Below are 52,037 nucleotides of genomic sequence, written 5' to 3'. Positions count from 1 at the left end.
GGAGAGAAAGAATCTCAAGCAGACTTCCCACCCAATGCAGATCCCGATTGCAGGGCTTGATCCCACGACCCTGACATCACGACCCGAGACAAATCAAGAGTCGGATACTCAACCGACTAAGCCATCCAGGGGCCCCCAGCCTAGCAGTTTTAAATGCATAATGTAAAATGCGTAGAATCACAGAAGAAACCTAAAGTATTGAAATAACAGTTACTGAAATTTAAAAATTGTGCCATGGCCACAGTGTGCTTCTGTATTCAGGCCTTGCATAGGAAGGTCTGGTACCATGCTTAATAGCTATCAGAATTTTGAATCCGTGGTGGGCTGAGCTAACATTTTGAGATTTCTGCAGCAACTGTGTGATGTGTGTGTGGTGTGAAACTGGTTGTGACTTCTGTTGGCAGCAAAGTCCCGGGGACGGTCGACACGACTGTGGTGTGATGCCTGCTCGCACGCTGGAAGGAAATGCTAGTTTCAATTAGCGATTAGTGAAAATAAATGTGTAATGGTTTTCCCCAGCCAGTTCATGACTCCTCTGAGTTTGATGCCTGACCTTCATGTTAAGAACTCCTGGTTTAGGCAGAATACCTGGAAACAGACCTCGCTCTGCAGAAGGATCATTTGTGTGCCCTCTTGGTTATGCAAATGTGGGCCATCGGAGTGCCATCCTTTTCCTCTTGGGGTTGTGGGCAGTGGGGCTTAGCAGACGCTGGAATGCCCTGGCTGGTGTGCAGCAATGTAGGGTGGGCTCTCTGGGGGCGTTCTGATAGCAAGGACACCCCCATATCTGCACCCCTGATCTCTGAGAGGCAGAGTCGGACATACCTGTTCAGGTGTGCTGGGGTGACCCAAGGAGCCGTGGCTGGGAAGAACAGTGAGGCCCTCAAAGTAAATCACATCGAGTAAAGGGGGAAGGCTGGCATGCTGTTCTCATTTCAAAGGGGGAGGTCTGAGGCCTGCGTGGCATGTGGCTGATGCGTGAGGGGTCCCTTTCCACCCAACCACCCGCCCCCAGGGTGGTGATTTAGGAAATGACGGCTGGGGGTGGGGAACCGGCCTATAAAGAGCCATAAACAAACCTGAACCCAGATCACCAAGGGCATCCCAGGCTTGGGGCAGCACATCCTCTGTGCGAGCGAGCTTCAACAGTGACACCTAGTGACAGCAGGGGGCAACAGTAGCCGTGGGCTCTTGGGACCCTGCTTCTTTGGGCTAAGGAGGTCCCTTGGGTTTGGGGACATTGGGGTCATCCCCCTGCCCAGTGAATTTGGACAAGAAAAAAAAGGTAAACCTATTTGTAATCTAAGTCGGTGAAGTGAGTCATACCAGTTACATCACTATCATGTTGTATATGATATTTTATTTTTATTACTGTTCCTCCAATGTGTTGATGTAATGAGTTCCACTCTCAGGGGATGACCTCGCCTAAACGTATGTAAAAGTTTAGGGGCACATTATTGTCACGCCGTAAAGCATGCCAGCAGATCCAGTCTTTGGCAGGATGGTGAATTGTTTCCCTACTCCTCACTCCCTCCTCCAGTGCCCCCTTCCCCTGCTCACTGCTCCCCACTCAGCCCAGGCCATCTGTCCTCTTTCATCGTCTGCTCCTAGGAGTCATTGCTCCTCATATAAGTGCTTGGCCATGTGGTTTTTCTGTCTTGGGATATTTACGATGAAACTGGGAGAAAGCTGTAATTTCAACAAGAGAGCAAAGGGAGACGCTTTTAGAGATATCCGCCCACGTCCCCCAGCATTTAGCATTTAAAGTTGTGACAAAAAGCCTGCACAAGTGAGGTGCTGTGATGATTCCCAAGGCTGTGGGGCATCTGGAATCAGCAAACCTGGAGGGGGGGCTGCACGGGGCAAGTGAGAGTTCCCTTGTCAGAGGATGGGGTGCATTTTAAATTTCTGTGCATTATAATCTGTCTCCATTATGCTTGGCTTTCCATAAAGTCCCCCACACTCAGCAGCCTTGTGACAGTTGTCCTTTATGGGACAAAGGAAGCAGGGAGATTTCTTGTGTGGGGTCAGACCCACAGACTTGTAGGACCAGGGCTATGATGGAGAATCATACAGTTTCCCCTGAGACTTCTAGAACTGTGGTGGGGAGTGCCAGGGTCCCAATGACGTGGGATGAAATCACAAACCCTTCTGTTTGGAGAGTAAAGGGAGGACGACCCCATAAAGCTGAGAACTTGGGGCCAGCGATAGGTGTGTCCAGGACTTGCCTTCAAAGGGAACTGCTTCACAGGTGTGGAAACATAAAACGGACGCACGAGTGGCCCCCGCTTTCTGATTCCCAGGCAAATACTCTTTCCCGGGCAGCACTCGGGGTCTCTGTGCCCTGGCCCGTCCTCCCCAAATCCCCTCGGGCTCCTCACAGATCCTGTGCCATCCCAGGGTGACCCCTCTGCTCCCCAGCAGAGGTTAGCTCAAGCCCACCTGCTAGCCTCCGCCCGATCGGCCCTGGCGGGGAACAGACTTACTCTCTCCCTGTCTGTTCCGCCCTGTTTGGCCCTTCATGGCACTCTGCACCAGGCGAGGAGTTCTAAATAGAGATGGTCCTTCCTACTTGTCACTCACAGCGAGGGCTCACATCTTCTTACCATTCCCGTGTGCCTGGTACAGGCTGGGCACGCAGCAGAGCCCTCAAATACCTGGGGATTGACAGCTGCAGACGCCACCATGACCCCAGCCCGTCCTGCAAACTAGGGGCGATTGGAGACTTGGCTCCCCCTGGATCTGGGGTGCCTATAGCACCTGCTGAAGATAACAGAAAGCCAGGGTCCTGGCCCAAGCCCTTCATCCCAGCTGGGTGAAGGAGCCTCGGCCGCCCGTGGTAGAGGTGATGTAATGCTGGGGTGACTGGTAAGTCACATATCACCACTTACAAATAAAGTCCCACTTCTCTTGAAGTTCAAAGAACAACTCTAAGCCCCCAGCGTGGGAAAGGGCACCTGTGGCTTGGGATAAAATTTCCAGTGATAGCGTCACACAGGGATTCAAAAAGTGCTGAATTTGAGTAACTGAGACTTGAGGGGAGGTCGTGGGCCCTGGAAGTCCTTGGTGACTTAAACCGTGGTCCGAGGGATGACGAAGACATAGACCCCGGAGACCCTGGTGAAAAGTTGAGATAGAAATGTCCCATAAAACGTGAAAGTAGAAACAAGCAACATTTCCAAATTAATGTATTTATTATTTACCTCCTATGGAATTCAAATAGACATTTAAAAACAAACACACATGAACTACTACAAGAGACATTTAAGCAGTTGCGTGCATAGCCTCATAGTATATTCAAGTTGCATCTTCTCATTTGGAAAAATAATTTCTTTTGTGTGTGCATCTTTTTTTTTTTTAAAGAAAAAGATTTTATTTATTTATTTGAGAGTGAGAGAGCATGAGCAGAGGGAGATGCAGGGAGAGGGGGACAAGCAGACTTCCTGCTGGGCGTGGAGCCCCCCACGGGGCTTGATCCCAGGACCCTGAGATCATGACCTGAGCCGAAGGCAGACGCTTCACCGACTGAGCCCCCCAGGCAAACTGTGTGCACATCTTCTTAATGGGCAAGTGGGAGATGCCTCATATTCAGGGTTGCCTTAGTTTTGGGCCCGGATGGCATGTGCCCACGGTTCCTGGAGAAACCCAGGTCTGGGTGGGTGAAGCAAATCCAGACTCTTCTGATGGGCTATGGAAGCAGATGGGGGTGGCATTCCCCTAGGAACAGTGTCTGGGCTAATGCCTGCTTCCCCACCACGGCTGAGTGACCCAAGGGCCCAGGGCCGGGGATCACCCCCAACATCACACTGCCATCGGTTCTCTCTCCTGGAGGGAAGTCGAGGGAGGCCCCAGGTGGCTGCAGCTTGGAGCTCCTCCTATTTTCTTGGGTTAGTTCACGCTGGTTTCTCTTGCAGGCAACAAAGAGCCCTCCTGTTGGGGAATGGGGTTTCCTGCTCCAGAGGGACAAAGGCTGGTTGTGGGGAGAGGGGATGGGGGGGCCCCCCGGGGTGCAAGTGAGACTAGGAGATTCCCTCTCTGATGGAGGATGGGAACGGGGTGTCGTATGGACAGACCCTTCCCACAAGCCTCAGAGCTACAAGGGTAAGCCCTTTTTGATAATCCTTGGGAAACACTGATTAGGGTCTTTTCTTGGATGGAAACCCTCTGCCATAGATTACCCCCAGGGGGAGGCACAGATTCCTCCCTTTCCTGGGGTCCAGAGGCAGAAGCCTGACATGGGGGCTGGGGACACCTCCAAGGGCCCTGTCCACAGACCCCAGGGTGGTCTCCCCAGGGGGATGTGTAGGAACAGGGAGCCTGCTCCGAGTTCACTGGGTGCTTGTGAGCGGCATCTGGTGGAGTGTTCTGTCTCCACTATGACCAGCGTAGGGGGTGCCTGGTCCAGGTGTGGCACCTGGCGGCCGCCACCTGAGGGTAAAGGAGGTGACGGGAATTTCCCCCTTCCCCACATCTCCAGGCCATTCTCACTGTCCTCAGGCCTTGGCTTCGACACACTTCTCTCTGGAAAGCCTTCCCTGACCCCTAAGCCCCAGTGAGGCCCTTCCTCTGTGTCCCCGTGGTATTCTGGCTTCTCACATGGAATCGGGGTGTGTGAGGGTCTTTGGTTTGCAGGGAACTCACTCAGATTCCTTCAAGAAAAATAGATGATGATGGTAACTACACAATTTTATAAATTGACTAAAAATTATTGTGTTGTTGAATAAGGAAGCCGGGAAGACAGGAAAGCAAGCTGCTTCATTGTAAAGATGTATGTGGAAATAAAGACAACAGGACTCTCAGCTCCATTGCAAGGCCCGGACAGACCCACAGCAAGACCTCCCTGGGCGGGCCTCATGGGCCTGGAACAGGGCTCAGTTCTTGGGAGTGCTGGAAGTTTCCAGAACGTTTACTGACTCTGCTCTCCCCTTCCAGCCTTTCAGCCCTGTCTCCTGCCAGCACCACCCCTCCTAGCAGCCCCTCTCTCTGCTGGCCCATCCACCTGTGTTGATCGCTGGCTTTCTGAGGCCCGGGCGCCTGTGGGTCAGGCGCTCACTGCCGATCCAGTCAACTACGGCAGGGGCGCCACGGGGCCACGGGTGCGTGACACAGTCACCTACGGAGCTGCTGCCTTCAGCAGGGGCCTGATTCCGAGGCTCGGTGCATCTGTCCCTGCCCCTAAGCCTGGGGCCGCTACCTGCAGTCTTGCTGGAAGTCACTCCCATTTGTAGTCTCTGTGGCCGCTTACGAGCTACAACCACAGAGCCGAGTAGTTACGACAGACTGTAGGGCCTGCAGAGCCACAAATATTTCCAGTGGGGCTCTTTGCAGAAGACATTTCCTGACCTCGACACAGAACCGTGAGCTCGTGAGAGCAGAAACCTGGTCTCATTCATACCTGGATTCCCAAGACTGAGCCGAGTGCAGACCGAGAGTAGGAGCTCAATAAATTGTGTCAGGTGAACAACTGAATGGCATCGGGCTGCCCTCGCTTTAGAATGAGCACCCTTCTCTCGCTCCCGCCCGTCGGGCAGGGTGACCAGCTGTGCCCGTCTGCCCCTGACGGGGTTTCCCGGGACGCGGGACGCTCAGTGCAGAAGCTGGGCGAGTCTTGGGCAAACCTGGGCAGTGTGTTCACCTCGTGTCGAACGGCCTGGACTTTTTCTAAGTAGAAGCACTGCCCTCTGCGTCTTGGCCCATTCATCCTCTCTGGGTGAGAGAAGCGCCCGCCCCCCCGGGAACGGTCCCATGCGCGCCTGCGGGACAGCGGCGGATTCCAACAACCAGGTGAGAGGGCAAGGCGGCACCTGCTGACCGCGGCCAGGGGGCTGGAGAGCCCGGGCGGTGGCGATTCTGGATGTCCCTGAATGAAGCAGCATTGAGGAAGAAGGGCTTCCTGGGAGCCGGAGTCGAGCTGGTCGGGGCTGAAAGACAATGAACCCATCACAGGCAGAGGAGGGAGGCAATGACTTCATCAGTGCACGAGGCTGCTGGTGTCCAGCTGTCGATACCCTGGAAAACGTGGAGGGGCTCACATGGCTATTCTTGAGCCAATTTCTGTGGCCAGGGGGGTGAGGGGTGATCAGCCAGCCTAGGTCATGTGCCCATCTCTGCGGGGGCAAGTGGGAAACCCCCTGTGGCACCAAGAGCATCCAGGGGAATAGAAGAGGAATTCTGGAAGGGAAATCAAGAGGACTTGGTTTGGGTTCCTTGGACAGCAAAGCAGGAAGTAAAGGCTCAAGTGACACTCCTGTGTTAGGGAGGGTGACCCCAGGGAGCAGGAGAGAGGGAAATGGGAGTGCTTAAGGACAAGCCAGGTCCACGGAGCTGGCCGTAGCTTGGGAACAAACCCAGCTGGGGGCTCAGTCTTGTGGGGCCCTCCTCTGAGAAGCTGTATTAATCACTGGTCCTCAGCACAGTCCTTCAGAGGAGAAAACGAGAGGAATTTGTCCACGGGCTCCCTCCCATGTTGGCCCCCTTGCAGTTGCTCATTGCTCGGACTTCCCGCTGAGCTAGTGTGGATGCGGCGTCTCATGCCCTAACGTCCAGGGAAACCCCAGAGGCGAGAAGTGCACAGCCTGGGCCAGAGGGCCTGGGTTGTGCGTGGGTGAAGCCGGTCTGCGTGCGCACACAGGCGGTGGTCTCCGTGGTGGCTGGGGCTGGTGGCCAATGGCCCAAAGATAAGTGAGAGGGGTCCAAAGTAGCACTGGGAGTGTCTGATGCAGAGGGGACTCGAGAGTGCAGGGTGGGATAAAGCTAGAGCGACCACCATCCTTCTCCAGACCAGCGAGGCACCAGCCTCCAACTGAAGCGGAGACCAGGCTTGACCGCCGTTTGCACAAAGAGATAACCGGGGCGGGGGCAGTCACCGGGCTGAGGGAAGGCCCGCTGTCTCTAGTGAGAACCAAGTCCTTGGCTCCCACAACAAGAAAAGGCAGAATGAGCTCCTCTCTGTGGGATCCAGAGTGGTCTTAAAAAGGTTGCTCAGCAAACATTGCATTAAGCTGAAAGAAGGCGTGAACTCTTCTGACGCTTGTTTTCTTGACCGTAGTAGAGAAATTCGAAAACAGAGCACTTGGGCGTGGTGGTGGAGATCCAAAGATAAACAGCTAGGTTTGAAATTTTGCCAAAGGATTTGGAGGGTTGGGAAGCAGATGGATGGCAGAACATCTGGAAAGAACCAGGATCTGCTCGGCCCCGGCCCACAGCTGAAGGAAGGAGGGAGGATTGTTCTCACCATGTGCTCTGCTCAGGTCACCATATCCTGCTCAAACCCCAGCCTCCTCTCTGTGCCGGAGCCAGAAGTCACGAAACCCAAGGAGCTGGGTTCCATCCGTTGGCCTCAAAGCCGGGTGAGGAGAGGGTGGCCCTTGGTGGCTGTGTGTGGGGCTCGGTCACCATCTCCCTGTGCAGGATGATCAAGGCTTCTGTAGTCTGATGGGAGTTGGCCAAGGTCAAAAAGCGGTGAAAAGAGTGATACGGGGGAGTCACAACACAATGAGACATTGAGCCTCGATGGCACTGGATGACATTTAATATGAACCCAACACATAGCCCCCTCCCCCCGCAACATCCCAGGCTCCCCCTCACAACACGGCACACTGTCCCATCACTTCCTGTTTGTTCTGTCCCACTAGACACGCACTCTGGAAGGACAAGCCCTGTTCTTGTTCACCCACGACCCCCACACCTGTGCCTAGGGCCGCCACACTGCTGGCTCTCCGCTGTCCCCTGAAGCTTGTGTTTGTGTCTCGGGCTAAGTGCCGGTGTGCCCGGGCCAGGAGGCTGGCCGGCAGATCTGTGTGCTCCCAGAGGGCACGGCCAGTGTCCTGCTCGTCTGTCCCCACTCCCCGGACAGCACCCAGCACACAGTAGGGCTCCAAAGCATTTGTTGAATGAACGACTGATATCACCTCCTCACATTTCCTTTTTGCTTCCACCCCAGACTGTAGCCAGGGTAAGCTGAATGGTGTGCCAAGAAACTTCTCTTAACAGCTAGGAAAACGGACGACTCTCTCTGTGAGGAGACAGGAGTGGAGGTAGCGGTGGGGTTTCCTCACGGCTCCAACCTCCCGAGGACAAGCAGTGCGGAGTGTTTTCACCTGGTTCCCTTGCTCCCCCCACAACCCCGGCACATGGCCACCCTACGAAACTGGTGGAAGACAGCTCTCCTAATCCAGGGCATTGAATTCCCTGGGCTCCAAGCCACCCGAGGAGGGCCACCCAAGCCCTGGGACTCGGTACAAGTCACCAAAATACTGTTCTTTCCACCTAGGGTTTGCCCCAGTTCTGGTAAATGCAAGTTTTATTACCGACGACAACAGGCAACAACACAGAGTCGGAGAAGCTCCAGCTGGAAACTTTCCTGGTCTCAGAGGCACAATCTCTGCTCAGCAAAGCCTGGCCCGGGGATCCTCGGCGACAGCAGTCTCCTGGGTAACCATGGACTAGAATGGGGAGCTCAGGCCTGCTGGGGGTCTCTGGAGCCAGCTGGGCAGGCTGTGTGGGGCAGCTCTGTCGTGAGGGGTTCTCGTGAGGGGTTCTCGTGGGGCAGGAATGACCCGGGTGGGCACGGGGGTTCCATCCACACAGTGGGCCTGGAGGGTGGGCACACCTGGGTTGTCAGGGGCTAGGACGTCCCGTGACACCTGGGAGAAGGGGGCACTGCTGAAACAGGATGCATCTCTCCCCCTCTACCCCCAGACAACAAGTCCCCCAGTCTCCACAGTCCCCGCCTGCCCTGCCCCCCTCAGCTGGACAGTCCTGAACACCCAGAGAATCAGGTTTTTCAGTCTCTTGTGAAATGGGAAGAAAGGACTTTTGCTCCCCGGACTGGTTAGGGCTGCCCCATTTCCAAATTACAATTCCCTAACTTCCATCACATTGCTGCCCCCTGCTTCCAACGCCCTCAGTCCAGAGAGGCCTGAGGGTCCCCCGGGATGGGTCCCTGCGCCCCCTGCTTCCCACAGAAAGTCCGTAGCCAGGGCTCCTGCACACTAGAACCTGGGGCCTGCGGCGGCCTGGAGACGCAGATGAACTGTGAACTTTCGCCTTTGTGCAGCTGCCCTGGCAGAGGGTGAGGTCAGGGCTGGTCCTCTTCAAAGCCGGGTGTCCCCACTTCTTTCTCTTCTCCCACCTCACCCTTTCCCTACAAAGCTATTTTACCGCAGAGGGAAGATTGGAGGCCCCCAGGAGGTCAGCTCTAGTTTATAAGTGTAAATCACTCCCAGGTAGTGGGAGCCGGTGGGAAGGGCTTCATGTCCGTGGGCGGAGGCAACGTTAGCAGCATCGACCCGCAGGATGGGGGGCCTGTGTCCCAGACCGTGGAAATGGATGCCCTCAACGCCCCATCTGGTGGGGCCTAAGACACTCCAGGAGCAAAGCCCAGACCTGCGGGCACTTTGCTGGCACGTCTCCTGGGAGAAGGGAATGAAGGGGTTGGGGGGGGGGCGGGGAATCTCGGGTGAGGACACGAGAGGCAGGAGGGAGACAGGGAGAGATTTCAGAGGCAGATGCCCAAAGGACTATGGGAACCTTTGCCACCCTCCCCCGGACGTTGTGTGTGTGCAGGATTGCCTCATACTCCTGTAGCTCTTTGGAGCTCCCAGCTGTTCTTAGACATTCTTCCAACTGTTATGAGCTCAACTGCGAGCTTCTTTAATCCCATCGACAGCCAAGAGGGGATATTGTTATCCCCAGTTTACAGAAGGGGAAACTGAGACGAGGAGAGCTTAAGTAGCTTGCTCAGGTTCACTGTTACCACGGTGGCCGTCACCTGAAGACTCCCCGTCCCTGTCCGTGCACACCTCCCCTCCCCTCAGGAGGCGGAGCTCATGTTCCCTCTTTCTGCATCTGGGTTAGGCCCAGAACTGCTGTGACCAACAGAATGAAAAAATGGCGTGCCGGGGGCCTCAAGCCCAGGCATTAAGAAGGCCTGGCAGCTTCCGCTTCCTGCTGGTTGGAACCCAGCCCCTGAGATGTGGGGAAGCCCAAGCGGTCAAGTGCAGAGGCCCGTTTGGAGGAAATCGACTGGCCCAGCCATGCTCTAAACTGCTGTGAAGCTCTCTTAGCAGATCTTCTTGCCGCCATAAAGCCCGCTCAGCTGACGACAATAAGGCGAGACAAGCTGTCCCCACGGAGCCCTGCCCAAACTGTAAAACCTTGAACAAATGCTTGCTAATTGCAGCCACAGGTTTTGCAGTGTTTATTTATGCGGCAACAGAGAACCAAAGCCATCACACAGCCAGTAAGTGGCGGCAGTGGGTTCAAACCCAGTTCTGGGGGCGCAGGGTCCGCTCTCTTACAGCCGTGGCCCAGGGCTGTATGGCCAGTGTTGACATGTAGGGCGTCATCCGGAGCTCTGAGCGTCCTCCCGGAGATGAGACTGCGCAGACTTCCTTTCATGTCTGGGATGCAGTTTGGTTCTCAGTTTCCAGGAGCCTGGAGCATCAGAACATTCCTCCTCATGTGCTCCCTGAATTCCCAGCCCAGCCCGGTGGGGGGTGCAAAGAGCTGGCGTCAGGTCAGATCCACAGCTCCAGCCCTCCTCAGCTAGAGACCGCTGCCTGGGATGCCCCCAGGGGAGCCTGCAAGGCCTGAGCCTCCCCCTCCCTACACCTGCCATTCAAATGTCGATGAAGGCCCCACAGGCTGAGAGAAAAAGAAGTCAGAGAGGTTAAGTGAGGTCCTGGAGGGGGGTCTGGGTCCTCCTGCCCGCCCCCCCCCCCCATCACGCAACATTAGCTCCAGGGAGACCTGTTAGTAGTCCTTGGGGATCTGAGAAAAGAGGATTGTGCCCACTGGCACACATACCGAAATAAAGGACTTGCCAAGGAGGTGACCCCAAACCCATCCTGCAACTTGTGCCCATCCCCCACTCCAGCTTGCTAACAGGGCAGAACATTTCTAGGGAAAGAACGATCAGAATCCCATGAGCCATGCTTCTGTCTTTACTGCTGGAGAGCTTGATACGTGTGCCCTCATGTTTGGGGGGGGGGCGAGAACCCAGGGTGTGAGAGGATCCTGCGGAAGCTTTGGTGACAGGCTGTGGCTGGAGCTGTCTGCTGGGAGCACAGAGCCAGGAGGGGTGGCTGTGCCAGGAAAGGCCCACACTCTGGGAGCCGCTGGCAACAAAAGATGTGGGAATGTTCCGGTAGCTGGTCTGGGTTGCTTAGCTCCAGCCCGAGGAGACCTGAGCTGGCAGTGCGTTCACCTGCCCTGAGTTGCAGTGAGAGGTGAGGATGGGGGTGGGGTCAAAGACTCCCACAGGTGCCCACCAACACAGGTGCTGCTGCGCCAAGCCCCCCACCCGCAGCAGCCTGTGAGGGAGGGGGAGCGTGGGAGCAGCAGGCAGGGGAGAGGAGAAGAGGCTGGCCAAGCTCTCCTTCACCCGCTGCAGGCTGCCCATGGGGCGCAATTTTCAGACGGTGGAGGGGAACGGTTTCTGCTTCAAATGAACTTTGGAATCTGGGTTATTTTTCGTAACTAAACGCTGTAATTATCGAAATTGGATTTTTGTTTAAAAGTGACCCAAGGAATTTTTCTTACCTAGGATTGACCCCAAAAACCAAGAAATCATCCTTAGATTTCACCCAAGGTGGGGGGGAGAACAAACCCCACTGAGCAGGCTTTGAAAGGAAGCGGGGAAGAAAGAATGAAGTTGTTTTCAGATAATATCCTGCAAGGCTCTCTTGCTCAGTGACACTGGGACACAAGCAGCAGGAAGAATTCTGGCTAATTGAGCAGAAAGGGATTTATCGACAGGGGGCTGGGTGGCACAGAGAATCCCGGGAAGGCTGGGGAAACTGCTGCAGTAATCAGTAATTGGGAGGCGACACGGTATCCATGGTTGAAAGCAGGCAATGCGACCATGGAGACGATGCCACCACCTCCCTGCCCACAGATGCTGGCTGATGTGATCTTCGCTGTTCCCATCCGGTGCGTTTCTAGCAATTATACAAGGAGAGAGCCGCTGTTTCCATCAGACTGTGTTGGTGGGAAGACCCCAAATATAGGAACAAGGTTCTAAAGCTAGGCCCGCTGTGGGGGGGGGCAAAATTAATATTTACTGAAACGGTGAACCCTTCATTGAAAGTGAAATAATGGCCGAGTTTACCCCCAAATGACCAAGATTGCATCTTCTGCCACCAGGATGAATGGGGATTTGAAAAGGAGATTGTTGTACAAAATAATTATGGGGTGCCTGGGTGGCTCAGTTGGCTCAGGTTGTGATCCCAGGGTCCTGGGATGGAGTCCCACATCGGGCTCCTGGCTCAGCGGGGAGACTGCTTCTCCCTCTGCCACTGCCCCTCCCCCTGCTTGTGCTCTCTCTCTCTCTCTCTGTCTCAGATACATACATAAAATCTTCAAAAAAACAAAACAAAAAACCAAAAATAGATTATTATAGGAAAATCAAAACACCTTTTTGCAAAAAACCTTTTGCCTGCAAAAAGGTTTTTGGCTGTGGAATTCATACTCACCCAGGGATCATGCAAGAAATAAGCAAAATAAATCAGTGAAAGCCCTAGGCATACACTTGGACTTAGTGGGCCCCTGCTCAGTGAGTGCTGGACAAGGTGCTGGTCAAAGTCACAGCCCCCGCCCCATTTCCTCCCTGCCATCCCTCTTCTCAGCAGTCTTCCTGCAGGGCCGGCCCAGATAGGACTTGTCAGCTTCCAGCGACAGGACTCTGTGTCTCCGGGGTGGGAGGCTGGCACCATGACCTTCATCTGCTCCGGTGTCTCCAAGCTCTGTTGCTGGAACGTGGTGGCACGTGGCGAGGATGAGAGGCCAGTGGTGGACAGCAGCATCAGGGCGTCACCGGTGCTCTGGACCCACTGTCCTGGGGCAGCACCGCCCCTCCCTGGAGCCCCAAGCCCTGGACTTCGAGCCTCCTTCCAGGCCCCAGGACCCCTTAAGGAACTCAGTCCCAGGAAGGCCAACGGCTGTATCGCACTGCCGGGAGTCCTCGGGCCCGTGGAGGGTGTACTTCCCTTCCCCGTTGCCTTTTCCCTCAGCCTGCCACTCCTCCTCACGGCTCTTCAAAGCTCAGATGAGTCCCCAGGGTGGCTGACTGGTCATTGTCTGGTCTCCCTCCTCTGAGCCCCACGCTGCCAGGTCACATGCAACCCATGTTCGGAATGACTTAGTTCAAGCTCTGCAATTCTATAGAGGGGCGGGCCAGAGCCCCGAGGTGGCATCAGCCCTCCACGGCCTTATAGCCCACCAGCGACCAGCACAGGAGTCCAGATGCTCTGCACCCTCCAGACATGGGCCCCATGTCCACTCTGGGGACCCTGCCTACACTGCCTCGGGTGTCATATGTGTTATGCCCCCCTTGGCGATGGACTCATTCTCCTTCCTGGGCAGGCAGCGAGGGGTGCCCAGAGCCCACCCGACATCCCTGGGGTGGGCAGGGACCTGTCCACCATTTTCTCCCTAAGCATTTATTGAAGCTCTGAGGTCCCTGCGAAGTAAGACTTCAACACCAGTGGGTGGTAACTCCTTCAGGCAGAAGGCTGAGAAGGGTTTCCATGGAGACCGCCCAGGCTCTGGTTTCCATAGTAACACTTGCACGAGGTTACAGAGCTTCCTATATGTGTCAACTTAACATTTCCAACCACTCTCTTCTTCAGGCCAGACCTGGGCCTCATACAGGGATTGCTTTCTAGGAGGGGGACAGACCTGGAGAGCCAGAGGGGAGACGGTGGGACTGTGGGCAATTGGCTGACAGTGAGGGCATCTCCTCAACCAGCAGGCCCTCCCCCCTCCCCCGCAGCTGCAGAGCGTGCCTGTGTGTGTATATACACTCACACACGCTTGGATTAGAAAAAGAATGTATCTTCATGACATAGAAGAACAGAAAGTCCTACGCCTCCTGCCGTCCCTGCTATCCAGAGGTAACTGGTGTTACTTGGCTTTGAGTATCCTTCCAGAAATAGTATATGCACATCCATAGCTATCTTTTAGAAAATTCACTAATGGGACATATATTCTGGCTCTGCCATCTGCTTAACCCTAATTATAGATCTTGGAGAACTTCACACCTCAACACAAATAGATCTACCTCGTTCTTTATAATTGAAAAAAAAAAACCCTGCACTTTTTAAAAAATAAGTCCCCGGTTGAGGGACTTTTGCTTTCAGTTTCTTGCTATTACAATAAAAAATACCCTGTAGAGATATTTTTTGTATACTTGTTTGAGTATATCCATGTGGTAATGTCCTAGCTGTGAAATTTCTGGAACTTTAAAATTTGATTCTTGTCAAACCAATTTTACTGCCATGATTGATACGAGAGGACTTGTCCACACTTGAGAAGACTGGGTATTATTAAACAGAAACAAAGCAAAACCATAAAAACAATCTCCCCAACTCATTCTATGAGACCAGTGATCCATTAACATGAGAGCCTGACAAGGAGAGCATGAGAAAGGAAAATTACAGGTCAGCCTTACTAATAAACATATATCAATAACTCCTAAATGAAATACGAGCAAACAGAATCCAATAGTGTAGAAACAGGATAATACATTATGCCTAAATCAGTTATTAATGTTATACACCACATTAACAAATTAAAAGAGGAAAAATACATGATCATATTGGTAAGTGCAGAAAAAAAATTTGATGAAAGAATTCAACATACATCCTGATTAAAAATGCAAAGTAGGGGGTCGCCTGGGTGGCTCAGTCGTTAAGCGTCTGCCTTCGGCTCAGGGCGTGATCCCGGCGTTATGGGATCGAGCCCCACATCAGGCTCTTCCGCTGGGAGCCTGCTTCTTCCTCTCCCACTCCACCTGCTTGTGTTCCCTCTCTCGCTGGCTGTCTCTCTCTCTGTCGAATGAATAAATAAAATCTTTAAAAAGCAAAAAACAAAACAAAACAAAAAACCAAGAAAAAAATGCAAACTAGGAAGTGAGGACAACTTCAATTAACTTAAGAAAGAGTATTCTCCCAATATCTATAGCTAAAACAGTGTTCAAGATGGATTCCCTTTAAGAATAAAGAAAAAATAAGATTTATGACCATTACCATGATACCAGAGCTCCTACTCAGTGAGGCAGGATAAGAAAAAGAAATGTTTTAATTATTTGAATGAGAGAAACAAAACCTATTCATAACTAATAGAGGGCCTATGTAGAAAATACAAAAGAATCCTCAGATAATGTCTTAGAATAAGGAAAACAGCTCGGCAAGTTCACTGGATCAATACTCGAAAATAAATTACATTTCTGTACATTAGGGACAAAGAGGTATAATTACTATAACTACAAATATGAGACTCAGGAATCAATCTAATGAAAGATCAGCAAGACCTCTGAGAAAAGTATAAAGTTGTATTGGAAGAAATTGAAGATCCAAATAAATTTTTAAAGTGCCATGTTCATGGATCAGGACACTCCGTATCATAACAACCTCAATTCTCCTCAAGTGGATATATAGATTCAATACACATCCATTAAAACCTCAACAGAACATTTCACAGAACTTGATAAATTGTTTCTAAAATGCATATGAAAACAAAGGGCTGAGAATAGGCATGGCGCTGGGGAAAATCAAGGTAGGAGACTTGCACTACCAGATATCTGGATTTTTTAAGTGTGATTATGATCAAAGGATAGACCTAATAGGACAGAGCAGAAAGCCCAGAAACAGACCTACACATAGGGAAACTTGATCATTGTAGACACACACTGCAGCTCAGTGGGGAAAGGAAAACAACGAAAACAGAACAAATGGTTATCCCTACCTCACACCATACCAGGGAATAATTTCCAGGGAATGTTTAAATGTAATATACAACACATTAGAAAGATTCTAAAATAATCCTTGAGGAATAGAAGAAAACGTAAGATAGTATCTCTTCAATGTTGGGATAGGAAAGTTTCTGAAACAAGATGCAAAAAGCCATAATCATAAAGAAAAAGATGGATGAATTTGACTACATTAAAACCAATAGTTTCTGTTCATCAAAGAAACAACAAAGAAAGTGAGAAAGACAAGTCATAAATGTGGGTAAGATATTTGCCATACACCAGTGGCAAAATACATAAAGATTGTATAAGATACATAAATACATAAAGAACACCTACAAGTCAAAAAGAAGAAAACAAAGCATCCAATAGAAAAATAGGCCAAAGAACACAAAAAAGGCATTTTATTTATTTTTACAGATTTAATTATTTGTGTGTGTGTGTGTGAGAGAGAGAGACTGCATGCCTGGGGCAGGGGAGGGGCAGAGGGAGAGAATCTTCAAACAGACTCCCTGCTTAGCATGGCGCTGGATCCCAGAACCCTGAGATCATGACCTGAACTGAAATCAAGAGTCAGACTCTTAACCAACTGAGCCACTCAGGTGCCCCAAGAACACAAACAGGCATTTTATAGAAAAGGAAATTTGAGGGTCCAATACACATATGAAACTCGTCCCACTTTCCTAGTAATCGGGAAGGTGAAAATGAAAGCCATCACGAAATACCATTTTACCCTCAGTCCACTGGCAAAAAAATAAATAAATAAATAAAAAATAAAAGGTTCTGAAGGTTGTTAACATTAAGTGTTGGCAAGGATGCAGAACAAGGAGAACACCTATGCTGCACAGGTGGGAATGTAAATTGGCTTGATTCCTTATACAAAACAAAATGGCAGAATTTTGTGGGTTGAACGTTTGCTTATTTGTGACCCAATATTCCACTTTTAGGTGTAAATAAGAGAAACCCTTGGACAGGTGCACCAGACGCCTTGTAAAAGAGATGTTCTTTAAAGCATTGTTGTAACAGTAAAAAATTGGAAAGAACCCAAATACTCATTGTTAGGAGGATGGGTAGGTAATTAAATTGCATATTCACATAACAGATTGATACACGGCCACATAAATGAGTTAAATAATATAGGCGTTAACATGGATGAATCTTAGAAATAAAAGGTTGTGGGAGGACACAAGTCAGAGAATAAGACATGTACTTTATGACTATTTTTATAATGTTCAAATCCAAGTAAAACTATACTGGAGTTCCTAGGTATGTGGTAGAATTACAAAGCAAAGCACAGAAACTCAGAATAGGCGTCATTAATTAGCCTGGATTGCCTAATCAATATAAAGAAAATTGACATATTTTCATGGTTGTCTTTAGACCTAAGAATTGATGTGCCCTTAATGTCCCTCACAGGATATGGGGGGGGGACAGAGGGGAGGGGGTGGAATGATGTGTGGGGGGGTGTCTCTGAACACAGGAGCCAATGTTCCCTGCATCCCTGAGCACAGAACGCTTCTCCCCCCATCTAGAGGTGGTCTACTTCCCTTCCACTTAAGTCAGGGCTGCTTTTGTGACCTGCTTTGACCGTCAATGCAATGAAAGAACATTCTGGAACTTTGGATTCCAGGCCTTAAGAGGACTGAAGCCTCTGGCTTCCTCTCGCTTGGGGCTTGGTTGCCAAACTCTAAGGCGGGCCAGGGTATTGATTAGAAGCCGAGCTGAGTGAGGCGTGGGAGGGGAGGGGTACCCTGGAATGGGAGCCCAGCCAAGCTCCCGGCTGAATGCTGAGCAGGAGTGAGCAGCTCCGGAGAGCTGGCCAAACTCAGCCAGCCCTGGGAACCAGGAAAAATAGTAAACTGCCATTGAGAGGCCATTAAGTCTGAGTGGTGGTTTGTTAGCGGCAAATGGAGAGGTGTCCACGAGGAAATCAGCGGTATTGGCAGCCTTCTGATTCATTAGTGGGCTGGTGTCTCCAGATACACACTGGTCATGATGCTTCATTGCTTATATACTCATGATTCATATGCCGCATTTTATATGCTGTAAATGCTTCACAGTGCAAAATATTTAATAAAAACAAAACCCTGACCTGCAAAGATACGTCTTCCTAATTTTGATTTGCATTTTCTATGTAACTGCAATTACACATCTTTTCATGTTTAAGCAATGATCCACTTGTATTTTCCTTGCTCTGCGCTGCCTGCTCATGGTCTTTGCCTATTTACCTATTGGGTTGTTCATGTTTCATGATTTATAAGAACGTTGCATATTGAGGAAAATAGCCCTTTTTATGTCCTGAGTTTCAAAAACATCTCGCCCAGTTTGCCCCTCTTGTAAATCTTGTGACTTCATGGAGTTTGGCTGCACGTAAATTCGTTTTCCACAGTCAAGTCGTAACTGGTGGGTATCATGCCTAGGTTTTCCCTTCTCTAAGGTTCTTTCAAATCATTTAAGTACTTTTTTTGCCTTCATTTCATACTTCAACTTTGGTCTATCCAGAATTAATATTGTGACAGGGAAGTAGGATCCAGGTTAATTTTTGTCAAAATGACTAGCCCGCTGTTCCACTTAAAGAAACCTATACATACCCCATTAAATTTCCTTATATTTAACACAATTTCCAGGCCCTCCATTGTCCTATCGACCTCCTCTGCTACATGTAACTCCTTAATTATGGTAGTTTATGATGCTTAAAACCTGGAGACTGTTTTTCCCTTTCTGAGAATTTACCAGACCATTCCCCATGTTGACTTTCCCAAAAGAACTGTGTCAAGTCAAACAATAAATCCTATCAGCGTTTTGTGATTGCATTGCATGTAGACTGACGTCCGGGCGAGACTGCCTTTGAGAACAAGGTGTGTCTGCACTAACCTGAGTCATTAATGTCCCTCACAGGATTAGTGAGCCAGACCAGCCACAAGGACGTGGGCACCCACACTCGCCCCAGGTCCTGTCTTTGGGGTCCAGCCGGCCAAAGCTCTGGGCTGGCTCTCCCACTGCCTCCTTCCCTGCAGAATGCGACCCTGTGACTCATGCCAACCTCAGCTCAGATCCACCGGGATGGTTACTAATTGCCTCGAAACTGCAGAAAGCTACATCGTCCTTGCACTTAAGGACAAGCAATAATGATGTCATCTTCCGTGCGGAACTAAATGGGGTGGTTTATGGGCACTTGAAAGCAGCATGACCTTGGGCAAGTTACTTCTGGTCTCCAAGCCCCTTCCTCCTCCTTCCTGTAATATGTGAATTCACCTGGCTCAGCGAGGTGTGAGGACTGAGGGGACACGGACCCTCCTTGGCTGAACCCGGCAATGGCCCCACCTCTGCCCCCCCCCACCGCCCACCCCTCCCCGCTGCTCCCAAGTCCAAGTCAGAAGTCAAAGATTTTTATTCTACAGACACTTCTGAAAAGGGATCTAGTTGAGAAAATATACAAAGCATTTAAGAGTTTCATCTAAGTCTGACCGGAGGCATCGGAACCTCCTCTTCAAGGCTCAGGGCTGAGAACGGTTAGCATATTGAATGATCAGTAAAAACATGCAAAAGTGAGAAGGAAAAGGAAAAAAGGCTGCGTTCCCCCAAAGCCGAGGGGGACGGAATTTCAGAACGAGGAGGCGGCAGGGTGTACAAGTACCAGGTGGCTCTCCCTTTCCCCCACATTATCTTCTAAAACAGCTCCAAGCTTGGAGAAAGCAACGAACCCACCCCCTCGGCTCTGCTTAGCGCTCAGCCCCGCAGGGCTGCCCGCCGACAGGGTGGGAGCGGCCCCCCTCTGTTCCATGCCTGTGGCCATGGCCGCAGGACCCCATGCTTGTGCTCCTGGGGGGCCAGGGGTATCCTGGCTCCTACCTTCTTTGGTTCCACTCAGAGAACGATTGTGCTTGACAGACTTATCCTCACCTCTCATTGCAGGCTCCCACTGGTGGGCTGAAGGCACTGACAGGAGTCCTGGGGGGAGCCCCTAGGATTCCACCTTCCCTTGTGCTCTGGGTAAGCCCATCCCTGGGCACTCCCCCATCCTTAGCCCAGATCTGGGAATCTGGACACAGGGACTGTCCAAGGAACAAGCCTTTTGGGACTTTCCCAACTGTGCAGACATTTCTGAACCCCACACCACATCCTTCCTGTCCCCTCGCCCAGGACCCCCCCGAGCCCAGCCCCTCCGCCCAGCCCTTCCCCTGGGCTGCCAGCGCAGCTGTGGGCCAGCCCAGGCGGACCTGACTGCAGGACGGTGGTCACGGAAACCACCCCGGGGCGCCCTCCTGTCCCCCAGACCCGGAAGCTCAGAAGAGGTGGGGCCTCGAGAGGTCACGGCTCTGGTACGGGGAGGCAGGCAGGGCTGGAAAGGAACCAGGAGACACGTCACATCTATGGAAAGGTGTCCAAAGTACAAGCTAAGCGAGGGCAGGGAGGAGGGCCAGAGTGGCCGGAAGAGAAACAAGGAAGAGGGCAGGGGTGGGGCCTGGAGGGGGAGGCCATCACACCACCCCACAGATGAGGGTCTCCACCACGAAGGTGTTCTCGAAGTGGCGGATGGCGTTGCAGTTCTTGGCCCCTCGCTTGTTGATCCCTGGGAGGGAAGAGAGAATCTCAGTGAGGACTGTGTCCTGGCCGGTGCTGCCTGGGCCACAGAGGCTACCAGCCTTGGAACCTGAGTGGCACCTCAGGACCCTGAGGGTGGGGGCGGGGGGGGGGGGGGGGGGGGGGGGGGGGGGGGGGGGTGGCTCAGGAGTCGACACCCAGACTCACCCAGAGGCAGTGCACTGACGGGGTGAGAGAGCTCAAGAGCTGGAGCCAGACTGCCCGCTGTGTGACCTCGGGGGCGTTACTTAACCTCTCTGTCCCTCCGTTTCCTCATCTTTCAAGGGGCAGCAAGAATGACAACGAGGATGACGACAACTTACACGCTCTTAGAAGGACGTAAAGNCTCCCCCATCCACAGCCCCCATGGCTCGTCCTCTGAATGCTCCCAAGCAGTTTCTGGTTGCGCCCCAATGCTGCATGTGGGGGAATCTGGTCTCCCGCCCAAGGGGGAGTGCTGGTTGGGGGGTTCCCTGCATTGCCACGTGGGGCACGGCCTAGGGGGCTGAGGAAGCTGGTCTCGGGACTCTTCGCGAGACAGGGAGCCAGAGCACAATAGGGAGAAAAAAAGGGGGGCGTTGGGGCGCCTGGGTGGCACAGTGGTTAAGTGTCTGCCTTCAGCTCAGGGCATGATCCTGGCGTTATGGGATCGAGCCCCACATCAGACTCCTCCGCTGGGAGCCTGCTTCTTCCTCTCCCACTCTCCCTGCTTGTGTTCCCTCTCTCGCTGGCTGTCTCTATCTCTGTCGAATAAATAAATAAAATCTTAAAAAAAAAGGGGGGGGCGCTGACCTGGATGTGGGAGAAGGAAGATGGAGGACGGAGGACCAACCTGGGGTGCTGGGCCCAGCTGACAGCAACACCCCCAACGCAGGAACCTCCCTTGCCCCAGGCCTGGCGCCCACGGGGGGGGAGCAGCAAGATGCCGTGAGGGGTGCTGCTCACCTTCACATTCATGAGCAGCTCCCAGAAGTTTCGGGGGGGCAGCACGATGGTGGTGTTGAGCTCGATAACATAGCACTTGTCCAGGGAGATGTCATGGTAGGCGGTGAGCCCCTGAGCGGGAGGAGGGGCCGTGTCAGGCTCTGCAGGCCAGGAGACCTCCGGCCAGCAGAGGCACCAGCACTGCCATGCCACTGTGATCCCCCCAATTCCTGCTCCTCGCTTCGCCCGTGTTTGTGGAAGCTTCCACTCGCTACATGAAAAACACCAAGCGTCCAGCGCCTCAGCTGTTATGAGGGTTCTTCTGCTGCGGTCACAGAGCTGGGGTCTGGGGAAGACAGTAACGTTCCAAGCGTGCATTTTATCACCCCTGTGAGGTCCTGTCGTCCCTGCGGACAGCCTGGACCCTCGGCAGGAGATGCTCTGGCCCTGGCTCCCTGCAGGCTGCAGTGACAAGAACGTCCAGGATACAGAGCGAAGGGATCGCACTGGAGAATCCCTAGGAAGCTCTGGGAAGCGAGCACGGGGGACAGACAGCTGGGGAGCCTGCGTTTCACCAGCCGCAAAACTGTCGCTGGCAGCGGAAGTGCAAGGGGTGGGCGGGTTTGAAGGGTTAAGTGGCTGCCTTCCACTCAGGTCATGATCCTGGGGTCCTGGGATCGAGCCCTGTGGGCTCCCTGCTCAGCAGGGAATCTGCTTCCCCCTCTCCCACTGCCTCCCTCCACCCCTGCTTGTGCTCTCTCTCAAATAAATCAATAAAATCTTAGGGGGAAGAAAAAGAAGTGCAAAGGATGGTTACCGCTGGGGAGGGGGCATGGCTGGGGGGAGGGGCGCAAGGGAACCTTCTGGGGCACCGGCAAAATTCCACATCTTGATCTGGATGGCACTGCGTGTAGCCTCTGGGAAAATCCACTAAGCTGTGCACTCCATGCCCTTGACGGTGGGCGCGCTACAACTCCAGAAAACGTTAACACAAGCTACCCAGTGAACAGGAACACTGGCCTTGCCCATGGTGGCCAGCGTCTGCCGCGAGCAGGTGGCCGAGGGGAAGATCCACCATGGCTAGCTCGCGTTCAGTGAGAAGCACTGCCTCCGTAACGAAAGCAGTGTCCTTAAAATCCCGAGCAACTAAGCCGCCGTCTCCTGCCCATACTTGCCGTTACACGGTACATACTCAAAGGAGGGACTAGGGCCACTGGCCTTCTCCTTTCGCTCCTGCTCTCCTTTCTCATGACCCCTGATGGAAGGGGGGCTCTGGGTCCTCAGGACACCCTTCCACCACTCCTGCCCCAGCCCCGGCCGGCCTCACCCGCTGGAAGTCATGAATGATGTCTGCGGGGTCACCGCCGCCAAACTGGGGCACTGGCACGTTGATGCGCTCGTAGTTCTCTTCGAGGTAGATCTTCACGTCCTCCTCCAGCTCCATCCGTGTGCGGACCTGGGAGGACAGGGAGTCCTCGTAGAGAACCCCGCAGTGGAAGAAGTTGTCTCGGGCCAGCTGAGCAAGGCGGGGGGGGGGAGACAGAGAGACTGGTCACACAGTGCCCTTAGCGCAGACACCCTGCCTACCCCGCCAACCCCACCGCGCCAGGACCCCAGGGCCTCAGCAAGCGGGAAGGGTGGGCCAATGAGACCCATTTCACAGATGGAGAAACTGAGAAACATGGGGAGTCAGGGAGAGGGCGGGTGAGCTGGCTCTGCTGGGTCCTTGGTGGACAACCTCCTTGGCTCTCAGGGGCAAACGCGGAGCCCCGGATTGAACAGGATGGGCCCTGTGGGGTACCCGGGAGGCAGGAGAGTCTTTGAGAGGCAGCCAGCTCCGTGTCCAACCTCACACAAGTCCCACCACCTTCCCAGGACCTTGTGCCCGTTGAGCAATCCTGACAAACCCTGGGCCCGTATGTGAATGGCCAGCCGAATCACCCCCTTATCCAGGGCGGGGGAGGCAGTGTGACATGACCGAAGCCAAGTAGCTGAGCCCATGGACCAGTGTGGCCACCTGTCCCTCTCCAAGGGCCCCCCAGATCTGTGGGCAGACTACTGGCCTGCCATCAGGAGAATGGCCCTACCTCTGTTTTCGTGTCAGCTCTCCCAGGGGGCTGAATCATCACACATGAATCACATTGTCCAGGGCACAGACTCGGAGGCTGCTCTGAGGTGTCCCCATTCCCCAGCAAGCAGAGTGGGGTGAGGAGCCCCAGGAGAGCACAAGTTGGGGCTGGGAACAGAGGGAACCAGGACCTAGAGCAGAAGGGTCCTCGGGTCCTCAGGAAGGGCCTGAAGGGGGGCGGGGAGAGCGAGAACTAGGAACATATGGGGAGCTGGCCGTGGAGGGGGAAGATGGGGAGGAGGTGGGGGGGGCATGCCAAACAAAAGGGAAGTCGGCAGGTGCGTGGGAGCTGAGGTTTCCAGGGGAAAGTCACATGGAATACAAAAACTCTTCAGTAATTTCCATCATGGAAAAAACAAAGTAGCAAGTTAAAAACCATTGCTTGAGGGTGGGGAGAGGTCACATGGGTCGTAAATGACTGGCAATTCCCAGCCTCTCTGTCCGGGGAGCTGAAATTCCCTGTGTGTTGTTTTTAGGGTTATTCTTTCGAGCTTTAATTGAACTACCTTGGGGGCACTGGCTCCCTCCCAGGTCTGGACTGATCACAAGGTCACGGTGACTGTGACCGGTTCTCCCGCCCAGCTGCAGGCCCTGACTGCCTGTGTGAGGACATAACCCGGGATGCTGCCATGGGTGGAGGCCGCCCCTTGCAGGAAGGGGTGGTGGTGAATCTGTCCGTTAACCCACCATCTACCTTCCTTGTTTTAGAATCCAAATAAACGTCCAAGGAACGCAAGTCCTTAAAGCATGACCCTTGGGCACAGGGTCCTGCTCTGGAGGGATCACAGAGTTCCAATTTCTGTTGGATCTGAGTTTCTGGTGATAAGACTTCAGGGTGACAGTGTGGGAAGGGGCCACAGATTCCAGTTCCAGCTCCCCCACTGCTAACTGTGCTCCTGGGAGAGTTCCCTGTTGGACCTCAGGTGTCTGAAAACAGGTGAGGACAGTCTACCAGGGTCCGTGAGGGTTAGAGGACCGGGCTCTGTTCCCATCTCCTGGCCCAGGCAAGGGGCCGCGTGGGCTGGCATGTGCCCAAGGAGGCCCCCTGGCGGGAGGACGCAGGGTTTCTGGGCTTGGCTGGGCACCCACTCCCACCCGGGGGCAGGTCACCTGCTGCCCCTCTCCTCACAAGCCCGAGCACCTGGCTCTCACGGCCCACACTGCCACTCCCACCACCTCCCTGCAGTCCCCTCTAAACACCCCCTTTCCCTGAGCCCCATGCCTGCCTCCCACCTGGCCTCACCTGCACAAGGAAGAAGTATCTGTAGATGTAGACGGAGGCGAACACAAGGCCCATAAGCAACACGACCATGCCCATCGACAGGTAGCACACGCCGCCCACGGAGCCCCCCTTCCGGTAGCGCTGTGGGGGGGGCCGCTCCTCCTGTGGATTGCAGTGCAGTTCAGCCAGATGGTGGTCCTGTCCCTCCCGGAATCCTCCTGCCCCTTTCCCCAAGTGTGACTTCACTGTGCTGGCCAGCACTGAGCCTGGGGACAAGCTGGAGGCGGGGGGATGAATGATGGGGAGGGGGAAGGGCAGTGCTGGGGACACACACAGCATCATTTGGAAGGAATGCCTTGCCAGGGCCTCCCCAGTTTCCTCCCAGGTAAAGAAAAACGGAGACCCACATCGAAGCCACACAGAATGACCCCCTGAGATCAAGCAGGCCCATCTGGATTACCCAGGCCATTAGTCCTCTTCATTATCCCAGCTGTGACCACAGTATTCTCTCTTAAACACAGAATAGGGGAAGCACAGACATGGCCTTCATAATTGCACCAGACCCAGGAACCTGTAGGAATTGGGGTGCACTGGGCAGGCTGGAACTGCTGCTCTGGGCAATGGGGAGCCAAGGAAGGCTTCGGATCCACCCAAACGCGGTAGTGCACAGGGTGGACCGGAACCGGGGCAGTGGGAGGTGGTTTCTAGGTTCCATCAAGAAGGCTGTGGCAGGGTGTGGTCACTGGCTGAGGGAGACAGAGGTTCCAGGAGGCCCACGGGGTCTGGGTATGGTGCTGCTGTCCCTCTGGCCAGGCAGCCCTGAGCCTGTGATCCCTGCTGGGCACAGTGCAGCCGGGGGTGGGGGGTGAGCTTCGGCCCCACACTGGCAACTGGCTGGCAGTGTCACACAGGCTGTCAGGAGTGGAGCCTGAAGGGTGAAGTCTGGAGGCTTCCAGAAGCCAGGGCACTTCTGCCAGGAAGGAAACGTGGCTACGGTGGCAGCAGTTGCCATCAGGGAGGCCAAGGCAGGAGGCTCCCGGAAAAAACCCGCTCTGGGGAGCCAGCCGGGCTCAGGACCCTCGCCTCAGGGCAGCCAAGAAGCAGCAAGTTAAGCTGACCTTCTTCCAGGCCACACATGTCTGGGCTGGTGGACCAAGGTGTGTGTGTAGAACTTAGTAAAACTGCTTGACCATGTCATGATTCAGGCTTTTCAGGAGCTCCGTGACCTTGGCCATCTCTCATGTCACGTCTCACGTCCACCCCCCACACCCCTGCCCGAACCCAGGCCCGAACCCCTCCTGGGAGCTGTTGCAGAAGCCCAGGCCAGCCTCTGTCTCCACTGTCCCCATTCAATCCCTCTCCATGGGGTCCAGATACAGTCAGGGTGAGGGCAGAGTCCGGTCCCAAAGACTACCCCCCCTCAACCTCCAGGAGCTGAGGCAGCGTGGGGGAAGGGAAGGAGTGCCAGCCTGGACGCCAGAAGCTTCTCACTCCATGTATGCCATGAACTGCCGGCTTAGCCCCCTTTGTGCCATGTGTCCTCTTTCCCTTTACCCTGGGGGCTGGGGACGCAGCTCAGGTCCCAGGTACCTGGGACAGATAGGCCCTTATCTCTCAGCACAGCACAGGGGAGGAGCCTGGCCTAGTGGGGGTGGGGCACGGGGCCTGTTGGGCTGCTCAGGTCCCAATCCCTCAGGGCCCCTGGCTCAGAGAATTCAGGGTATGGGGCCCAGGTCTCGGGGAGCAATGGGGAGTACCATCAGAGGGGCAAACGCCTCCCTGCTTGGGGCTCTCCCACTCAGCCACACCCAGGAAAAGGACAAAAGCACCTGGAGGCCCCTCCCCCTTCCTGGGCACATCTGTCGCCAAACCAGCTAGTGCCCAGCCTCTGCACCACGGGACAGAGAAGTGCCCCGGCCCAGCCTGCTCCCCACCACCCCAGTCTGCCCTCCAGGGAGCTCGCCTGGCAGGGGTGGGAAGCCAAACCCATTGCCCCAAACTCAGTAGCTGAGCGCTGGGGCTCCCACCACCTCAGCCCTGCTGGGGGGGCCTGTGACCAAGACCAGAGAGGCAAGTTCGTGAGACCACCCACCTGGCTGGCGTTGGCTCACACCCTGGGGTGCCCTGGGGTTCCCTAACCAAGGTCCCACAGGGACAGCTGCTGCCACAGGGGGGCCCACAAAGAGCAAGCTCCCCAGGGGCTCCTGCAGATGAGCTGCTGGCCTTTCTGCTCCTCCAGAGTATTGACTGGGTCCCAAAGAACCATGGCTGACCTGGGAGACAGGCCAGGCTGCCTGCACCAGCGGGGGAAGTGGGTTGAGCGGTGACCGGAAGTGGAGAGGGGCCCCAGCAGGGACTGGGATCCCCGTGAGGGGAGCATTGCCACCTTCCCCTCCACAGCTTCTCTCTGGAAATGTGAAGACGCAGGGATTAAAAGAGACAAAGAACCTGAAAGCCCTTTGTCAAGGATGAAGTGCCAGATAAAAATAGCAGATTTTTCTCAGCTGAGCCTCTCCTTTGCAGGGCCAAGGCCCTGGACAGCTGCTGAGGCTACACACTGGCCACGCTTTTGCTCCTGCAGCATTCAGGAAAACCAGAGAGGCAAGCTTGGGAGAGCCGCTTTTAAAAAGAACAAAACAAAACAAAGTCAATGGGCCACAAGTGAAGGAGCCTCTGGGCCAGCTCCACGGAGGAAGTCCACAAACAAGGAGGCCTCCGGGTTTTAAAGCGGCCTTTCGGCTTCTGGCTGGGGAGGTGTTTTTAAGGGCTTGGGGAGGAGTGAGCATGGTGGTGGCTATGTGGCAGAGGAGAAAACGGCCTCCAGGGGGCCCCCTGGGTACCACCCTGCGTGCTTACTCTGAGGGGATCACCGGGCAGGCTGAGGATCCCCCACCTTTCCTAGATGTGCAGTGGACATACCCCTCCCATGTCTGGGGCTAACACACAGCTCCCGATCCCACCACGACTGACAACCCCCCAGTCCATACCTGAGGCTCAGCTGCCCTCCGCAGCGCGTGCCCCTCCTGCCTGCAGGGCCGGGACCCCACAAGTGTCATGGCCAAGCAGCAGGCTGGAAGGGAAAGCAGGACCAGAGCTTGCCAGAAGGCAGACTGGGAGCCGTGGATGTCCCTGCTTTCAGACAAAAGGGACTTCAGATACCAAGCCCCACACAGGAGGGAGGGCCCCTGAATCTGCCCGGAAGCTGCCATTGCTTACGGGGCCCCACACAATACAACAGAGAACCTGGGGATTCCTGGCTGTCTGGCTCACCCAGAACCGTGGAGAAGCCTGCTTCCTGAGACCACCCCCACCCGGCTGCTTCACTCGTCATGCTGGAGACCCAGGGAAATGTCACCCCCCACATGGAGCAGCCAGGCCTTTGTGGGGGGGCTTCCATTTAGAAAGTAGAAAAACACTGCCTACTGTTTCCAAGGCAACTGGGCTTTCTGAGCAAAGTGCCTCGCTGTGCACTCGTGTGGGGCACGTGAGCCAGCCGTCCGGGGACCAAAAGGGGCCTGGGCCTCCCCTGCCCGCTGCACTGAGGCCCGCAATGGCACTCATTAAATGGTTTAGCAAAGCCAGGGCCACCGCGGTCAAGGGGAACCCGGCCAACTGGAGCATTAACTCAGCGGACTCCCACGGCTCCTGGAGAGCCCCCCAGCTACAGTTCCTCGGTAACAATGTCCAAATTAACTGCAAGCAGATTAAACTACAATTGCAGGCTGCTAGGGGAGGAGGCTGGCGGGGGGCCAGAAATGCACTTGCTGTGGCCCAGGCTGGCAGCTGGAGTGGGAGGGGCTCTTGCCTGGCCCTCCTCAGCTTCATTCCCCCTTAGCATCTTGCTTTCCCAGGCTGCAGACCACATTCAAGGTCACCGATGTGTTGTGTGTGAGAGACAGACAGACCGAGTGGGGGTAGGGGGAGTGGGCCTCGGAGCACACAGAACTGGGTTCAATGTACAGGCAGCTGGGTAAATGACAGGGGGTCATGGAACCCCATTCCTGTCGTGTGGCTCAGCGGCTTGGGCTCACCGCATGGACCCCTGAGAACTCCCACACAACCCTCTGCTCTGCGTCTATTCGGTTCCTGACAGTCAAGACAAGACTCCAGAGAACAAAGGCTCCAAAGGAGGAACCGCAAAGCTGGCCGCTGGAAGAGCTCTCCTGGGGACAGAGAACTTTGAGAGTTGTGTGTGTTGGGGGGGGGCGGGTAGCCGCGCTGCCCTTCCATGATTTTACCATAAACATTTTTTTTCTAAGAGGAACTCAGCCTCCCTGGCGGTCTGCTGACAGCCTTGAAACAGGCAAGGACCGGCCCAGAAAAGCGAAAAGAGTGGGAAATAGAAAGGGAAGGGAAAAACCACTGTGATGTATTCAAAAGCTTAAAGCCCAAGTCCGTCGGGCAGGCCTGGGACCGGACCACCCGAAGCCCCCCACCCGGCCTCCGGGGCAGGACCCTCAGCTCGGCCGGCAGGGCCAGCGGGTACTGGGGCAGGAGCACTCCATGCCCGGCCAGGTCCGCCCTCCCTGCTGGCAGAGGACCCCCCCCACAACCACACCGGGAGACCCAGCTCCTTCCCGCCAAGAGCCTGAGGCCAGGACTCGGAAAGTGAAATCTGATCCCCAGGTATGCAGGCTGGGGGAGGGGGCGACGCAGGAGCCATTAATCAAAGGCAAAGCCAAGGAGAAAATCAGCCGGCGCTGAAGAAAGGATGGTATTGAACATGTCTCTCTCCTCTTGTAGCCCCCAAAGCCCATCCGCAGCCCCCCAGCCCAGTCCTGTCTGCACATGCCTACACCTGGCTGCGCGTGTGTGTGCACTCAGGCACAGGCAGATCGAGGGGAGAACGGAGCTGGGTGGAGAGGTGCAGGGCTGGCCGGTAGGCCTCCAAAGGGGAAAAATGATCTAGCCAGCGCGTGCTAAGAAGGGATGCTTCCCGGCCAGCCCACTTTCCAGGCTGGCTCCCCGCCAGTCGCCCATCAGCGCAGGCTTCTCATTACCTCGGAGGGAAGCGCCAAGGGGAGGGTGGGCAGCTGGAGGCCCAGCTGGGCCCCCACCCCCATCCCTTCCCGGCCCACTGAGGCACTTCCTTCCAGCAGCAGGTCCGGGGACAGAATCCTCCTTGTATTTGAGTTTTTGCTCAGAAGCCGGAGGGAGCCCTGCCCTGAGGGTGCTGCCGCTGCCTCACCCTGGCCCCCTGGGGTGGCACGCAGGTGGACGTTTTCATCCAACAGCCACAGGGGAGCTCAGGGCTGAGAGCGTTCACAAACTCATTTCTTCACCAAGTGGTCCTTCCAGGGCTTTCTATCTGACTTTTGAGTCCAGTTCAGTAACGAAAGAGGGTGATCAGGTAGCCCTCAGCCAGAAGACACCTTCTAATAAGCTTTCCTCTGCGTCCCCATCAGCATGGGGCAAACCTCAAATGCTCTGTCTTGGTAAAGGAAAAGGCTGGGCCTCCCAGTCGGCCTGCCTGTCCCACCCACCTTCTGCTTCGTGCCCTACTCAATCGTGGCCCTCTGCGGGAACGGTGGGCACCTGCTGTGCTCACTGCCAGAGGCAGGAGAGGGGGGCTCCATCCACTCCCTATTACCGCGGGGGGTGGGGTGGAGGGGTGGGGATGTGCGCCTTGGCCAGGTGAGGGCACAACAGGCCCAGAGCAATGAACTCTCCTCCCCTGCTCCAATTCCAGCAGGTGCCGGGCAGAACCAACACCTAACATCCAAATCCCCTCTGTATCACCTCAGGGCCCTGGGGAGCTATGATCGTTCACTGATGCGCAGCTCTGTCCTAGAGGTGCCAGGATTTTCATCCTCCTCCTGGGCCCCCCGCGCTCCACCGTGCCAAATCAAGACACAGGGGACACAGGGGACCCTGAGCCACTAGCAAGGTTTGGGAGAGGAGGCTCGCAGGCTCCCCGCCATTACAAACAGCACCAGGAAGATGTTGATATTTCCATTTCACGCTGGCTGAGGGGCAAGAGAGGACGCTGGATTTCAGCGCCAGAAGCTGGGTATCAGTTACTCTACCCAGGTGATGCCGGCATCTGCCATCCAGCCCCACACCACCAGCAGGCTGCGGCTGGAGAATGTGCCACTCCTGTGAAATTTGGTGGGCCTTCTCAGACTTTGAATTACATCCTCCTACTGTCTGGTTGGTCCTCCCTTCTGCTGGAACCCTAACAGCCCTCAGAGGCAGGGCCTGAATTCCTGGCCTGAGCTGGGCTGCAGGCCCTGGGAGAAAAAAGGGGCAAGGTCCCAGCCCTGCTCCGTCCGGGGGCTGAGAGGAAGAGAGGAAGCTGGTTCCCTGGTGAAGGGAAGAAGGAAGCTTGAAGAGACCCTTGCAAACTTTTAAAGCTGCAGACCAGGGTGTTCAAATATGGAATGCCTCCTGCCCGTCTACACATGGGATGAAAATGGAGTTGCTCTGGTTGGGGGTGCTTAGCAACCCCCTAACCCAACCCAGGTGGTCCTGGATGATGCAGTGACCACACCGGGCAGGGGAGCTGGCCTGCGGCTTCTCTGTGCATTCCTCACTCAGGGTCTTTGCTCAGGATCTGACACCCACCTCTGAGGCCCCTCTCAAGTGTCCTCTCTTTCGCCACCCAGGACCCAAGTCTTCCCCTGCAGGCCGCGGGTAATACTCCGGGCAAGGCTGAATCTGAGCCACAAAACTTGGGGAGGGACCTTGGCGCTGAGGAAGACTCATCAGAAGCCAGAAGCGGGCAGAGAAGGGGAGTGGACAAAGACTTTGGAGGTGCAGTCTAGATGCGACCGCTTGGTGCACCCCAAGACCGCCGGAGACTACGGCTACGTGGACACCTTTGCCGGAGCAAAAATACAGCCTGGCTGGACCAGCTCTCCCTCCCCTCCCTGCCCGCCACGCGTCCTGCCCTCTCCGGGTCAGACTCCACGCAGCTCAGACAGTTTTCCACTGGCGGAAATGCCTTCTCTCCCCTCGGCCGGAGGGAAGGGGGAGGAGGGGGAGGACGCCGGAGGGGGCGGGGTGCACCGAGGCCCGCCCCCACAAAGAGCCTCCGGGATGCGGGAGGGCACCCGGGCAGTGGGGGAGCCTCCCCGCGGGATGGAGGGAGCAGCCCAGAGCGAGAGCTGGGAGAGGAAACAAGAGGGGAGCGGTGAGGTCTAGACGGCAGGGGGTGGGGTGAGATCTGGGCGCCTCGCCTTATAACCTCGAACCTCGAACCTCAAACCTCGAATCCCAGACACGCAGCCGGGCCGGTGCCGGTTCTGGTTTATTTCCATTTCTTCACTTTCTGGTCCACCAATTCAGGTGCAGACCTGAAGCACACTTCCCGCCCCTCGCAGCCCCCTGTTTGGGACGAAATCAACGGCCCCTCCCCCTTCGATGGCACCAGACCCTTCCCCCCCACCCCCCAGCCATTCCCCACCAATCCTGACCCACCTCTCTACTTTGGGAAAACAACACCCCGCCCTCCTCCCATCCCCCACCTGGGGCTCGACTCTCGGCCCCTCCCCCTTGATTAGAAACAGACGCATACCCCCCACCAGCATGCCTCCAACTTCCTCCTACCGGCCCCTTCCCCAGTCTTGGGGCCAGCCGCGTAGGGCCCCTCCACTTTTGGAAGAGACCTTGAGTGCTTCCCCACTCGGGGACCAGCGACTCGGACCCCTCCCACTCCCCGGACTTTTGCTTTCGGCTGCCGCTTTAGGAGAGGAGGATTGGAGAGGACCCAAGCCCCCTCCCCACTTTGGGTTGGAGGGCCCATTCCGGACCCTCACTCCCTCCGGTCACGGCTCCGGGACCCCGATGCGCCTCGAACAGTTCCCGGGGCCGGCGGGGCGCGCCTCGCCCCCAGACTCCAGCCTGAGCCCCCCGGCCCCTCTTACCTGAGCGGGCGTCAGCAGGATCTCGGCGGCCGGGGCCGGCCCGGCGGTCGACGCCTTATCGGCCTTGTCGGCCTTGATGCCGGCCACGGCGGGCTGGAAGCTGATCTTGACCATGGCTGCGCCCTGCCGTGCGTCCGCCCTGCAGCCTCTGCCCGTGCAGCCTCTATCTGTGCGGCCGCCGCTCCGCGCTCTGCAGGCACCGGAAGTTTGGCTGGTGTTCGCGTCTTCCCTAACCCCGCCTCTAGTCCGCCCCGCCCCCCCGGAGGGCCTCGGCGCCTGCCGCGCCTGCGCCCCCGTCCCGGCCCCGGGGCGCGCAGTGACCCCTGCGGGGAGCGCCGCTCGGACCGAGGGAGGGCTGAGGTTTGCTCACACAGTCTCACCCACGCACTCACTCACTTGGTCAGTCACTCGCTCACTCACTCCATCCATCCATCCATCCATCCATCCATCCATCCATCCATCCATCCATCCATCCAATCAGGCATGGACTCAGCCCCTTTCGCAGCCTTATCCCTTCCAGCTTCCTCTCCAAGACCAGCGTCCCCATAACACTGTAATTGTTAAAACAGTGTTTGCTTGGCAAATGCAGCTTCTAGACAAATTCCCCATCTCCCCTCCCCCACTTCATACCCTCCTCTTTGAAGCAACTGGTGCCTGCACTGCCCTTGCCCTCGCTGCTCCGTCCTCCTACCCCTTCTGGGCTCAGGAGGAGGCTTCAAGGCCGGTTGCCTAACTGCCGCATCCTGCACCCGTCCACATCTCTTTCGTAGTCCATCATCCTTTTTCCTTCATTTTTCATTCCTGTAGAATCTTCCTGAGGGTCTCTGGGAATGTGTGCTGAGAACGCTGGGAGTAGAGAAATGAGGGCAGCCTGCAGCCTCAGTTAGTGAGTGACCAGCCCTGTTGCCCATTTCTCCCCTATCCAGGAGGGCCTAGTGTGGCAGGAAGATCTGTGGGGGGGGGGTGGTGGTGGTGACTGGAGGCTTGGGTTCTAGTCAAGACTCTGCCCCTGCAAAGCATCACTGCTACCATGTAGGACCAGGGGCTTGTGTTATTGGAGTGTCTCTTGGCACCCAAACCCTGGGTCTTTCCTTGCTGTCCCTGGTCCAGACTGGACTGGGGACAACACCCAGCAGCCCACATGGCCTTGGCCTGAACACCAGCTTTTGGTTCTGCATTTGAGTTGAGTGGGGAAGGCAGGGGAGTCTGAGAGCTTGTTGAGGATAGTGGGAAGTTCTCCACCGATCCCTCCTACTTGTCAGGTCTTGTGTGGCTACCTTGAACCCTAGGTGCCCACATCCCAGACTCCGTCATCCTGGTTCAGATCTTGCATGAACCTATCAGCCTGGAGGACAGACAGCCTGAGAAGGAAGATTTAACTGATGCTAAGGCCACCACCCTGGGAAATGGAGAGGGAAAGGGAAGGTGGAAGAAGATGGTTTGGAGGCAGATAAATTTGGTTGGGACAAGAACCAGAGAGGAAGGGGCTATGGCCTCTTGTTAACCAGCTCCAAGAACTCCTAGTTGAATCTTGCTGTTTGGAGAAGTTAAGTCCCAGCCCTTGGTTAGATTCCCACCCAGCATCCCCAACATACATTCCTCCATTCAGAAAGTGTTTGCCAAGGGCCCCTGCATGTCAAGCATTGTGTTAATCCTTGTGGGAGAAGATAGAAAGCCCTAAGATGCAATTGGGCAATCAAGGACCTAATCAGGTTCAATTTTCCACCTGCCAAATTCTCATAATGTTTATGAAATTTACCCACAATGCTTTGCTCTTTTTTATGGCTGAGTAATATTCCACCTTGTTAATATACTGCAATTGTCTGTCCATTCTCCTGGTCATGGACATTTAGGTTGCTTTCGGACTTTGGCTATAATGAATAAAGCTGCTCTGAACATTTCTGTACGTAGCATTTTTTGTTGACATACGTTGTCATTTTTCTTGAGTGAATAGCATCACAAAGGGTGAGGTGGGAACGGTCCACTCCAGCAGATAGTGTATTTTATCATATGGCATTGTTTAGAATGCATGGTGATAATATAAAGTGAACTGATGTTTTAGTTGGTTTGGTTTTATTATTGTGTTTAAATTCTCCACAGATATTGCACCTCCTTGCTGCCTGATCTAGGGCAGACCACTCCCACCACCCTGTCCCCCACCTTGATATACTACTGCCTGGGAGTGGAATTTGATCATTTTATACTCCCACCAGCAATGCATGAGAGTTCCAGTTGCCCCACAATTTCACCTACATTTGGTGCTGTCAGTCAGTCTCATTTTAGTAATCATAGAGGATATAACAAGTTGTATCTTATTGTGGGTTTTTTTTTGTTTTGTTTTTGTTTTTAGTGAGAGAGAGGGGAGGGGCAGGGGAGAGGGAGAGGGAGAGAGAAATCTTAAGCAGGCTTCACACCCAGAGCAGAGTTGACAGGGGGTTCAATCTCACAACCTTGAGATCATCACCTGAGCCAAAATCAAGAGTTGGTCGTTTAACCGAGTGAGCCACCCAGGCGCCCCCTTATTGTGGTTTTAATTTGCATTTCCCGGGTGATTAATGATGTTGAGCACCTTTTCTTATGGTTTTATGGTATTGACCATTTGTATATCTTCTTTTGTGAAATGTCTGGTCAGGTCTTTTGGTCATTTTAGAGGTTGGATTGTCTTTTTTATTATTGATTTGTAAGAGTTCATTGAATATTTTGTATACAAGCCCTTCGTTGTATATATTTATTGTGAATATTTCCTGTCAGAGTGTTCATTTTCTTAATTTTGTCTTATGATGAGCGGAAGTTTATAGTTTTGATACAGTTTAATGTATCAATTTTTAATATTATGGTTAACACTTTCAGTGTTTTGTCTAAAAAATCTTTGCCCACTCTGAAATTTTGAAGATATTTTATTTAGTATGTTTTCTTCTAGAGGCTTTGTAATTTTAAGCTTTACATATAGGTCTAGGACCTATTTTTAGTTTTTTTTTTTAATGTATAGTGTAGGGTAGGAGTTAAGGTTTTGTTTTGTTTTCTATATGGTTATCCAGATATTCCAGGATCATTTGTTTAATGAAATGGAAACTCCATTTTCCATCTAATTGCCTTGGCACTTTTGTCAAAATCGGTTGGCAATTTATATATTGGCTTATTTCTGGACTCTGTTCTGTTACATTTTTCTATTTTTTTCTATCCTTATGCCAATTCACACTATCTTGACTGCTGTAAACTTCTAGTAAGTCTTGAAATCAGGCAGTGTAAATCTTTTTCTTCTTTTTAAAGATTATTTTGGCCCTTCTAGATCCATATATCCTTTAGAATCGGCTTTTCAATTTCTACAAAACAAAACCTGTTAAATATAAATTGAGTTTGAGTTAAATCTAGAGATCAGTTTGGGGAAAACTGATGTCTTAACAATATTGAATTTCAATCCATGAACACGGCATATCTCTCTGTTTGTTTAGCTTCTCTTTAATTCTTCTCACCAATTTTTGCAGATTTCAGTGCAGAGGTCTTATGTATCTCTTGTTAGATTTGTGCCTAAGTGTTTTATGTTTTTGATGCTATTGTATTTATTATTTAGGTTATCTTCCAATTCTTTACTGGTAGGATATAGACGTACAGCTCATTTTGGAAAGTTGATCTTGTATTTTGTAAATTTAATATACTTACTTGTTGCAGTATTTTTTATAGATTCCTTGGGCTTTCTAATATATATTCATGCCATCTGAGAACAAAGACAGTTTTACTCCTTTTCCTCAATCTTTATGCCTATTATTACTTTTTGTCCTAGCCTATTGGTTAGGACTCTGGTAGTGTTGAATAAAAGTGTTAAGGGTAGACAGCCTCATTTTGTTTCTCATCTTAGGAGGAAAAACGTTCAGTCTTTCACCATGAATGTAATTTAGTTGTAGTTTTTTCATAGATGCCCTTTGTATTAGTTTACCAGGGCTGATATACAGGCTGACACCACAACTTAGGTGGCTGAAAACAAGAAATTTATTGTTTCAAAGTGCTGGAAGTTCTAAGTCTCGAATCAAGGTTTCAGGGGCATCTGGGTGGCCAAGTCGGTTAAGCATCTGACTCTTGGTTTCGGCTCAGGTCATGATCTCATGGGTTGTGGGTTGTGGGATTGAGCCCCATGTTGGGCTCCGAGCTCAGTCCGCTTGAAGAGTCCCTCCCTCTGCCCCTCCCCCTACACATGTTTGTGTGTGCGTGTGCGCACTCTCTCTCTCAAATAAATAAATGGATCTAAATAAAATAAATAAATAAATAAATAAATAAATAAATAAATAAATAAATAAATAAAATCAAAGTTTCAGTAGGGTTATGCTTTCTCTTATTATCCCTATAGGAGAGAATCCTTCCTTCCCTCTTCCAGCTTCTGGTATTTGTGGGCAACCCTGGCATTATTTGACTTAAAGACACATCACTCAGATCTTTGCCTCCATCATCACATGTCTTTCTTCTGCCTATGTCTCTGTTTTCACAGGACACTTTCCTCTTCTTATAAGAACACCCATCATATTGGGTTAGGGCCCACCATGACAACCTCATCTTAACTTGATTATATATGAAAAGACCCTTTTTCAAAATATAGTCACACGTACAGGTTGTTAGAATTTCAACACATCTTTTCGGAGGACACAATTCAACCTGTAACATCCTGAATCGTATTGAGGAAATTCTCTTTTTTTCCTAGTTTGCTGAGAGTTTTAATTATGAATGGGTATTGCATTAGGTCAAATACGTTTTCTTCACCTACAGAAGTGACCATATGAGTTTCATCTTTTATTAGAAATTGTATTAATTGATCCTTGAATATTAAAAGAGCCTTGCATTCCTGTGATAAACCTTACTTGGTCATAATTACTTTTCATATATTACTGGAGTCAACTGGTTGATATTTTGTTAATTTTTTTTGGTTGTTATTTGTTTTGCTTTTTTATCTATGTTCATGAGGGCTATTAGTCTCTCTTTTCTTGTAATGCCAGTTTTTGGTATCAGGGTTATGCTGACTTCATACAATGAATTAGGGAATCTTCCATCCTCCTTTTTTTTCTGAGAAAGTTTAAGTGAGATCGATGCTATTACTTCCTTAAAATATTTGATATAATTCACCAAAAAAAACATGGGGGTCTGGAATCTTTATTATGGGTAAGCTTTTAATTATTAATTCAATTTCTTTAACAAATGTAGTGCTATACAGATTTTCTATTTCTTCTTATGTCAGTTTTGGTAAATTGCACCTCTGGAGGAATTTATCCATGCCATCTAAATCGTCAAGGTGGTGACATTTTAGTGGAGAGGTCAATGTGCAAGGTCAGGACCCTCAGCAGGCCAGAAGAGAGAACCCTAGACCAAGGTCTTTGCCTGGGCTATTTCAGCACACTACGGAGAATACACAGATAAAGCTGGCCTGGTGATCATTGTGCCATCTGTGAAGGAAGAACAGGTGAAACATTCTTGGGAGTTTATTCACCACTGGAAAATTTTCATAAGGGAGCAATGATGTGCACGTAAGTTTGGCTTAAAGTTGCAAGAGCTTGGACCCGTCCCCCCTCAAAAAATTTTTATCTTTTTAGATCAGTAGTTCTCGAAGTGTGTTTTGGGGACCCCGGGCACTCCAACAACTTTTTCTGAGAATTTGGAGGTCAAAGCTATTTTTCTAATAATATTAAGATATTATTTGCCTTTTTCAATCTCATTCTCTCATGAGAATACAGTGGAGTAATTGAGAAGTTACACGACATGTGCTATCATAACAGATCGGAAACAGAAGAAAATAGAATCCAGCTCTCTTCTGTTAAGCTAGATATTAAAGATATTTGCAAAAATGTAAAGTGGCTCCACTATTCTTATGATTTTTTTTTGCTTTGGAAAATACAGTTTTTAAAAAATAAAAATGTTATTATATTCACATGTAATAGGTTTATACTGTTATTTTTATATGACTTAATAAATATCCCATATATGTATCAGTTTTAATTGTCAATATGTTAAATATCATTAAATGTATTTCCCATGTAAACAACAGATCTTTAGGCTCCTTGATGTTTTCAAGAGTTTAAAGAGGCCCCAAGTGTAAAAAATTTGAGAACTGCTGCTTCAGATAGTTTTTTTGGGGGGCGGTGGTGAGTACATCTTATTGAAATGTAACACATACACAGAACTATCCTAAAGTTATAAGCGTGCAGCTCAGTGAATGTTTACAAAACAAAACAAAATATTCACACACATGTAACTAGCACCCGGATCAAGCAACAGAGCATTCCCACCCCCCTTTGTCGCCACTCCTGACCCAAGAGTAAACAGTATCCCCATTTCCTACCCAGTGAGGAGCTTTGCCTATTTTTAAAAATTTCATCTGCAGGAATCTCACGGTGTGTACTCTTTCCTGTCTGGCATCCTTAACATCACGATTGTGAGGGTCATCTTTGCTGAGGGTCCTGAGGGCTGGTTCGATCTCAAGTGTGTGGTGTTTTGCTGGGCCCCCCGATGTGCGTATCCAGTCTGCGGTTCCTAGGCACTTGGGTTATTTCCAGTTTGGGGCTCTTACGAACAGTGTTTCATTCTTCCACGCGTCCTCAGAAAATGTGCCCACCCATTCCTGCTGGGCACCTACTGGGGACTGGGTTTCCTTTTCAGTGTGTCCTTTTCACTTCACAGACTGGAAGGCGAGGCTTTCTCAGCAGCGAGCTTATGTCTCACAAGCGCCACCCTGACAAAGGTGTGGAAAACAGAGCTCTTTGTTTTCCACTCAGAACCTTCCACCAGTCCTTTTAATTAGCCTCTTGCCGCAGACGTGGTCTTAGGGATGACCCTCAAAGCTGGATTCCTGCTGTGAAAATCTTTTGATGGAAAGTGTTTCTTTGGAGAGAGGTGGTATAGTGTCTGGGCTGTGGCATACACCCCTTGGGACTGAATCTCCTTCCCCACCACCTCCCAACTCCAGGACCTCCTCAAATGAGCTTCTCACGCTGTCCCAGTATTGGGACTGCTGGGAGCCGAGACTGGCTTGCAGTGGCCCCACTAAAAGGCTTCCTGCACACCGTCACACCAGCCTAGCCGCTATGACGCAGGCCATCAGCAATATCATGGATAAGACATTCCCTTCAAGAGAGCAACTCCAAAGATAACATTCCTAGGAATACACTTTATGACCCGTGTAAAGAAAGGCACAATATTTTATGGAAAGCATAAAGCTTAAGTAAAATGGAGAGACAAGCCATCTTCTTGGACAGGAAGATGATGAAAAAGTTGATTCTCCTCCAAATCAAAGCAAATCCAATTAAAATCCTAATAGGTTTTTGTAGACAAGCAGAAATGCGATTCTAAAATTTGTCACTGTGATTGCCAAGAACTTTAAAAGAAAAAAAGAATGATGAGTATGGTTTTCAGCATAACAAACACTCTATTGAAATTTAGCCGACAAAGATACCAGTGACTATAGAGTGGAGACTTTTTTTTTTTTAAGATTTTATTTATTTATTCGACAGAGATAGACAGCCAGCGAGAGAGGAAACACAAGCAGGGGGAGTGGGAGAGGAAGAAGCGGGCTCACAGCAGAGGAGCCTGATGTGGGGCTCGATCCTGTAACGCAGGGATCACACCCTGAGCCGAAGGCAGACGCTTAACCGCTGTGCCACCCAGGCGCCCCAGAGTGGAGACTTTCTAACTGTACCAGGCAAGAAGTCATGATGGAAAATTTGAAACGTTTACATATCTGAAAAGACCATGTATGAAATAAAGAGGTAGCTGTCAACTAGGAAAAATCCTAGTTATTCCTGATAGAAGTAAGGCTGAGAAATGTAGTCCTTTTAACCCGGCAGCAATGAGCTGAGGAAATTTCTACTACTAAAGAAGGAGGAGCGAGAGAAGCAGGGAGTCGGTCGTTCCTACAGAAAGAATTCATAATAAATTCATAATAAAAAAAAAAGTAAGATTCCATAGTATTAAAAAAAAAGAATTCAGGGGTGCCTGGCAGTCAGAGAAGCACATGACTCTAGATCTCGGGGTTGTGAGTTTGAGCCCCACGTTGGGTGTAGACATGGCTAAAAAAATAAATAAAACTTAAAAAGAGAAGAACTTATAATATAAAAAATAAAAATAATGTAAATGACTTAAGGATTGACACCAAGCACCTAGGGAGGGAACAACAAAACACACCTGAAGAAAAGAGAAAGAAATAAATTAATGGAAAAATGGGAAAATGGGAGAACTGATAAGTATGTATATTTTGCTCTTTTTTCTGCAACATCTTTTTTCTCCTCCCCAGCTTTATTGAGGCACAAGTGACTAACGGAAATTGTCTGTACTGCTGGTGTACGATGTGATGATTAGATACATGTGTGCGCCGTGAAAGGGTTGCCACAATCAGGCTGGGGAATACGCCCACCGCTTTACGCTGTTGCCATTTTGTGTCTGTGTGATGAGAACATGTAAGACCTACTCTATTAGCAAACTTACTGTATACAGCACAGTATTATTAACTAGTCACCATGCAGCACGTTAGAGCCCTAGGACTTACTCATCTTAGAACTGAAATTTTGTACCTTTGACCAGCATCTCACCACTTCCCCAGCCCCCAACCTGTGGTCACCATCATTCTACTCTTTGGTTCTATGAGTCTGACTGTTTCAGATTCCACATGTAAATGAGATCATACAGTCTTTGTCTTTCTCTGTCTGCTTTATTTCACTAAGCATGATGTCCTCCAGGTTCATCGATGTCACAAATGTCAAGGTTTTCTTCTTTTTTATGGCTGAACAGTATTCCATGCTATACAGAGTTTTCTTTATCCATTCATCCACCGATGGACACTTAGCTTGTTTCCATGTCTTGGCTATTGTGAATGATGCTGTGCTGAACATGGCCTTGCAGATTATCTTTTTGAGACACTGATTTAATTTCCTTAGGATACTTACCCGTAGTGGGATTGTTCAGTCATATGATAGTTCTATTTTTTATTTTCTGAGGAAACTCCATAAGGTTTCCCATAATTGCTATACCTGCAAAGTATATGAAAAGATAGTTCTTCTGAAAAAATATCAGTAGAAAGAGACAAATCTATAGAAAATCTAATTAATAAATAAGAGAGAATAATATTAATTCAGTGAGAAAATATAATTATAGATAAGGTGGATATTATAAATTATAAATTATTTTATATACAGTCATATCTAATAAATATAAATATTTTGAAGTGGATGAGTTTATAGGAAAGTGAAAATGGCCAACACAAACCAAAGAAGAAGTTGGATATCATAATACCCTATCATCAGGGAAACTACTGAAGAAAGTTCTCAAAGCAATTGTCTCAAAAAATGGTCTGAACAGCCAGAACACTTAACTAGATCGTTCTCTCATAATGAAGGAACAGATAATTCTATGGATGCTTCCATTAATTTTAGACCTCGATGATATATTCTGACACCGAAGACTGACAAAAAATGAGAAAAATATAATTTCAGTTATGAGTAGAGATACAAATATTCAACAGGACACAAGAACAGTGAAGTGCCATTAGGTAGACCGTCTCCCAAGAATAGAGACAGACTTCATGTCTGAAAATCCATTTGAGGAGAAATTGCTTTGTCAAATAATGCTTAGAAGCAATAGCTATTCACACTTCAAAAGCATTAGAAATGAATGAGAAAATAAAACAACTATTTTTTTTTTTAAAGATTTTATGTATTTATTCAACAGAGAGAGACAGCCAGCGAGAGAGGGAACACAAGCAGGGGGAGTGGGAGAGGAAGAAGCAGGCTCCCAGCAGAGGAGCCTGATGTGGGGCTCGATCCCAGAACGCCGGGATCACGCCCTGAGCCGAAGGCAGGCGCTTAACGACTAAGCCACCCAGGCGCCCCTAAAACAACTATTATGACAAAACCCCAATAACAGGGGCGCCTGGGTGGCACAGCGGTTAAGCGTCTGCCTTCAGCTCAGGGCATGGTCCCGGCGTTATGGGATCGAGCCCCACGTCAGGCTCTTCTGCTATGAGCCTGCTTCTTCCTCTCCCACTCCCCCTGCTTGTGTTCCCTCTCTCGCTGGCTGTCTCTATCTCTGTCAAATAAATAAATAAAATCTTTAAAAAAAAATAAAAAAAAAAAACCCCAATAACAACGTCAATACTTTGTTATTTTTCATCCAGTGTTTTTCGCTCTCTCCTGATACGTGCGTGTGCTGTGCTTTCTACAGAACTAGGACCCCATTTTTTGTGTATTTGTGTGTGGAGAGTATGTGTGTGTTCTTTTATATTTCATTTTTTTTGAAAAGATTTTATTATTTTGTTTTAAGATTCATTTTATTTATTTGAGAGAGAGAGAGTGCGAACCAGGGGAGAGGGCGAGGGAGAGAAAAAAATCCTCAAGTACGCTCAGTTCGGAGCCCAGCACGGGGCTTGATCTCACAACTCTGAGATCATGACCTGAGCTGAAATCAAGAGTCAGATGCTTAACCGACTCAGCTACCCAGGCGCCCCAAAGTCTTATTTTTTAAATAGTCTCTGCACCTAATGTGGGGCTCAAACAACCCTGAGATCAGGGACCTCATGCCCCACCGGCTCAGCCAGCCAGGCGTCCCCAGTATGGGAGTGTTCTTAGCTGGGGGCAATTTTGACCTTCAGGGAACATCTGGCAACGTTTGCAGACATTTTCGGTTGTCACAGCTTGGGTGGGGGAGGTGCTATTGGTCTCTGGTGGGTAGAGGCTGGGGTTGCTGCTGAATCTATAATGCACGGGTCTCTGGTGGGTAGAGGCTGGGGTTGCTGCTGAATCTATAATGCACAGGACAGTCCCCACAACAGAGTTATCTAGACTAAAATGTCAATAGCGCCAAGGTTGAGGAACCCTGATGAATACGTCGCCTTTTTTTTCTTTAAAATAAGTGCGGCGTTTTCTCACGAGGTAGGCAGAATCCACCCCTACCACCTTGCGCACCTTCCGCATGGGATGTTGTCACCTTATGTGCTGCAGGGAACTTTGCAGAAATAACTAAGGTACTGCACCCACCCTGGATTATCTGCAGGGTCCCAGTCTCACTGCATGAGCCCTTAGAAGCAGAGAACCTTCTCTGGCTGGAGTGAGACAGGTGTGGCAGAAGGAGAACTCAGATTTGAAGCATGGAAGGACAGGAGTGGTGTTGCTGGGCGAAGATGCGCCAGGTGCATCGTGACAAGGAGGAGAGACTCCCAGCTGAGGGCAAGAGGACAGAGACCTCGGTCCAACCACCACACACAGAACTGAATTCTGCCAACAACCTGAATGAGCCCAGAAGCGCCTTCCCCTGCCCTCACCCCTGGACCCCCCAGGTTTGTGGCGCAAGCTGGCCCGCACGTTGCTTTTGACCTTGTGAGCCCAGGAGCAGAGGAAAGAGCAGAGCCCACCTAGACTGTTGACTGACAGAGCTCTGAGATGATGAATTGTATTGCCACTAAATTTACGATAATGTTCCCACAGCAATATAAAACAAATATGCATGGTACGATTAACAATTCTCTCATATTCACGAACGTCCGTGTGTGCAGATCTTTGTCCCCCTCTCATTTTTATACATGTCACCTGGTTCCTTTCTGGAAATGTTTTTCTCAATTTATCATCAGCCATACTTGAGAACAGTAGCTACACCTTGCTCTTACTAACATTTAGGAAATCATGGAAAATGTACCCTTTAATTTGATAAGTAAAAACATATACCTTGATATTATAGTATCTTGCCAATTTTTTCATTAAAATAATTTAAAGTGTGTGATAATTGCTAATTATGTATTTTTAAAAAGAACTACCTGTTGGGTTTATGAATTCTGCTCTTTTCCTGTTTGCTAATTACTTTATTTTGACTATTTTTTATTTTTTTAAGGTTTTTTTTTTTTAGAGAGAGAGAGAAATAGAAAGACAGAGAGTGTGCAAGTGGGGGGAGGGTCGGAGGGAGAGAGAGTCTTAAGCAGACCCCCCCCCCCCCCCGCTGAGCATGGAGCCTGGCACAGGTCTCAATCTCACAACCCACAGATCATGACCTGAGCCGAAACCAAGAGTCAGATGCTTAACTGACTGAGCCACCCAGGTGCCCCTATTTCTGCCTTTAAAAAAAAAAATTAATTTCCTTCTTTTCTTCATGTGTATTCTGTTCTTCTTTTCCCAACTATTTTTTTTTTATTCCGACTGAAGATGAACTTTCTTTTTCTCATATTCAAATTAGGGAAGACAGGTCAAACTATTTCATAGGTAATGATGATTAAATCCTCATATTAAGGCTTCGACAAGATAACAAACAGCACAGAACCTGGAGGTACTTATTGGAACTCAAATAACTTGTTGCTGCTGGCTGTTTGGGTGGCTTCCAGTTTTTCCCTAGTATAAACAACGCCGTACCGGACATCCTCATTACTCTTCACAAGGGCATCCTGCTTCCAACCCACCAGCGCAGCTACTACTGCTGCTTTCTTCCCACAGCCTCGGCAGCAGGGGGACTTTTTTCTTTAATTTAAATCATTTTTTAAAAAAAGAGTAACCTTGTTTTATTTGAATTTTCCAGAATACAGCTCAGAAAATAAAAACATCAACAGGAATACAGATTTGAAATAGATTTAGGAGCAAGTCGTTTTTACCCATTATATCACATTATATCAGAGACTTAATTTTTAATACAAATTTATTTAAAATGGAAATACTTTGTTTTTCTGAGGATAAATTAAATAAGTGCAAATTGCAGAAATTTCAGACAGTAAGAAAGTCTGCTGTGTTGGGGCACCCAGGGGGCTCTCAGTTGGTTAAACGATTAACTTTTTTTTTTTTTTAAGATTTTATTTATTTATTTGACAGAGAGAGAGAGCGAGCCAGCGAGAGAGGGAACACAAGCAGGGGGAGTGGGAGAGGAAGAAGCAGGCTCCCAGCGGAGGAGCCTGACACGGGGCTCAATCCCAGAACTTCGGGATCAAGCCCTGAGCCGAAGGCAGACGCCCAACGACTGAGCCACTCAGGCGCCCCGTAAGTGATTAACTCTTGATTTTGGCTCAGGTCATGATCTCAGGGTGGTGAGACTGAGTCCGCCTGGTGCTCCCGGTTGGGCAGGAGTCTGCTTGATTCTCTCCGGCCCCCGCCCCTCCCCCACCACCCACGCACACGGAAGCGTGCCCTCTCTCTAAATAAATAAAAAATAATAATAATAATAATAAAGGAAAGAAAAGAAAGGCAGCTGTATTGGTTTGCTAGGGCTGCCATAGCAGAGCCCCACACACGGAGTAGCTCGAACAACTGAAATGTATAGTCTCACAATTCTGGGGGTTAGAAGTTCAGATCCCGGTGTTGCCATAAATAGCTCCTTCCGAGGCTGCGAGGCGCAGTCTGTCCCAGGCCTGTCCCCTGGCTTCTGCTGGGTTTACAGGTCATCTTTGGTGCTCCTTGGTGTGTAGAAGCATCACCCTGATCCCCGCCTTCATCTTCACATGGTGGTCTCCGTGTGTGTCTGTGTCCAAATTTCCCCTTTCCCCTTTTTATAAGGACACCTATTATCCCACCCTAATGACCTCATCTTAACTAATTACATCAGCAATGACTGTATTTTCAAATAAGGTCAAAGTCTTAGGTACTGTAAGGCTTAGGACTTCAACATATGAATTGTGGGGGACACGATTGGACCCACAACAGCAACCTTGTTCATAATTGCACTTTCCTAGGATAGCAGCTGTTATATGCAATGGGTGTGTATTCTCCCAGGTTTGATCTACGTGCATATGTACACTCACAAAGTTTATTTTGTCACGAATGGAATTATGCAGTTTTCTAATCTGCTTTTTTTCACTTAACTAAATGTCCTGCACCTTTCCACATCACCAAATGCAGATTATATTTTTAAGGGTGTGTAGAATTCTGTTCTTCCATGCGCCATGTTTTATTGATTGACGAATATTTGTTTTTCCAAACGTTTGCTCTTACGAGCAAAGCAGCCATGAGGATACTTGTCTGCAATGCGCTCTCTTGATTCCTAGCTTGCTATTTTCCCAAGATACATTGCTGCAGGTGGGTCGCTGGCTTAAAATGGCCTGTGTCTTGCAAAATATTTTGACTCACATTGACAATCTTCCCTCCAGAAACGCTGTGACTCTTCACACTCCGGCCACCAAAGCACTTTCTCTTCCAAACTTGCTTCTCCCCAGCCTTCCACACCTCAGCGAGGACAGCTCCCTTCTAGCAGCTGAGGTCAAAGCTTGAAGTCATCCTTGCTGCCTTTTGTCCTCCCACCTCGCGCTGAATCTATCGGTACTATCCCTGGGCTCTGTCTCCAAAGTCTATCCAGTAGGACGGCTGCTCCCGCCTTGGTCCCCACCGTCTTCTCACCTGGAGCATCTCCCTGGTTTCTCACCTGGACCTTGGCAGAGTTTCCCCCGGGCCCCCCGAGGGCTGTTCTCCCCACAGCCGCCAGAGGGCGCATTTTCAACCGTAAACCAGAAGCTGCCCGGCCTCTGCTCGGAATTCCCGGTTCATTCGGAATAAACCGCACAGCCCTAGCCAGGGGGCCCCAGACCCCACTCTGTGAGGCCCTGCCTGTGTCCTTTCCCTGTTTTTCCATTCCTGTGTTTATCTCATTAAAAACAGAGAAGACCTCTTTGTACATTCAGAATATCTGTTCTGTCCACCAGAAGTCACTGGTATTTTTCCATTTTGACATTTGCCTCTTTATTGGATTCATGGACTGTTTTGATATGTAAATCCATCACATTCCCCATTATGCTTTCTTCCCTGCCTGTGCACTTAGAAAGACTCCTCCTTAAAGTTATATATTCACCAATATTTCCTTCTAGCACTGTTATATATAGAGAACATCAAAATCATTAGTCGGTACCTTTTTTTTTTTTTAAGTTCGTGACATTTGTAATGTATTGGCTTCTCAAGACAAATTTTAGAATGCATTTTCTAGTTGTCTGCAAAAACCTAAGGGGATTTTTGTTGCCGTTGCTTTAATTGGGGGGAGACTCCGTATTCCGATGCAAGAATACGGTTTCTCCCTCCATTTACTGGAAGCTTTATGGCCCCCAGTAAAGTTTTGTGCCTTTCTTTACATAGGACATAGAGGGAATTCCCAGGAATTGTGTATTCGCGGGTGCTCTCATGAAGGGAGTACCTTGGCCGCAAGCCCTTTTCCTGGGGGCACTGTCCCCGGGTGGGGAGCTGCCGCCGCCGCCGCCTGCCGCGCCGATTCGGTGGCGCTCCCTGGTGGTCGCTCCTAGAGTGGCGCTTCTGCCACCTTTCAATTCCACCCGAACGTCGCCTCGCGGGATTTACTTTCCTTGCCAGACTTTTGAGTCCCCTCCCGCGAAGGCAGGCAAACGATTTTCAACATTTTGGATTCAGCAAAAATACACTTTGGAAGATGAGCATGAAAAAGTCATTCTAAAGCCAAATCGACTCTTGAAAATGTGGCAGCTATTTATTTATTCACCCAAAACCTGCTGATGTCTCAGGGGTCAGGCTGCGGGGTTCAAACGGAAAGCCGTTTGACAAACGCCCTACTGTTCCCTTGCATTGTGTGTTCTAGTGAAAGGAGACAAAAAAAAATCAAGTAAATAAATGTAATTATCTCCAAGGGAAATAAATAATTTGAAGAAAATAAAGCAGGAACAGAGAGGGGGGTGGGGGTGGCCAGCAGGGGCTAGGGTTCAGGGCGGGCTTCTCGGAGGAGGTGCCGGGGAGGGGCAGGTGAAGGAGGAGTCAGCGCGGAAGATGGGTATGCTAGATATTACCCACTCTTGTCAAATCCTGTATTTTTTATACAGGAGAATATTGAATTAGGAGAAAAATGGAATATATACGTCCTTGTTGCCTTGCGCGTTCCTTATCCGTGCTTCACAACCCAGTTGTTTCACCCACAAGAACAAGTGAAGTCCTGTTTGTCATGTGAGGAAGGGGGGTCTGCAGGCTCAGAAACTGGTACTTGTTTGGGGAATGTGGATGTCGGAGCTTTGGCCGGCGTGTGGGCGGCATTTCTCTTTTGGCCTGGAGCTGTCTTTCCGGCGGGCTTCCTGACAACTTTTTTTTGGCTGTAATTATTGCTGTCGATATAAAACAGCAAGTCTAGGAATTAATAACACATAGTGTTCTAGGCAACATGGTGCCCCCCTTCATAAGTTGAAGTCCGAATGCCCAGTACCTGAGGATGTGATGGTGTTCGGGAACAGGACATTTGAAGAGGTAGTTAAGTTGATGTGGTCACTGGGGTGGGTCCTAATCCCATGGGGCCGGAGTCCTCATAAGCAGAGGACCATAGGACCCAGGCACACAGAGGGAAGACCACGCGAAGACACGGGCAGAAGAGGGCCCCCTACCAGCCAAGGTGAGAGGCCTCCATTGGAACCAACCCTGACAACGACTTGATCTTGGATTTCTGGCCTCCCGCATTGTGAGAAAGTAGCTTTCTGTGGTTTAAGGGAGACAATCTTCGGTACTTGCTATGGCAGCCCCAGCAGACTCTTTCATGTAGATTAATGTTATCTTTAGAATGAAATGTAAAAGAATCAAAGTATGGCGGTTGACACAAATGACTTACTATGAGAAATGTTCGTAAAGACGGGCTTTCTATTCTGGGAGAGGGACAGAAGTGGGGGGATTCAAGCTGGGTTGGAAGTAGAGTCAGAAGAATGTGGAGAGAGACTGGACACACGAGGAGGTGGGGAGGAAAGAGAATTCCCAAGGATGATTCCTGGGTGTGGGGCCTAAGGAAAGGAATGGATGGTGGGGGAATGGGAGGAGTATCTATTTCTTAGCTATCTGGGGTTTGAGATGCTCTTGAAGCATCCTGGAGACATCCAATAACAGCTTGATATGGAACCCAGCAAGCGGGGTGGGCTGGGGATAAATATGTGGGATTCAACAGCTCACAGGCAGAATTTGAAGTCATGGGACTAGATCAAGTTACTTGGATGAAGAGGTTGGGATGATGTCTGATATGTTTAGGTTTTTATTTTCATTTATATTAAAATACTTTCTTATTTCCCTTGTGATTTCTTTCTTTCTTTCTTTCTTCTTTCTTTCTTTCTTTCTTTCTTTCTTTTTTTCTTTCTTTCTTTCTTTCTTGACATGGGATTATTGTGAAAAGTGTTCTTTAATTCCCACGTGTTTGGGGATGTGAGGGCTTTCTTTATGTAACTGATTTCTAATTTATTCCCATTGTGTTCAGAGAACGTATTTTAAATAATTTAAACCCCTTTTCTTTCAGATGTGTTGAGCCTTACTCGGTGGTCCTGTGTATAGTTGATCAAGACAAAAAATGCGTTATTTTGTGCATTTTGGGTTTTTATGTCAACGAATGTCAGTTACCGCAGGTTGGTTGGTAACGTTATTCGCATCTCCTGTACCCTCGGTAACTTTTAAAAAAATTAACTTCTGGGGCGCCTGGGTGGCGCAGTCGTTAAGCGTCTGCCTTCAGCTCAGGGCGTGATCCTGGTGTTCTGGGATCGAGTCCTGCATCGGGCTCCTCTGCTGGGAGCCTGCTTCTTCCTCTCCCACTCCCCCTGCTTGTGTTCCCTCTCTCCTGGCTGTCTCTCTCTCTGTCAAATAAATAAATAAATAAATAATCTTTAAAAAAATTAACTTCATTGTTCTAGAACAATTTTAGATTTACAAAAAAACTGCAAATATAGGACAGAGGGGTTCCCATATGCCCCACACCCAATTTCCCTCAAAATTAACATCTCATGTGTGGATGATACTTTTATTACCATCATGAATCCGTATGGATATATTATTATTAGCTACAGCTCATGCTTTATTCAGATTTCCCTAGTTTTTACCTAATGTGGCTTTTCTGTTCGAGGAGCTCACCCACGATCCCACATGACATTTAGTCATTCCATTTCCTTAGGCTCCCCTTGGTTGTGACAGTTTCTCAGACTTCCCTTGTTTTTGATGACCTTGACGGTTTTGAGATAGTCTGTAGAGTGTCCCGCTAAGGAATTTGTCTGCTGTGCTTGTTATGATCAGATGGGGGTTAGGCGTTTGGGGGAGGAAGACCAGAGGTCAAGTGCCATTCTTTATCACATCCTGTCAGAGACACGCAATCAACATGACTCACCCCCGTCGAGGCTCATGGTCAATCACCAGGCTGAGGAGACAGTCGTGGGTTTAATGGGGCTTCCTGCATTTTATCAGGCAGCGCTCTCCAGCCATCCTCCTGGCCCCTGCCAAATGTCCGCGTGCAACATCAGGGGTGTAAGGGTACTCCTTAAAGTGTGTACATCCTTCCCAATAACTTTTGTCTGATGTATGAATGTTCTTTCCTTAAGCGTTCAAGGGATTTCTTTTTCAGCCACCAGAGCTCTCAGCCATCGACACGAGTCTTCATTCATGGGCAGTACGCTGGCTTCAGTAACGGCCCAGGATCCTTGGGAATTTGCCTGACGGAATCTTGGCTCGTGCTCTGGAACAGTCCAGTGCGGCCGGTCCTGCCATCTGCTTTGGAGAGAGTCTCCTCTCACTTTAAAGGGCCAATTCCCTTAGCTTGGAGCTTCGGTGAGCCTTCGTCTGTCTGGCTGTAAAGCAGGAGGGACTTGAAATATCTGCTGGTGCTATTGTCTCTCCCTTTCTGTGTTTTCCTAACATCAGTGAAGCTTTCGAAGTTTGAAGACTTTACTAGGAGGATTATTTCATCTTCCTCAGCCGATGTCACGTACATCTGATTTCCTTTAAAGTGTTTTGAAATAACGTTTTGACGGGGGCGGGGGCATTGATCAGTTTCCTTAGGAGTCCTTTCGATTCGTCTAGGAAGTGTCCATTTTTTTGCTGTGTTCCTTGTACCCGGTCCCCAGCCCCACCCTCCAGGCTGTCTCCCCCGAGACCACCACCCCCTTACCCCTCCTTAGCAAGCGGTCACCTGGAGGCATGATCCGATTTCCTTCAGAGTTTTCTTTTTTTTTTAAAGATTTTATTTATTTATTTGACAGAGATAGAGACAGCCAGCGAGAGAGGGAACACAAGCAGGCGGAGTGGGAGAGGAAGAAGCAGCGTCATAGCGGAGGAGCCTGATGTGGGGCTCGATCCCATAACACCGGGATCACGCCCTGAGCCGAAGGCAAACGCTTAACTGCTGTGCCACCCAGGCGCCCCTCCTTCAGAGTTTTCTAGCATTTCCCTTTGTTTAATCTGTTCACTTGCTCCCCCATTCCCTTCTTTGGCTTCTTGTGAAAGCAACTTCGTGCCTCCCTGAAGATCATTATCTTCACCCAAAGCATCTGTAGTATTGTCCAAAGCTGTTCTTTTTTCTTTCTGATGTATTTTGAAGGTTGTCCCGGTTGCAGGTACGTGGCTGTGTTTTCATGCATCTTCTAAAGACTCAAAGGTTCTCATAAATGCTGGCCATTGGCTCCACTTGATCTGAACGTTTAGATTTCCCTTTGATACATCCTTTTCTGTTTTTAAGTCCTATTTTAAGTCCAAGAGTTGGTGGTTTCCAGCTCTTTATTAATGGTCCTCGGGTTTTTAAAAAGACTTTCTTTTCTTTTATGATTTATTTATTCATTTGAGAGACACACAGAGAGAGACAGCGTGCGCATGAGCCGGGGGGGGGGGGGGGGGGGGCGGGGAG

General features: G+C 50.7%; 1 protein-coding gene and 1 long non-coding RNA gene across 2 annotated transcripts; one reads left to right on the top strand and one right to left on the bottom strand.

The window, feature by feature from the left end:
- Positions 1–20,232: 20,232 nt before the first annotated feature.
- On the bottom strand, positions 20,233–32,688 carry ITM2C (integral membrane protein 2C). The gene is made up of 6 exons (XM_034642635.1): positions 32,475–32,688; positions 24,631–24,771; positions 22,587–22,775; positions 21,059–21,391; positions 20,659–20,863; positions 20,233–20,324 (listed from the first exon to the last, which is right to left on the bottom strand). The coding sequence occupies exons 1-6, from the start codon at positions 32,586–32,588 to the stop codon at positions 20,233–20,235; spliced, it is 1,074 nt and encodes a 357-aa protein (XP_034498526.1). The 5' UTR covers positions 32,589–32,688.
- Positions 32,689–50,570: 17,882 nt separating this feature from the next.
- LOC117796566 lies at positions 50,571–51,454 on the top strand. The gene is made up of 3 exons (XR_004621117.1): positions 50,571–50,683; positions 50,763–50,965; positions 51,397–51,454. It is a non-coding gene; the product is annotated as an uncharacterized LOC117796566 (long non-coding RNA).
- Positions 51,455–52,037: the final 583 nt, after the last annotated feature.

The sequence above is a fragment of the Ailuropoda melanoleuca genome, chromosome 2 (assembly GCF_002007445.2).
Source record: "Ailuropoda melanoleuca isolate Jingjing chromosome 2, ASM200744v2, whole genome shotgun sequence".
Classification (NCBI taxonomy): Eukaryota; Metazoa; Chordata; class Mammalia; order Carnivora; family Ursidae; genus Ailuropoda; species Ailuropoda melanoleuca.
The sequence above is the reverse complement of the archived record's forward strand: the minus strand, read 5'-3'. Positions and strand labels throughout refer to the sequence as shown.